Source organism: Delphinapterus leucas, chromosome X (assembly GCF_059928025.1).
Source record: "Delphinapterus leucas isolate spDelLeu-1000000601 "Yukka" chromosome X, BTC_Dleu_Yukka2, whole genome shotgun sequence".
Taxonomy (NCBI): Eukaryota; Metazoa; Chordata; class Mammalia; order Artiodactyla; family Monodontidae; genus Delphinapterus; species Delphinapterus leucas.
The window spans coordinates 2,865,954-2,935,585 of record NC_143150.1 but is presented as its reverse complement, the minus strand read 5'-3'; the positions used below and the strand labels follow the sequence as shown (position 1 = coordinate 2,935,585).

The window sequence follows — 69,632 nt, the reverse complement described above, 5'->3', positions numbered from 1 at the left end:
ACAGGTGGATTCTTACCCACTGCGCCACCAGGGAAGTCCCTAGCCTTCTATCCTGTAAATAAATGGAATTTATTTAAAAAGTTTCCTAAAGTCAAACAAACCAAACAGGGCAGGGAGGTGCTCCAGGCTGCTGCTGTGAGGGGCACTAGGGTGGTCTGTGTGGCACAAACATGATCCTCTCCTCTTTGCACCCACAGGCCGATTCCCACACTTCAACAGCCTGTGCACACCTGTTTGATCGCTTCCCCCCACCCTCAGGTCCTCGAAGATGGCGACGGCTCTGGCGGTATTGCGGGACTGGTGCAGGTCGATGGGCGTGAACGCTCAGCGATCTCTGCTCATCCTGGGAATCCCAGATGACTGCAAAGACCAGGAATTCCAGGAGGCTGTGCAGGCTGCCCTGCGTTCCCTGGGCAGGTACCGAGTGCTGGGCAAGGTCTACAGAAAGGAGCTGGGGTCGAGTGTTGCCCTGGTCGAGTTTGCTGAGTGTTTAAATCGAAGCTTGCTCCCCCGCCAAATACCAGGCAAGGGAGGGCCCTGGACTGTGGTCTGCCTGCCCCAGCCCCCTGATGCTGATTCACAGGATAGACCCAATGTCCCTGCGCAGCCCCAGAGACAAGCAGTGGTTGGCAGGGCAGGTGAGGCAGGAACTGCAGGTCACTCAGGAACTGCAGGGGAGGAGGAAGCTGCAGGGGAGGCGGGAGTCGCAGGTGTGGAGGGAGACAGAGGTGAGGAGGAAGCCTTAGGTGAGGAGGGAGCTGAAGGTGAGGAGGGAGCTGAAGGTGAGGAGGGAGGTGCAGGTGAGGAGGGAGGTGCAGGTGAGGAGGGAGCTGCAGGTGAGGAGGGAGCTGAAGGTGAGGCGGGAGCTGCAGGTGAGGAGGGAGCTGAAGGTGAGGGAGGTGCAGGTGAGGATGGAGGTGCAGGTGAGGAGGGAGCTGCAGGTGAGGCAGGAGATGCAGGTGAGGAAGGAGCTGCAGGTGACGAGGGAGCTGCAGGTGAGGCAGGAGATTCAGGTGAGGAAGGAGCTGCAGGTGAGGAGGGAGCCTCAGGTGAGGCAGGAGCTACAGGTGGGGAAAGATCTGAGGGTCGAGCAGGAGCTGAAGGTGAAGCAGGAGTGTCAGATGAGGAAGGAGCTGCAGGTGACGACGGAACCTCAGGTGAGGCAGGAGTTGCAGGTGAGGCAGGAGCTGCAGGTGAGGAAGGAGCTGCAGGTGAAGCCAGAGATGAAGGTGAAGCAGGAGCTGAGTCAGATGAGGAAGGAGCTGCAGGTGCGGAAGGAGCTGAGGGTGAAGCAGGAGCTGAGGGTGAAGCAGGAGCTGAAGGTGAAGCAGGAGCTGAGTCAGATGAGGAAGGAGCTGCAGGTTACAGAAATGTTGCAGGCGTGGCAGGACTTCTGAGTATGGCAGGACCCACAGGCCAGGCAATGACTGCGCCTGAGGAAGCAGTTGTGACAGTGGCAGGCGCCATGGGTGAGGCAGGGCCCGGGACCCAGCAGTGGAGGCAGGCCCTGCAGCCCGTGCTACACGGCATGGGCTACCAGGAGCTGGGAACCTTCTCTGGGATGGAAGAGCCGGGCCACGGGGAAGAGTCCTCTGAGAGCTGGCTGGAGCAGGCCAACGACATGCTGCACCTGTGGCGCCACGTGTCTGAGAGGGAGAGGAGGAGGAGGCTGGTGGAGAGCTTGCGCGGCCCCGCGCTGGACCTCCTGCGCGGCCTCCTGGCGGAAGATCCCGAGCTGGCTGCCCAGGACTGCCTGGCCGCGCTGGTGCAGGTGTTTGGGAACAAGGACCCCCGGGGGAGTGCTCGGCTGAAGTTCGTGACCTGTGCCCAGCGGCCCCAGGAGACTCTCTCTGCGTACGTGAGGCGCCTGGAAGGCCTGCTGCAGTCGGCCCTGGAGAAGGGGGCCATCCACCCGGCCATGGCGGACCAGGCGCGCGCCCGGCAGGTGCTGATGCGGGCCCGGCTGCACGACACGCTCCGGGACACGCTGAGGACGATGCGGCTGAGGAGGAGGCCTCCCGGCTTTGCGGGGATGCTGCGGCTCATCCAGAAGACCGAGGCCTGGGAGGCCGGCCCGGCTAGCAGGGAGCACTTCCCAGGGCAGGAAGAGGCCCGTGTGGACGTTGGAGTCCTGGCAGCAGCCGCCCAGGCCGCCGCGGCCCATGAGGCCATCACCGCAGGTACCACTGCACATGGCACCAAGGCCTCCCCGGCCGGTGAAGATGCCACCGCCCAGGCCGCCCGTTCCAAGGAAGGGAGCGCCGAGGACCACCCGGCACGTGAGGAGGCCAGTGCGGCAGTTGCCGGCACTGCCAAGGCTGGCGAGGCGGCCCCTGAAGAACATGGTGCCGCCAGGGCAGCCCCTGGCCCTGGGGAGAGCAGCAAGGCGTCCGCGGCCACTCAGGAAGATGGAAGTGCTGCCGCCCCTGCGGGCCTAGGTCAGGCAGTTCCCTCAGATGCCCCCAGAGTCCCCATGTCTGGCCTTTTGGGCAGTGCTTCCCCAGTGGCCCCAGGAGGTCCTGGCTGGGAGCCAGAGGGCCTCGCCCAGGCAGGAGGCCAGGAGGCCGAGGAGAGCCCCGAGGAGGGGCTCAAGCCCATCCCAAAAGAGCCGGGAAATGAGGACGGGGCTGCAGAGATGAGCCCCCCGGGGTCCACCTCGGGCCAGTAGGCTCAGCAGGTCCCAGGGCCCCCAGGCTTGCAGGCAGGGGGAGGGAAGGCCTGGCAGCCTACTGGCCCCATATTAGGGGCTACTCAAGGTGCCTGGGCCTCCTTCCTGGGAGGGCACCCCTATTCATCATCCCCTGGGGCAGGTTGCTCCCTGTACTGGCAAGCCCAAATGTGTCCCTCTAGGCCCCAGAGGGACCCAGGTGTCAAGGAACCCCCCAGCCCCCGCTCCCCTCCCCCCAACACACACACCCTAGCCATCGCCCCCCCGCAGAGCCCTGAGGTACGCCACGTGCCAGCCAAGGCTCTGGTCTCTGTGGGCCAGTGTCGTGAGCTCAACGTGTGCTTTCTGGGCATAGATTCAGGCCCAGCGCTGCCTGTTGTTGTGGAAATGTGCATGTGTTCCCCTCTGAGCAGTTCCCCCAAACCCTGCGCGGCGTGGAGACCCCGAGCCCAGTCCCAGGAGCTGGCGGGAAGGACGGGATGGACGAGGTCACAGCCAGTGCCCAGCCCAGGACCTGGGATCCCACCTGGGACCTTGGGAAGGAAGACCTTGACCGTGGCTGCAGGAGGTCTGCGGGAGGCCCCCCAGGGCTTGTGTTCTGCTGGGCCACCCCGTTGTTCCTCGGGACTCCACGTCCCTGGCTCGGTGGCGCGCGCCCTGCTGTGGGACTGTCCTGTGGCCGCCATAGGGCAGGGCCGGGCCCCGGGCATGTGGGCCAGAAATGGAGGGTCTGCCCTGGGGGGAGCGGGCATGGCCGGCGCCCATCTTCCTGGCGAGAGGCCACCCGCGGGGCCCTCAGGAAGGGAGACTGTGGGGAGACGGAGGGCCGCCGGGTGGGGTGTAGCGGAGGCACCTTTTGGAGGACCCTGGGGGGGGGCCGGGACCCGTGGGCTCCGGTGGCCGTTAGAAGTTCCTCTGTGTGTTGTTATGCCCTCTGTTCAATGGTTTCAGTCAATGTTTCTGTTTAATAAATTTCCCTGAACGTTTCATCTGAGTCTGGCCTCTGCTGTGGGCAATGGAGGGAAAGGGCTGCTGCGGGTGAGGGCGGGGGTCCAGAGTCAGATTCCTGCTCAGCACCCATGGGACACCTCTCCAGGGAGAGGGTAAGGTAGGCACTTTGCAGACCCAGACCTCATGAGGGTTTTTCTTCTAGTTCATAGTTGAATTGTAAAGTTTTAGCGCCCTTGACCGTGGGCCGTATCTCGGACGATGCTCGTGCTTGAAATCATGGGTGCTGTGCACGGCCCGGAAGGCCAGGGGACACACAGGAGGACCTCTGACCTCGTGGGTCACACGTGGGTCCGTGCACGTCTGCCTGGCCCGGGGGCTCTGGGACCAGAAGGCCGTGCCCGGTTTGCACGAGCGCTCGGCCTGTGGCTCTGCACCCGTGCACGAGTGTCTTCGTGCCCCCTGCGATGACGGGCGTGAAGCAGGAGGCTGACATGCTGACGGGCCTGCCCTTTATGATGTCACTTGCTGGCTGGGCTGTGATGTCACCCCCGAGCAACCGGAGCACTTCTGTGAGGGGCTGAGCGGGAGTGTGAGCCCAGGGTGCTGCCGGCCGCGCTGCACTGTCCCGTTTACGTGGCGGAGGGACACGCCGCGCTCCGCATGGCTGCGGACCAGAAGGGCCCCGCCGCGGACAGGGCGCCCGGCTTCGGCGAGGCGCCTCTTCCTCCCGACACAGCGGCTCCGGCCCTCGGCTCAGGGAGCTGCACCCCCCAGTCCCTCGCCCTGGACCAGCCCGTGCCCGCGGGGCACCCCGACCTCAGGCTGCTGCCTGGAGAAGCCGCTTTCCAGGATTTGACGGAAGAGCCTTTGTTGAAAAGGCCTCGCACCGCCTGCGAGGCCGTGTGGGAAGGCAGCCTGCTCTTCCACCCCTTTCCCAGGAAGCTGTGGACGATCGTCAACAGCAGTCGCTTTGCGTCCATTTGGTGGAATGAGGACGGGACTTGCATAGGCATCAACAGGCCGCTGTTTCAAAAGGAGGTTTTGGACAGGGACGGCCTAGACAAGGTGTTCAAGACAGAATGTATGAAGAGCTTCATCCGCCAGCTTAACCGCTACGGATTCAGCAAAGTGCACCAGGACATGCACACGTCCCTCTGCGTGACCAACCTGTCCACGAAGGAGCGGCCCGCCCACGTCCTGAGCGAGGTAAGGAGGGCGGGGGACGGCGGGGGAGGAGCCCTCTCCAGGGGCTGAGCCGCTGGGCCCTGGGGTGGGGGGCGGGTGCCAACCCCCGGGCCGCCTGGGACGGCGGCAGGCGTGTCGGGAGAGCTTCCTTTAAAGGTGGTACTTGGGGACCTGCGTGACAGCCGGAGCTGGCAGTGCCGCGCGCTGTGTTGGGACGTTGTTATGGGGGGACCCGAAGCGTTCTCAGCACAGGGACGTCACTCCTCTCCCTCCTCCTTTTCCCTTTGGTGTGTCTGTGTGAGGTGATGCGTGTGAACTGGACCCCCTGTGGTGATCATTTCACAGCACACGCGGGCAAGGCGTCATCCTGTACTCCTGACACGTGGGCAGTGCCGCTCGTGCCTGACACGCAGTCACACCGGGGGACAAGAGGACACTGCTGCAATGCTGGCCCTTCCCGTCCTCCTGCTCGGGGACAGTGGCCCGCCGGGGGGAGGGGGGAGGTCTGTGTGCCCCCTTGACTCCCATAGCTCCAGAGCATCACCTGAGTGGGGGCGCAGGTCCCTTCCTGGGAAGCAGTCAGCGTCCCTGGTCTGGCCCCTGGAGGCGCTGGCCAGGGGGCGATTCGGACACTTCCTTAGAAAGCTACCGAACCTTGTTGCAGTCTCGTACCTGCAAACGCCACGTCCCCTTTCGTGGGCCTTGTGCTCATACTAAGGGGCCACGTTCAGTCCTTTTCCAAGGGCGAGAGGTGATGGTGAGTGAGCGAGTCTCGGGGATGTAAACGCTGGGGCCCAGCGTCCTGCTGGGACCGGGTCCCGCTTTCTGCAAAGAGGCCTTGGGTCGGCTGGGGGAGGGCGCCCAGGGGCCCAGCCAGGCGGCTGCTGCTTGCGAGCAGCTCTTTTGTGACTCGGGGTTTCCTTTCCTCTCTCAACTGCGACCTCAGTTACACTTCTACCACAGTCCCCTGTTCCAGAGAGACTGCCCGCACCTCCTGGTGAGGATGCAGCCGAGAGTGCACACTAAACCAGCATCCGGGCAGGTGGACGGCGAGCCGGCAGCCCCGGGGCACCGCCCGGCGCCCAGCGCCGCGGAGCCGCAGCACGGCCTCCCACCGTATCCTGAGCACATCCAGGGGACCCCGAGCTACCCGCAACTCGATCATGCCTCCGCCCTGGCCAGGACTGACTCTGTCGCTCGGGCCCCTCCTCAGACAGCAGCCGAGCCCCCCGCACCGCATCCCAGCGCGCAGGTTCTGGTCCCTCTAGTCCCTGTCCTGGCAGAGGTGGCCCAGCCAGCCGAGGTCCCCTGGCTCTGCTGCGCCTGGCCTCCCGCCCAGATGAGTCCTCCCTGGCCCGTGCCGGGCCTGGCCGCCGCACCCCCGCAAGTCCTCAGCCTGCCCCCCCAGCGCAGCTCCCGGGGGCCGCGCTTTTGCCTCTTGCGCACCCTGGATGCCTGAGGTGGCCGCCAGGCCTGCCGCCTCCCTGACCTTGATCCATCGGCCGCTGAGCCACTTCTACCATCGCTGCGTGGGCTCCCGCTCTTTCCTGGAATACCCGGCCCCTCCAGGCAGGCCCACAGAGGACCCTGACCAGGCAGACCCTGCAGACACACGGAGGTGGTGACGCGGCCAGAACCTTGCAGGGCAATAAAGAGCACAGGGACTTGAGAGCGATGTTCCACCCAACACGTGTTTGGCGCCTCCGTCCTGGGCGTGGCTGAGCAGTTGAGTCCCCTCAGCAGGAAACGATGACGGGTGTCAGCCCACCCCCGGCACAGTGCGGGCACCTAGCAGACACCTGGAGAAGCCCCTCAGACGCCCTGTGTCCACTCACTAGAAAGACACTTGAAGGGCTGGACAAACACAAGGAAGGCCCTGGCACCCGCGGCTTCACAGTTGCGGGGGCATCGTGTCCAGCAGGGTCTCGATTTGACAGATGAGAAGAGCTCAGGCCTCCCCTGGTCAGAGGCCTGAAAAGAGCCCTTACTGTCCTGAGACGCACAGGTGTGGAGGTGACGGTCCCTGGCAGGGGCCTGCGGGTGTTCAGTTTGGGGGTGCTCTCTGGTGTCTGGACAGCAGGATTGAGGTTTGCTTTTCACTGCGGGTCCTGCGTCTGGAGACATTTTCCTGGTTCTCTTTTCCTTGCCTTTCAAGCTAAACCCTTCAAGGGCGCCATGCTCCACCACCCTCTGGGCGCTGGGGTGTCGAGCTTATACCGTGAGTCCTTGTGGTCAGTGCCCAGTGGTGTGTACAGAGCACTGAAGGCCAGGGCGCACCCCCAGCTCACAGCTGCTGCCTCCACGTGTGGGGGATGGGCTGGGGGACCTGGCCAGGACTCTGTGGCTGTCACAGCGATAGGGCAACATCCTCTCCCAAACACTGCTAAGGAGGGGGCGGGGAGCGGGAATTGCCTGGAGTTCCAGGGGTTAGGACTCTATGCTTTCACTTCGGTGGCCCGGGTTCAATCCCTGGTCGGGGATCTAAGATCCCCCAAGCCTTGTGGGGTGGCCAAAAACACAGAAAAGAAAAAAAAAGGTGGGTTGGGGGAGGACGGGAAGTAGACCCAAGGTACCAGGAATGATCCAAGCACCAGCAGCCAGAGGAGCCCCGGGTCTGCCCGGGTGATGGGTGGTCCCGTCTGCCGCTCCCGTCTGTCACAATGCCACAGCTAGTGCACGTCAGGGGGGTCTCTTGAGCAGCCCAACAGCAGTGCCCCAAATGAACGATGCAGAAATGGACAGAAGGGACGGAAGAAACCGGTCTACAATAGAAGTGGGAGACTTCGGTCCCCCCTGTGATGGATTCAAATGGATCCCCCAGCTCCCACCCCAATCATTAAGTCCACCTGTTGCAGTGCTAATCTCAAGGTGCATGTATTTGGAGATAGCACCCTTGGGGAAGTCAGTAAGGTTAAATGAGGTCACAAGGGTGGGACCCTAGTCCGACAAGAGCGGTGTCCTTTGGAAAAGAGGAAGAGACAGCGAAGATCTCCCTCCCGCCCTCCCTCCCTCAGCCTCTCTTCCACCCTCCCAACCTCCCTCCCTCTCTCTCCCTCCGTCCCTCTCTCTCTCCATCCCTCCCTCCCCCTCTGCCCCCCTCTCCCCGCTCCCTCTCTCTCTCTCTCCCCCTACCTTCCTCCCCCTCTCTCTTTCCCTCCCTCGCCCCCCCTTTATCTCTCTCCCTCCCTCCCCCTCTCTCCCTCCTTCCCTGCTCCTTATCTCTCTCTCCCTTCCCTGTCTCTCCCTCCCTCCTCTCTTCTCTCTTGCCCTCCTTCCCTCCCCCTTCCCCTCTCTCTCTCTCCCTTCCTCCCTTCCCCTCTATCACTCCCTCTCTCTCTCTCTCTCTCTCTCTCTCTCTCTCTCTCTCTCACCCTCCCTCCCTCCCTCCCCCCCCCAACCTGTGCAGAGAAGCAGCCAAGTGAGGGACCAAGAGAAAACCAGCTGTCTGTGAGCCAGAAAGAGACGCCTTCCCTCACCTGAAACTGCACTTTCCAGCAAGTTGAGGTTGGACTTCTAGCCACCAGGACTGGTACCCAGTACATTTCTGTAGTTTTAGCCACCTCCTCTGTGGGACCTTGCTATGGCAGCTCTAAGCAGACTAACACAGCCTGCTTTCATTATGGGTACAGCGACCAGACAGCACCGCAGTAAGGGAATCACAGATTTGAACAGCACTGTACAAAGACTAGGTCTCATGACATGTGTAGACTATTAGCCCCAAGAACAGAATAGACACGTGCTCGTCAAGCGTACCTAGAACGTTCTCCAGGGTACTCCACGCGTCAGGCCACACAGCATCCCTCAGTAAACTTAAGGGGATACAAAAAAAAAGGGCTGAAATCATACAAAGTATGTTCTCTGGCCAAAATAGAGTGAAATTAGACCTCAATAACAGAAGGAAATGTGGGAAATCTGAAAATAGAGGGAAATTGAGCCGTGCGTCCCCAAATAACCGCATTAGTCTGGGACGATGCCAAATCCCACAGCACGGGGTGAGGGGCTGAAACAGCAGACACAGATTCTCACGGTGGTTCCGACCAGGAGGCCGAGAGGGAGGGTCCAGCAGGGGTGGCTCGTACTGCGGCCGGTCTCCTTGGTTGCAGGTGGCCGTGCTCTTACCGCCCCTCACGTGGTCACCCTCTGTGCACGCACCCCCAGCCCCTGCCTTCTCTCCTTGCGTCTGCTGATCCGCTCTTCCCTCAAGGGCACCAGCCATCTTGGATTAGACCTCATCCTAATGGCCTCATTTCAACCTAAGAACCACTAACTCCAGTCACAGTGACATCCTGAGGTTCTAGGGGATTAGGGCTTCAACATGCAAATTTTGGGGGGACGCAGTTCAGTCCATAACAGTAGCCCAGGGAACGTACAAGACATCACAAGGGAAATTAGAAAATACTTTGAAATGAAGAAAACACATACCAAAGCCCTCAGGACCTATGGCACGCGGCCAAAGAGGCACTTGGGACCTAAAGCTGCAAACACTCCTGTTCCAATGGAGGCGACACCTCAAATCAACAGCCTCATCTTGAACAGGGACAAGCGAGAAGAAGAGGAAGGCGAGCCCAAGCATCCTGACAACAAATTTTCACGAGAAAAGAAAAACTGCGCTAATCCACGTACGCGGGGATCACAAGGCGTGTACTGGTTGGGAATCCTCACAACATGGGGGAGGGCGCATCTTTCTTACACGCTCAGTAACAAGAGCTACATCCACCGACCACTTCATTTGGCCCAGGCTTTTAACAAGCAGGTCACATCATGGGGAAACCCACACCAATGCTTTTGCCTTGTACTATTAGGAGGCCCATTTTACAGATGGAGAAATCGAGGCATAGGGAGTCTCCGTGATTTGAGCAGCTTGTCACTAGAAGGACTCTTATTGAAGCTAAGCATCATATGTGTGCAAAGCCCCATCCCCGCACTGGCCTGACCTGTCTCCCCAACAGTCAAGGGCGTTCAGCCGTCCTCCACGGGGTCCTACTACCGGATGCCTCAGGCCACATAATGGAGAAAACACAGGGAAGCCAGGCATTAGTGCCCATGGGAGCCTGACACTGGATTCTGCCCACGTGGCCTCCCCAGCCCCATCAGGTCACCATCTCTCGTGAAATGGACACGAGGGCCAGGGAGGAGGGTGAGGGTCTAGGACTGAGGGCGTGAGGATGGAGAAGGGTCCTGGACGTGGGGGTCCGAGGCACGGCCCTCTGAAGGCGGCTCCTATGCTCAGGCTTGGGCCCTGCTCTCTCCTTCCACTGCCCACTCTGCTCCCTTCTGTCCCAGCGGCGTGGTGGCCCCACGTTCTCCTGCAGGCTCACTTCCCCGGGCACACTGGCTGTCAGGCAGGCGGCAAGCCTGCATTCAAAGCACGGGGACCACCGGGCTGCTGGACTCTCGGCATCCCCACGGGGCGTGAGTGTCTGTGCCCTTCAGGGCCCTGCGGATGCACCTCCTCCTGGATGCTTGCTCACACGTGGCTTTACACCCTGCTGCTGTCTTCTGAATGTCACTTGGCTTCACACCCTGCATCCCGCCACCAACCCAGCCCTATCCCTGTGCCCAGCCCCAGCTCAGGGACCACGGACAGGCACAGGCCCGGGCCCCCGCACTTGCTCACAAAGGCCCCTAAAGCAGCAGCCGGCGATATTTGCCACAGAGGAGGGTAGGCGAGAGCCAGGCAGGAGGTCAGCCCTTTGCCAAGGAGGCTGGAGCTCAGAGCAGACTTTAGCTGGGGCTGGGGAATGGGGGCTTCTCGGGAAACAGGGCCACGGCTGAGACGACTCACACCAGCCCCTCAGGGGGCAGGCTCAGCGCACGTGGAGAACGTCAGAGCTTCCCGCTGACGGGCAGCAGCTCCCGTGTGCCCTGCCCCGCCCTGGTCAGGACTGGCTGGGTGCCGGGGTGGTGTGTGCTCGTCCACAGTCTACTGGGGAGGGTGCTGCTGCCCCCCTGAAAAGTGCCTCCCTGAATGTCCCTGGGGCGCTCTTGGCGTGTCCCGGCCGCTGCTGCGCTGCCTGCCACGGCCGTCCCTGGGCTAGCACTGTCCCCCATCAGTCAGTTCACTGCACGAACGGGCACTAGGAATCCCTGCTTTCCCCCGGCAGTGCCCCACGGGGCTCTGGTCCTGGAGCACCCGTTGTCCCAAGAGCACCCATTTCCTGCTGGGGTCCAGGGCTGCAGCTCACCGGCAGAGGCATCTGCTCCCACCTGCCTCCCCCGGCCAGCCCAGGGCCGGTCAGATGGGATCTGGTGGGTGCTGTTCCTTCCACCTCTCTGGGGCGGCTGACCCTCTTCACAGCCTGCATCACCGGGACCCCAAAGCCCTCTCCTGCCTGGCTCCTTTCCAAACCCTCATGCGGGTCTGCGGGTGGCTGGGGCCTGGGGGAGCGTCCTGGGGACCACCCCTGCCATCTGCTACAGCCTGTCCCTCTGCTCAAACACCCTGATCGGGGACACCAGAGTCCTAGCCGGCTCTGCGGGTGGCTGACAGGACACGCCTGTGCCTCTCGCACTCAGGCTCAAAAACCAAAACCTCACGGTCACATTCAGAAGGCCATCAGTGTACTCAAACATTTGGGCATTACGTAGGGAATGATTTCAAAATAAGTCGGAAGCACAGAGATTCGCCCCACATCCACGTGGCAATGATTATCACTTACCAACCACGAGGAGGCTCGCCGAGTGGCTACATCACGTCCTGTGAGCTCCACCCGAACCATGATATTGGTTGGGGGGGGGGGGATGCTTCTCTGGGACTCTCAGATAAACATACATGCACGAGGTCATCAGGACCGGGGCCTAAGCGGCTCTTAGTCGGGGGACAGGCAGGGCAAAAGCCAGGCTGTGCATACCGAGGCCAGGTTCCGGAGAGAGTGGGCGCTGTGGGCAGCAGGGTCACCCCTGAGGGGGACTCGGGGCTGGGCCCCACGAGGACGCCCCCGACCCCAACAGGGCCGTTCGGCAGCTGGCGGCTGCCCTCCTGACAGAGACTCAGCACAGCCCCGCGGGGACGGATGGGTGCAGCTCAGGGACCTAAGGGTGCGGGTTGCGTGAGGGAAATGCCCTCCGCCAGCTCCCTGTGGGGCAGCCTCTCTCTGGAACACCTCCAACCCTGCCCAGGGCCTTAAAGGCACAGAGTCTGGCATCTCACATCTAAGGGTCAAAGGTGCAGGACTTAAGACCCTGGGGGAGGAAACACGGTGGTCTGTGTCTGTGTTGTCATGGCTTGAGGACTAACCCCCGACCCCGGTGTGCCTTCGATACAGATGGCCGTGACAAAAATGCTTCTGCTCAGAATTCAGTGGCAAAGGGTCATCACATGACCCCTCCTAAGTGAAGAGGACTCTGGCAGTGCTGTGTCCCCACTTGTGCGGGGAGGAGAGGAAGACAAGATGGGGACGAGCACCTGACGGCTCTCCAATGCCACACTGCCTAGTAGAGGCTCAACAAAAGCAGGGCTTACCTTTTGTGATGACAAAATCCCCTTCTTTTCCGGCAGGAGTGTCTGAGCAGGTTACATTGGCCCTGAAGTTCTCCACCTTTTCCAAGTGCCCACCTGCAATATGGCAGGTGCTTCAAATCCAGGATCCCACGTAATGTTCACGTTGTCGTACGGCGCTCAGCAGGGAGGGCCGCCTCTTTAGCCCCCGGCACCGTCTGCACCTCCCACTGCAGTGACCTCCCAATCCCATTAGGCCCAGAAGTTGCTCCTTCCTTTCGATGCCAGGTCACAGCCCAAACCTGTGGGTCTCTGATGCCGCCATATTTCTGCGCCTGCCTGAACGCGGGGACACTGGCGGACGTTGCTTCTTAGTGGCTAGGACTTATTTCTAGTATTATTCTGATCCCAGACTCTGTCCTTCTCTCCTCTGGAAATTGCTTTCTTTTCATGACATCTCAGAGAATTTGCAGCTCCATAGGAAACGGAATAGAAAACCAGTCAAAATTGCTGTTCTGTGTGTTTTACTCCTGCAGGATATATTATTCAATTTGGATGTGTGTGTGTGTGTGTGTGTGTGTCGGCATGGAGGGAAGGGTGGTGATTTCCCCAGCTGGGGGCAGCTCACGCAAAGCTCCAGTCACACGGCGACTCCTTTCCACTTCGGCAGCCTCTCTTCTTTCAAACCCCCTATTTTCATTCATTTCATCCCACTGAAATCTAGACCTTGCTCACAAGTGGCCAAAGTAAACTCCAGGTGACTAAAATGGTCGTTTCCATACAGTTGGTAATTGGCTCTCCCAGGGCAGGGAGAGGAGGGCCAGCCCCGGGAATACCGAGCAGGGCTTCAAAGAGCAAGACCCTCATTTCTCTGGAAATCCTTGCAGATGGCGGGTATGAAACACCTACCTCTTCACTGTGGCCCACTGCAATGCAACAAGAGCCAGCACCCCTTCCTTCCTGCCCCAGGGCGAGATTTCTCTCGGCTTTATCCATGACCCAGAAGGACATCTCACAGCAATGTCCCATTTCAGACTTTCCCCTCCAACCCAAGACACACCCTCTGCATGTCTGGCTGCTGCCACCGCCCAGCTTCATCACCATCACCTCCCACAGAAGGAACCCCCACTTCCCAAAGGCCCAAAGTGCCCTGGCTCGGGGCACTTAACACTCCAGGGCTCGCTCCTGGAGCCCCACCGCCTCGTCCCATGTTGTCTTATTCTGTGGGACTTAGGGGACGTCTCACCACCTTCCTCATGTGACAGTGGCTCCTAGACCATCACTCTAGGTGTGGGTGTGTCCTGCTTTTCCTAGCGTTCCCGCTACTAACACAGGCCCTTCCGGAGAGCAGAGGCTCCGTGGAGGTCTGCGGAATAAACAAGCCAGTGGGCAGGGGGCTTATTGACGCCGGATGAACCTTCTCCTACTTTCTTAAAATACCCGTGCAAATCCAACTCAACAGAGATAGTTCGTTTTATTTACAGAATGACAGACAAGACAGGGAAGCAAGAATTGGAACAACAATGACTTTTATTTTTCTATTTCTTCCCCCATCTATATCACTGCTAAGTACTTCCACGTTTCCAGAGCAATTCTGATTCCCATTCCCTGTTATCTTGTACACGGTCACAAAACGAACTGGGAGATTTCCCAACCTCTCTTACAAAACAGCAAAACTCTTGTTCTTGAACTGAATTAGTGCAAATACCTGTGGGATTAACGTCATACACAAAGTTAGACACTGAAGCTTGTTTAGTCTTCTATTCAAAGAACCAACATCTGAAAAATTCCTAAAGAAAACAGACATGGAAGTCCATGTCAACATACACAACAGGAACCCAAAATGCTGCACACCGGCTTCCCCCAACTCGCCCGGCTCTCACTGCTTAGAAGGCTGACCGCTCCCTCTTCAAACTCAGAGTGAAGGATCAGCCCCCCTTCCTGCCCCACGGGAGAAGCTGCTGGACGTGGGACTGGCTGCTGCTCTGGCTGAGGCTCCCTCTTCCTCATCGCTCACGCTCTCTGCAGACACGGATGGGAAGAACCTGGGATCCATGCTACTGATCCTGAGGAGATGCTGCAGGACCTGCCACTTGCTGGCCTCCGCGTAGGCCCGGGGACCCCACAGGAACTCGTAGCGGGCAGGGTCGCTGTGGGGCACCTGCCGGTACTTCAGGTAGCCCGTCCGCACCCACACTTCGGTGAGCAGCTCCCTCCCGCCACAAAACCCAAGGGTGCCTAGCATTCCCCACACCTCCTCCTCAGGGGCGCGGTCACCGAACAGGGTGACCATGGCCAGGACCAGCACAGGGAGGCTGGCCTCGGGCGTGCACTGCCAGTCGTGCAGCACTGCATCCCAGGTGAGGCCCAGGGTGGGGACCAGGACGTAGGTGCGCTCGCGGGGGTCCACCTGCTTCACGTCCACGCCAAACACCAGCTGCAGGCACTCGCAAACGAGGCGGAAGACCTCGGGGAAGTGGTCCCGATGCTCTCGGAGGAACGTACACAGCATCTCCGCCTCGGAGGTCGGCTCCCCGGTACGAAACTTGAGGAGCAGGAACGCCACCAGGTCAGCCATCAGCACAGCAAGTGCCTCGCGGGGCAAGGGCTCGCCATAGGCGGAGACGGAGGGGGCGCCAGGGGAGGCGGAGGACGAGGGGGATGCGGCCTCCTCCCCCGCAGCCCCCAGCAGCGGCGCCTCCACCGGACCCTGGGCCGGGACTGGGGCCTGAAGGTCGGCCTCAGGCTGGCGGAGCTCACTCATCTCGACCGGGGACCTGATCACTGGGGTCGAGCCGCCCACGGGAGTGTGGGCATGGGTGACAGGCGGGGACCTCATACCTGGGGAAGAGAGGGGGTGTGAGCGGCCTCGGCAGAGAAAGGCACCCTGGGCAGCTCTGACAAAGGCCACTTACAGGTCTCCTCTTAAAGGCTGCCCTCGGGCCTCACAGGGGCGCTCCTCCTGGGCGGCCTGTCCCCTGCCAACCTGAAGAAGGAAATGAGCGGGCTCCTCAGGGTGCAGCCAGCACAGCCCCAGGTTCTGGGGCTGACAGGGCAATGGGGGTGACTTGGGTGTTGTGGGGTGCCCTCTGTTCTGGGAGGGGGAGGCCCTGGGTACACACTCAGGGCACGCACCTCCCCTTGACTCCTGGCGCTGCCTGGGCCTCCTCTGCTCTGTGCCCTGAGGACACGGTCCTCAGACCTGGGCCTTCGCCTCCCGGTTCCTGGAGCCCCTGTAAGAGGAATGGAGGGCCGCACCTCTTGTGTAAACTGTGGCACAGCTCTGGGCCTCGGTGCTGGTAGGAGGATTGGGCCGGACTCTGTGAGGTGCCCCAGTTCTGAGTTCTGGGGTGGGTGGTCCCCTCGGGGCTCGCTCGTCGTGCTCACTCTTCCCCTTAAGGGCCTGGACCCTCCCCTTTGCAGGCCGGAGGAGAAACTCAGAACAGGACCCCGAATCTGAACAGAAAGCAGGGAGGGGGCCCCACAGGTGGCCGCACCTGCCCAGGGCCTCCCGAGGGTCCTAGGATGGAGAGATGCTGGGTCCTCACCTCCTCCTCACATCCTGCCTGGCCTCCCAGCGCTGACCACAGGGGCAGGTTTCTGTTGAGACCCCTGTTCCAGGGCTGGGGGTCTGCTCAGTCCTCCCTCGGGGTCCTGGGAGTCCACCCTCTGCGGACCTGAAGGCTCACCCCTCACACCAAACACCTGACCTCCTGAGGACCCCGACCCAGAGGTCAGGAAACATCTCATCTGCTGACCGTGCTCTGGCGCCTCCAAGGCCCCCGTGGAAGGGCAAAGGATCCCTCCCTGTGTTGGGGTCTAACGTCCTCAGTCCTTCCTTCCTCGCGTGCAGGCTGGACTCTGGGCAGGACCTGGGATTGTCCCGTCTGCCAGTGTGAGTCCCTGCTCCTTAAACCAGGTCTCCAGTCTCTCAGAGACCCTGACGTCAGGACGTCAGAACAGGCCTACCGTGCTCATCCCGCCCCGGGGCCTCCCACGGCCACCTGCAAGGGCAGTGATCTGGTGGGTCCCTTTTGTCCTCCCTCAGGGTCCCCTCAGTCCTGCCTAAGGGCCCTAACCATAGTCCACCAGGGACCTGACATTTTACCCTCTGCGCTCATGAGACCCCGCCCCTTATCCCAGGTCCCCAGCTTCTCTGAGACCCGGATGTCAGGGAGTGCTGCATGTGACGGCCCCCCAGGACCAACTCAGTTCTGGGATCCAGGTTGCCCTCAGTGCTCCCTCAGGGCCCTCAACTTGACTCCACATAAGACCTGGGACTCTCTCCTGTGCCCGCCTAGGATCCCGCCCCTTATACCCCCTCCCCAGCCTCTCTGAGACTCCGCCCTGTGCTCCCCCTCCCCAGCGTCTCTGAAACCCGGATGTCAGGAAGTGCTGCACGTGCTCATCCCGCCCTATGGCCTCCCAAGGGCAACTCTGTTTTGGGGTCCAGGCTCCCCTCAGTCCTCCCTCAGGGTCCTCACCTTGACTCCACGCAGGACCTGGGATTCTCTCCCGTACCCATCAGACACCCCGACCTTTATACCGCCTACCCAGCCTCTCTAAGACCCCGCCCTGTGCTCCCCCTCCCCAGCGTCTCTGAGACTCGGATGTCAGGAAGTGCTGCACGTGCTCATTCCGCCTTAAGGCCTCCCAGGGCCAACTCTGTTCTGGAGTCCAGGCCCCCCTCAGTCCTCCCTCAGGGCCGTCACCTTGACTCCACGCAGGACCTGGGATTCTCTCCCGTACCCATCAGACACCCCGACCTTTATACCGCCTACCCAGCCTCTCTGAGACCCCGCCCCGTGCTCCCCCTCCCCAGCACCTCTGAGACCCGGATGTCAGGAAGTGCTTCACGTGCTCATCTCGCCCTATGGCCTGCCAGGGCCAACTCTGTTCTGGGGTCCAGGCTCCCCCCAGTCCTCCTTCAGGGTGCTCACCTTGACTCAACGCAGGACCTGGGATTCTCTCCCATGCCCACCAGACACCCCCGCCCGTTATACGCCCTCCCCAGCGTCTCTGAAACCCGGATGTCTGAACGTGCTGCACTTGTTCATCCCGCCCTATGGTCTCCAAGGGCCAACTCTGTTCTAGGATCCAGGCTCCCCTCAGTCCACCCTCAGGGCGCTCACCTTGACTCAACACAGGACCTGGGATACTCTCCCGTGCTCACCAGACACCCCGACCCTTATACCGCCTCCCCAGCCTCTCTCAGACCCCGCCCCGTGCTCCCCTCCGCAGCGTCTCTGAGACCCGGAAGTCAGTAAGTACTGCACGTGCTCATCCCGCCCTATGGCCTCCCAGGGTCAACTCTGTTCTGGGGTCCAGGCTCCCCGCAGTCCTAGCTCAGGGCCCTCACCTAGACTCCACGGAGTACCTGGGATTCTCTCCCGTGCTCACCAGACACCCCGACCCTTATACCGCCTCCGCAGCCTATCTGAGACCCCGCCCCCTGTTCCCCCTCCGCAGAGTCTCTGAGACCCGGATGTCAGGAAGTGCTGCACGTGCTCATCCCGCCCTATGGCCTCCCAGGGCCAACTCTATTCTGGGGTCCAGGCTCCCCTCAGTCCTCCCTCAGGGTGCTCACCTTGACTCCGCGGAGGACCTGGGATTCTCTCCCGTGCCCACCAGAATCCCCGACCCTTATACCCCCTCCATAGCCTCTGTGAGAACCCGCCCTGTGCTCCCGCTCTGCAGCGTCTGTGAGACCCGGATGTCAGGAAGTGCTGCACGTGGTCATCCCACCCTATGGCCTCCCAGAGCCAACTCTTTCTGGGGTCCAGGCTCCCCTCAGTCCTCCTTCAGGGCCGTCACCTTGACTCAATGCAGGACCTGAGATTCTCTCCTGTGCTCACCAGACACCCCGACTCTTATACCTCCTCCCCAGGCTCTCTGAGACCCCGCCCCTTAGTTCCCTCCCCAGCGTCTCTGAGACCCGGATGTCAGGAAGTGCTGCACGTGCTCATCTCGCCCTATGGCCTCCCACGGCCAACTCTGTTCTGGGGTCCAGGCTCCCCTCAGTCCTCCCTCAGGGCCCTCACCTTGACTCCACAGAGGACCTCGTTTTCTCTCCCGTGCCCACCAGACACCCCGACCCTTATACCCACTCCCTAGCCTCTCTGAGACCCCGCCCCTTAGTCCCCTCCCCAGCGTCTCTGAGACCCAGATGTCAGGAAGTGCTGCACGTGCTCATCCCGCCCTATGGCCTCCCAGGGCTAACTCTGTTCTGGGGTCCAGGCTCCCGTCAGTCCTCCTTCAGGGTGCTCACCTTGACTCAACACAGGACCTGGGATTCTCTCCTGTGCTCACCAGACACGCTGACCCTTATACCGCCTCCCCAGGCTCTCTGAGACCCCGCCCCATGCTCCCCCTCCACAGCGTGTCTGAGACCCGGATGTCAGGAAGTGCTGCACGTGCTCTTTCTGCCCTATGGCCTCCCAGGGCCAACTCTGTTCTGGGGTCCAGGCTCCCCTCAGTCTTCCCTCAGGGCACTCACCTTGACTCCACGCAGGACCTGGATTTTCTCCTGTGCGCGCCTGAGACCCCGCCCCTTATACCCCCTCCCCAGCCTCTCTGAGACCCTGCCCCTTACACCCCCTCCCCAGCGTCTCTGAGACCCGGATGTCAGGAAGTGCTGCACGTGCTCATCCTGCCCTCTGGCCTCCCAGGACCAACTCTCTTCTGGGGTCCAGGCTCCCCTCAGTCCTCCCTCAGGGCCGTCACCTTGACTCCACGCAGGACCTGGGATACTCTCCCGTGCCCACCAGACACCCCGACCCTTATACCGCCTCCCCAGCCTCTCTGAGACCCTGCCCCGTGCTCCCCCTCCGCAGCGTGTCTGAGACCCGGATGTCTGGAAGTGCTGCACTTGTTCATCCCACCCTATGGTCTCCAAGAACCAACTCTATTCAGGGATCCAGGTTCCCCTCAGTCCTAGCTCAGTGCTCTCACCTTCACGCCAAGCAGGAACTGGATTCTCTCCTGTGCCCGCCTGAGACCCCGCCCCTTATAACCCCTCCCCAGCCTCTCTGAGACCCTACCCCTTACACCCTCTCCCCAGCGTCTCTGAGACCCGGATGTCAGGAAGTGCTGCGCGCGCTCATCCCGCCCTATGGCCTCCCACGGCCAACTCTGTTCTGGGGTCCAGGTTCCCCTCAGTCCGCCCTCAGGGCCCTCACCTTGACTCCAAGGAGGACCTGGGATTCTATACCTTGCTCACCAGACACCCCGACCCTTATACCGCCTCCCCAGCCTCTCTGAGACCCCACCCCGTGCTCCCCCTCCACAGCGTCTCTGAGACCCGGATGTCAGGAAGTGCTGCACGTGCTCATCCTGCCCTCTGGCCTCCCAGGACCAACTCGGTTCTGGGGTCCAGGCTCCCCTCAGTCCTCCTTCAGGGCCGTCACCTTGACTCCACGCAGGACCTGGGATTCTCTCCCGTGCCCACGAGACCCCCCGACCCTTATACCGCCTCCCCAGCCTCTCTGAGACCCCGCCCCATGCTCCCCCTCCGCAGTGTCTCTGAGACCCAGATGTCAGGAAGTGCTTCACGTGCTCATCTCGCCCTATGGCCTCCCACGGCCAACTCTGTTCTGGGGTCCAGGCTGCCACCAGTCCTCCCTCAGGGCGCTCACCTTGACTCAACGCAGGACCTGGGCTTCTCTCCCGTGCCCACGAGACACCCCGACCCTTATATCGCATCCTCAGCCTCTCTGAGACCCCGCCCCTTACACCCCCTCCCCATCGTTTGTGAGACCCGGATGTCAGGAAGTGCTGCACGTGTTCATCCCGCCCTGTGGTCTCCAAGGGCCACTTCTGTTCTGGGATCCAGGTTCCCCTCCTCCTCCCTCAGTGGTCTCACCTTGACTCCAAGCAGTAACTGGATTCTCTCCTGTGCCCGCCTGAGACCCCGCCCCTTACACCCCATCCCCAGCCTCTCTGAGACCGCGCCCCTTACACCCCCTCCCTAGAGTCTGAGACTGGGATGTCAGGAAGTGGTGGAGGTGCTCATCCCGCCCTATGTCCTCCCAGGGCCAACTCTGTTCTGGGGTTCAGGCTCCCCTCAGTTCTCCCTCAGGGCCCTCACCTTGACTGCACGCAGGACCTGGATTCTCTCCTGTGCCCGCCTGAGACCCCGCCCCTTACACCCCCTCCCCAGCGTCTCTGAGACCCGGATGTCAGGAAGTGCTGCATGTGCTCATCCCGCCGTATGGCTTCCAACGACCAACTCTGTTCTGGGACCCAGGCTCCCCTCAATCCTCCCTAAGTGCTCTCACCTTGACTCCACGCAGGACCTGGGATTCTCTCCTGTGCCCGCCTGAGACCCCGCCCCTTATACCCCTCCGTAGCCTCTATGAGACCCCGCCCCTTATACCCGCTCCGCAGTCTCTGTGAGACCCTGACCCTTATACCCTTCCCTGCCTTCAGCCCTGGGAGGCCCTGGGGCGGAATGAGCACTTGGCAGCGAGTCCTCACTTACGTATCCGGGTCTCAGAGAGGCTTAGGAACAGGTATAAGCGTCCGGTCTCAGGTGTGCTATGGCTAGAATCCCAGGTCCTGCGTGGAGTCAAGGTGAGGGGCTTGAGGGAGGACTGAGGAAAACGTGGACCCCAGAACAGAGTTGGCCCAGTGAGGTCATAGGGCGGGATGAACACATCAGCACTTCCTGACTTCCGGGTCTCAGAGAAGCTGGGGACCTGGGATAAGGGGCGGGGTCTCATGAGCGCAGAGGGTAAAATGTCAGGTCCCTGGTGGACTAAGGTTAGGGCCCTTAGGCAGGACTGAGGGGACCCTGAGGGAGGACAAAAGGGACCCACCAGATCACCGCCCTTGCAGGTGGCCGTGGGAGGCCCCGGGGCGGGATGAGCACGGTAGGCCTGTCCTGACGTCCTGACGTCAGGGTCTCTGAGAGACTGGAGACCTGGTATAAGGAGCAGGGACTCACACTGGCAGACGGGACAATCCCAGGTCCTGCCCAGAGTCCAGCCTGCACGCGAGGAAGGAAGGACTGAGGACGTTAGACCCCAACACAGGGAGGGATCCTTTGCCCTTCCGCGGGGGCCTTGGAGGCGCCAGAGCATGGTCAGCAGATGAGATGTTTCCTGACCTCTGGGTCGGGGTCCTCAGGAGGTCAGGTGTTTGGTGTGAGGGGTGAGCCTTCAGGTCCGCAGAGGGTGGACTCCCAGGACCCCGAGGGAGGACTGAGCAGACCCCCAGCCCTGGAACAGGGGCCTCAACAGAAACCTGCCCCTGTGGTCAGCGCTGGGAGGCCAGGCAGGATGTGAGGAGGAGGTGAGGACCCAGCATCTCTCCATCCTAGGACCCTTGGGAGGCCCTGGGCAGGTGCGGCCACCTGTGGGGCCCCCTCCCTGCTTTCTGTTCAGATTCGGGGTCCTGATCTGAGTTTCCCCTCAGGCCTGCAAAGGGGAGGGTCCAGGCCCTTAAGGGGAAGAGTGAGCACGACGAGCGAGCCCCGAGGGGACCACCCACCCCAGAACTCAGAACTGGGGCACCTCACAGAGTCCGGCCCAATCCTCCTACCAGCACCGAGGCCCAGAGCTGTGCCACAGTTTACACAAGAGGTGCGGCCCTCCATTCCTCTTACAGGGGCTCCAGGAACCGGGAGGCGAAGGCCCAGGTCTGAGGACCGTGTCCTCAGGGCACAGAGCAGAGGAGGCCCAGGCAGCGCCAGGAGTCAAGGGGAGGTGCGTGCCCTGAGTGTGTACCCAGGGGCTCCCCCTCCCAGAACAGAGGGGACCCCACAACACCCAAGTCACCCCACCCCCCTGACAGCCCCAGAACCTGGGGCCGTGCTGGCTGCACCCTGAGGAGCCCCCTCACTTCCTTCTTCAGGTTGGCAGGGGACAGGCCGCCCAGGAGGAGCGCCCCTGTTAGGCCCGAGGGCAGCCTTTAAGAGGAGACCTGTAAGTGGCCTTTGTCAGAGCTGCCCAGGGTGCCTTTCTCTGCCGAGGCCGCTCACACCCGCTCTCTACCCCAGGTAAGAGGTCCCCTGCCCACACTCCCGTGGGCTGCCCGACCCCAGTGATCAGGCCCCTGGTCGAGATGAGTGAGCTCCGCCAGCCTGAGGCCGACCTTCAGGCCCCAGTCCCGGCCCAGGGTCCGGTGGAGGCGCCGCTGCTGGGGGCTGCGGGGGAGGAGGCCGCATCCCGCTCGTCCTCCGCCTCCCCTGGCGCCCCCTCCGTCTCCGCCTATGCCGAGCCCTTGCCCCGCGAGGCACTTGCTGTGCCGATGGCTGACCTGGTGGCGTTGCTGCTCGTGTATCGCCGCCGACCTCCGAGGCGGAGATGCTGAGTATGGTCCTCCGGGAGCATCGGGACCACTTCCCCGAGGTCTTCAGCCACGCTTGCGAGTGCCTGCAGCTGGCGTTTGGCTTGGACGTGAAGGAGGTGGACTCCCGCGAGCGCACCTACGTCCTGGTCCCCACCCTGGGCCTCACCTGGGATGCAGTGCTGAGCGACGGGCAGTGCACGCCCGAGGCCGGCCTCCTGGTGCTGGTCCTGGGCGTGATCACGCTGTTCGGTGACCACGCCCCTGAGGAGGAGGTGTGGGGAGTGCTCGGCAACATGGGGGTGTGTGCCGGGAGGGAGCCCTGCATCTATGGGGAGCCCAGGGAGCTGCTCACCAAAGTGTGGGTGCAGGAGGGCTACCTGGAGTACCGGCAGGTGCCCCAGAGCGACCCTGCCCGCTACGAGTTCCTGTGGGGTGCCCGGGCCTACGCGGAGACCAGCAAGTGGCAGGTCCTGGAGCATCTGCTCAGGGTCAGTATCTTGGATCCCAGGTCCTTCCCATCCCTGTGTGCAGAGGGTGTGAGCGACGAGGAAGAGGGAGCCTGAGCCAGAGCAGCAGCCAGGCTCCTTCCAGGCCCAAGTTCACTGGTAGCAAGTGAGGCTGGTCCTTCACTCTGAGTTTGAAGAGGGAGCGGTCGAGTTTCCAAGTAGTGAGGGCCCCTGCGAGTGGGGGGAACATGGTGTGTCGCATCTTTGGGTTCCTGTTGTGTAAGATGACATGGAATATCATCTGTGTTTTCTTTAGGAAGTTTTCAAATATTGTTCCATTTGAAAGAAGGCTTAATAAGCTTCAGTATCTAAGTTTGTAAATGACATTAATCACACATGTATTTGCACTAATTCAGTTCAACGACAAGAGTTTTGCAATTGTGTAAAACAAATTGTAGGATTCCCATATTGTTCGGTGATGGTGAACAAGATAACATGGCATTGGAATAGGAATTTACTTGGAAATGTGAAAGTAAATAGCACTACAACTGAAGGTCACCACGTTGTTCCTCGGGACACCTCGTCGTCCGCTCAGTGGTGGGTGCCCTGCTGTGGGACTTTCCTGTTCCAGCCAGAGGGCAGGGCCAGGCCCCAAGCATGTGGGCCAGAGGGGGAGTGGCTGACCTGAGGGAGCGGGCATGGCTGGCGCCCATCTTCCTGGCGAGACACCACCCGCAGGGCCCTGAGGAAGGGAGACTGTGGGGGGATGGAGGGCCGCCGGGTGGGGTGTAGCGGAGGCACCTTTTTGAGGACCCTGGGGGGCGCCGGGACCCGTGGGCTCCGGTGGCCGTTAGAAGTTCCTCTGTGTGTTGTTATGCCCTCTGTTCAATGGTTTCAGTCAATGTTTCTCTTTAATAAATTTCCCTGAACGTTTCCTCTGAGTCTGGCCTCTGCTGTGGGCAATGGAGGGAAAGGGCTGCTGCGGGTGAGGGCGTGGGTCCAGAGTGCGATTCCTGCTCAGCACCCATGGGACACTTCTCCAGGGAGAGGGTAAGGTAGGCACTTTGCAGACCCAGACCTCATGAGGGTTTTTCTTCCAGTTCATAGGTGAACTGTAAAGCTTTAGCGAAAACTGATAATTGCCTAAAAAGGCAGTAGAGAAGTTAAAATGTAAATGAAAACCTTGATTATCTCAGCAGGAAAAAGGGAACATAGGAGCAACAATAGATGGACAGACACTGCTATGGACTGAATATTTGTAAACCTCTCCCCCTCATTCACCTGTTAAATTCTAACCCCCAAAGGGATGGGATTTGGAGGTGGGGCCCTGGGAAGTGATTAGCCCATGAGGGGGGAGCCCTCATGAATGATTACCTCCCTTATAAAAGAGGCCCCAGACGGCTGCCTCATTCTTTTGTGCCATGTGAGAAGATGGCTAGTTGATACAACTAGACAAGAAATCAGTCCATATGAAGAAGAGCTTTATTACTATTATTTATTACTCAGTTGTACAAAGGAACGAAACTGGGTCATTTGTAGATGCGTGGATGGATCTAGAGACCGTCATACAGAGTGAAGGAAGTCAGAAAGAGAGAAACAAATATCGTGTATTAATGCACATATGTGGAACCTAGATAAATGGTACAGATGAACCGGTTTGCAGGGCAGAAATAGAGACACAGACGTAGAGCACAAACATATGGGCACCAAGGTGAGAAAATGGTGGGGGCGGGCGGGGGGTGTGATGAATTGGGAGATTGGGATTGACAAATGTACACTAATATGTATAAAATGGGTAACTCATAAGAACCTGCTGTATAAAAAAATACATAAAATAAAATTCAAAAATTAAAACAAACCAAAGAAATAAGAATAGGTTTATGACATTATCAATCACAGTAGAAAACCACCTGTGAAGACAAATGGACGTACTTGCCACAATGGGCTCTGCATCGCCAAGTTTGCTCCCCCAACTCCGCAGCCTTGCAGGGAGGCCTTCCTATTGGTGGAAGGCCAATGGGCGTGTCTTTTGCTTCCGGAGGCGCCAAGCCTTGGGACCTCAGGCCCTCAGTGCGCATGGCTACTGCTGCTTCCGTAGCAAAGCGCCTCCTCACGTGCTCTTCTGATCCAACCACTTTCCCTGTAAAGCGACGTCTAGAACTTTCTCCCTCATCTTCCTGGGGCTTCCGGGAACACCCGGAAACCACGTGGCGTTCGCACAGAGTGCCTGGGACAGTCGGCTGCACAGTTCCCGGCTGCTCGGCTGAGACGAGCTCTTCAGCCCCTCGTGAGCGGGACTACGGAGCCATCCACAGGGTCAGAGCAAGTCAGGAGACAGGCGGGGGCTTTGCCGGGGGTTGGACTCCGCAGGTACCGGGGGCCCTGGGAAGGAGTGGAGGTCGGGGGAGGGCTACGGGCTGCTCGGTTGGGAGTGGGGGAGCGGCGGCAGAGGGTAGCGGGCTGAAGGGGGCTGAGGGAAGGGTCCCCCAGTGAGCGGGTCAGAGGGGAGGACCGCTGGCTTCCGGGGTGGCTGGTGGGGGGCGTTCTGGAGTCGGGGTGCAGAGGGTGGGGCTAATGGCTAAGCGTGGGGTGGGGGCCGGAGCAGAGGGCTTCCTGCCGGTCGGGTGGGGCCGGCTTTGGGGGCCAGAGGAGAGGACGACTGGCTGCGGGGGTGGGGAGGACGGCCCGGGCGGGCCCCACCCCCGGGGCCGAGACCGGAGGGGAGGGCTAACGGCTGCTGCGTGTGGCGGGAGGAAGGGGGAGCTACTCCTGGCTGAGGCGGGGGTCGATGGGGAGGACTCCCGGGCGCGGGTGCGGTAGGCGTTAGGGAAGCTCCCGCTGGGGCGGGGCGTGGGGTGGGGGGGGCGGGCGCTCGTGGCAGTTAGGGGGCTCCAGCTCCCGGGTGGGCGGGGGCAAGACGGGTGGGCTGTGCGTCTGGGGTACGAGAAGCGAGAGCCTCCGGCGCTGAGTGTGCTCGGGGGAGGACTCCCCGGTGTGGGGAGGTGAGAGAGGCAGTCTGACCTGTATGCATGGCGGGGCGCCCGGCTTCCAGGGCCCAGAGCGGAGCGCCACCAGCTGGTGGGTGGGGGAGGGTGTATGGAGGGGATGTAGTGCGAGGGGCCGGGGAGGAGCCGCCTGGCCACGGGGCGCGTAAGTGATGCTGAGAGGGGGAGGCGCTGGGGCTGCTGTGATCTGGTGGAGGCTGTTGGCCATGACAGATGGATTTGTGGGGGTCCAGGGAGGGGCTCTGGCCCACTGCATTAGGCATCGAGAGCTTCAGGTCGCCTCTGTCCGGGTGGCACAGGAATTGCAGAGGTGGGTGGGCAGGGCAAGGCCCTGGCCTCCGCACAGAGTACGCAGATTCTTTACGAGGGTGCTTTGCACATTCACCCGGACACGCCATACCAGAGTTGTAAAAAAGTCTCCATAAATTTAGCAGTATTGCAAGTTTACATGATAGGTTTTCTCATCACGGGGGAATTCTATTTGATGGTACTAATGATAATATATCTTCAAATATTGGGAAACCCATGGATCAAAGAAAAAATCACAGAGGGACTTAGAAAATATTTCAACGTGAATACTAAAAAAGCACAACTTACCAAAATTAGTGGGAGGCAGCAAAAAGCGACAGGAGGAAACTGTATTCCCCTAAATGCTTCTGTTAGAAAAGAGTCAGGACATAAATTCAGTGAGCTAACAGTCCATTTAGAGATGCTAGAAGAAGAGCAAAGGAAACATAAAATGAAGTAATAAGAGAGCTAAGAGAGGAAATCAGTGATAGAAAGCAAATTATGGACACGATGAACAAAGCCATGCGCTTCTTTCAAAAGAGCAAGGAAACCGAGAAAGTCCTAGAACGATGAATCACGGAAAAATAGAAAGAACGCTGATCACCAATATGAGGAATGAAAGAGGGCCAACGTTACGGATCAGATGTACATTAACAAAGAGGATATAGGGGAATATTATGGGATATTATGGAAATGTTTATGCTAACAAATTGGAAGACTTGAAACATTCCTTGGGAAAAAGGCAGCTTCCTAAAGCTGAGGCCAGAAATGTAGAAAAGGTGACGAGCCTTCTATCTGTCTTTTTTTAAAACGTTATTTTATTTTATTTTATTTTATTATTGTTTCTTGAGTCGTACGCAACAAGTGCTCTTTTGTTATTATTTTTAAATTTTATTTTTACTTTTGGCTGCGTTGGGTCTTTGTTGCTGCGCGCGGGCTTTCTCTAGGTGCAGCGAGCGGCGGCTACTCTTCGTTGCGGTGCGCAGGCCTCTCATTACGGTGGCTTCTCTTGTTGCAGAGCACGGGCTCCAGGCATGTGGGCTTCAGTAGTTGTGTCACGTGGACTCAGTAGTTGTGGCTCGTGGGCTCTAGAGCGCTGGGTCAGTGGTTGCGGCGCGCGGGGTTAGTGGCTCCGCGGCTTGTGGGATCTTCCCGGACCAGGGATCGAACCTGTGTCCCCTGCACTGACAGGTGGATTCTTACCCACTGCGCCACCAGGGAAGTCCCTAGCCTTCTATCCTGTAAATAAATGGAATTTATTTAAAAAGTTTCCTAAAGTCAAACAAACCAAACAGGGCAGGGAGGTGCTCCAGGCTGCTGCTGTGAGGGGCACTAGGGTGGCCTGTGTGGCACAAACATGATCCTCTCCTCTTTGCACCCACAGGCCGATTCCCACACTTCAACAGCCTGTGCACACCTGTTTGATCGCTTCCCCCCACCCTCAGGTCCTCGAAGATGGCGACGGCTCTGGCGGTATTGCGGGACTGGTGCAGGTCGATGGGCGTGAACGCTCAGCAATCTCTGCTCATCCTGGGAATCCCAGATGACTGCAAAGACCAGGAATTCCAGGAGGCTGTGCAGGCTGCCCTGCGTTCCCTGGGCAGGTACCGAGTGCTGGGCAAGGTCTACAGAAAGGAGCTGGGGTCGAGTGTTGCCCTGGTCGAGTTTGCTGAGTGTTTAAATCGAAGCTTGCTCCCCCGCCAAATACCAGGCAAGGGAGGGCCCTGGACTGTGGTCTGCCTGCCCCAGGCCCCTGATGCTGATTCACAGGATAGACCCAATGTCCCTGCGCAGCCCCAGAGACAAGCAGTGGTTGGCAGGGCAGGTGAGGCAGGAACTGCAGGTCACTCAGGAACTGCAGGGGAGGAGGAAGCTGCAGGGGAGGCGGGAGTCGCAGGTGTGGAGGGAGACAGAGGTGAGGAGGAAGCCTTAGGTGAGGAGGGAGCTGAAGGTGAGGAGGGAGCTGAAGGTGAGGAGGGAGGTGCAGGTGAGGAGGGAGGTGCAGGTGAGGAGGGAGCTGCAGGTGAGGAGGGAGCTGAAGGTGAGGCGGGAGCTGCAGGTGAGGAGGGAGCTGAAGGTGAGGGAGGTGCAGGTGAGGAGGGAGGTGCAGGTGAGGAGGGAGCTGCAGGTGAGGCAGGAGATGCAGGTGAGGAAGGAGCTGCAGGTGACGAGGGAGCTGCAGGTGAGGCAGGAGATTCAGGTGAGGAAGGAGCTGCAGGTGAGGAGGGAGCCTCAGGTGAGGCAGGAGCTACAGGTGGGGAAAGATCTGAGGGTCGAGCAGGAGCTGAAGGTGAAGCAGGAGTGTCAGATGAGGAAGGAGCTGCAGGTGACGACGGAACCTCAGGTGAGGAAAGAGCTGCAGGTGAAGCAGGAGATGAAGGTCAAGCAGGAGCTGAGTCAGGTGAGGAAGGAGCTGCAGGTGCGGAAGGAGCTGAGGGTGAAGCAGGAGCTGAGGGTGAAGCAGGAGCTGAAGGTGAAGCAGGAGCTGAGTCAGATGAGGAAGGAGCTGCAGGTTACAGAAATGTTGCAGGCGTGGCAGGACTTCTGAGTATGGCAGGACCCACAGGCCAGGCAATGACTGCGCCTGAGGAAGCAGTTGTGACAGTGGCAGGCGCCATGGGTGAGGCAGGGCCCGGGACCCAGCAGTGGAGGCAGGCCCTGCAGCCCGTGCTACACGGCATGGGCTACCAGGAGCTGGGAACCTTCTCTGGGATGGAAGAGCCGGGCCACGGGGAAGAGTCCTCTGAGAGCTGGCTGGAGCAGGCCAACGACATGCTGCACCTGTGGCGCCACGTGTCTGAGAGGGAGAGGAGGAGGAGGCTGGTGGAGAGCTTGCGCGGCCCCGCGCTGGACCTCCTGCGTGGCCTCCTGGCGGAAGATCCCGAGCTGGCTGCCCAGGACTGCCTGGCCGCGCTGGTGCAGGTGTTTGGGAACAAGGACCCCCGGGGGAGTGCTCGGCTGAAGTTCGTGACCTGTGCCCAGCGGCCCCAGGAGACTCTCTCTGCGTACGTGAGGCGCCTGGAAGGCCTGCTGCAGTCGGCCCTGGAGAAGGGGGCCATCCACCCGGCCATGGCGGACCAGGCGCGTGCCCGGCAGGTGCTGATGCGGGCCCGGCTGCACGACACGCTCCGGGACACGCTGAGGACGATGCGGCTGAGGAGGAGGCCTCCCGGCTTTGCGGGGATGCTGCGGCTCATCCAGAAGACCGAGGCCTGGGAGGCCGGCCCGGCTAGCAGGGAGCACTTCCCAGGGCAGGAAGAGGCCCGTGTGGACGTTGGAGTCCTGGCAGCAGCCGCCCAGGCCGCCGCGGCCCATGAGGCCATCACCGCAGGTACCACTGCACATGGCACCAAGGCCTCCCTGGCCGGTGAAGATGCCACCGCCCAGGCCGCCCGTTCCAAGGAAGGGAGCGCCGAGGACCACCCGGCACGTGAGGAGGCCAGTGCGGCAGTTGCCGGCACTGCCAAGGCTGGCGAGGCGGCCCCTGAAGAACATGGTGCCGCCAGGGCAGCCCCTGGCCCTGGGGAGAGCAGCAAGGCGTCCGCGGCCACTCAGGAAGATGGAAGTGCTGCCGCCCCTGCGGGCCTAGGTCAGGCAGTTCCCTCAGATGCCCCCAGAGTCCCCATGTCTGGCCTTTTGGGCAGTGCTTCCCCGGTGGCCCCAGGAGGTCCTGGCTGGGAGCCAGAGGGCCTCGCCCAGGCAGGAGGCCAGGAGGCCGAGGAGAGCCCCGAGGAGGGGCTCAAGCCCATCCCAAAAGAGCCGGGAAATGAGGACGGGGCTGCAGAGATGAGCCCCCCGGGGTCCACCTCGGGCCAGTAGGCTCAGCAGGCCGTGGGGCCGCCAGGCTTGGAGGCAGGGGGAGGCCAGGCCTGGCAGCCTACTGGCCCCATATTAGGGGCTACTCAAGGTGCCTGGGCCTCCCTCCTGAGAGGGGACCCCTATTCATCATCCCCTGAGGCAGGTTGCTCCCTGTACTGGCAAGCCCAAATGTGTCCCTCTAGGCCCCAGAGGGACCCAGGTGTCAAGGAACCCCCCAGCCCCCGCTCCCCTCCCCCCAACACACACACCCTAGCCATCGCCCCCCCGCAGAGCCCTGAGGTGTGCCACGTGCCAGCCAAGGCTCTGGTCTCTGTGGGCCAGTGTCGTGAGCTCAACGTGTGCTTTCTGGGCATAGATTCAGGCCCAGCGCTGCCTGTTGTTGTGGAAATGTGCATGTGTTCCCCTCTGAGCAGTTCCCCCAAACCCTGCGCGGCGTGGAGACCCCGAGCCCAGTCCCAGGAGCTGGCGGGAAGGACGGGATGGACGAGGTCACAGCCAGCGCCCAGCCCAGGACCTGGGATCCCACCTGGGACCTTGGGAAGGAAGACCTTGACCGTGGCTGCAGGAGGTCTGCGGGAGGTCCCCCAGGGCTTGTGTTCTGCTGGGCCACCCCGTTGTTCCTCAGGACTCCACGTCCCCGGCTCGGTGGTGCGCGCCCTGCTGTGGGACTGTCCTGTGGCCGCCATAGGGCAGGGCCGGGCCCCAGGCATGTGGGCCAGAAATGGAGGGTCTGCCCTGGGGGGAGCGGGCATGGCCGGCGCCCACCTTCCTGGCGAGAGGCCACCCGCGGGGCCCTCAGGAAGGGAGACTGTGGGGAGACGGAGGGCCGCCGGGTGGGGTGTAGCGGAGGCACCTTTTGGAGGACCCTGGGGGGGGGGGCCCGGGACCCGTGGGCTCCGGTGGCCGTTAGAAGTTCCTCTGTGTGTTGTTATGCCCTCTGTTCAATGGTTTCAGTCAATGTTTCTGTTTAATAAATTTCCCTGAACGTTTCATCTGAGTCTGGCCTCTGCTGTGGGCAATGGAGGGAAAGGGCTGCTGCGGGTGAGGGCGTGGGTCCAGAGTCCGATTCCTGCTCAGCACCCATGGGACACCTCTCCAGGGAGAGGGTAAGGTAGGCACTTTGCAGACCACGACATCGTGAGGGTTTTTCTTCCAGTTTATAGGTGAATTGTAAAGTTTTAGCGCCCTTGACCGTGGGCCGTATCTCAGACGATGCTCGTGCTTGAAATCATGGGTGCTGTGCACGGCCCGGAAGGCCAGGGGACACACAGGAGGACCTCTGACCTCGTGGGTCACACGTGGGTCCGTGCACGTCTGCCTGGCCCGGGGGCTCTGGGACCAGAAGGCCATGCCCGGTTTGCACGAGCGCTCGGCCTGTGGCTCTGCACCCATGCATGAGTGTCTTCGTGCCCCCTGCGATGACGGGCGTGAAGCAGGAGGCTGACATGCTGACGGGCCTGCCCTTTATGATGTCACTTGCTGGCTGGGCTGTGACGTCACCCCCGAGCAACCGGAGCACTTCTGTGAGGGGCTGAGCGGGAGTGTGAGCCCAGGGTGCTGCCGGCCGCGCTGCACTGTCCCGTTTACGTGGCGGAGGGACACGCCGCGCTCCGCATGGCTGCGGACCAGAAGGGCCCCGCCGCGGACAGGGCGCCCGGCTTCGGCGAGGCGCCTCTTCCTCCCGACACAGCGGCTCCGGCCCTCGGCTCAGGGAGCTGCACCCCCCAGTCCCTCGCCCTGGACCAGCCCGTGCCCGCGGGGCACCCCGACCTCAGGCTGCTGCCTGGAGAAGCCGCTTTCCAGGATTTGACGGAAGAGCCTTTGTTTAAAAGGCCTCGCCCCGCCTGCGAGGCCGTGTGGGAAGGCAGCCTGCTCTTCCACCCCTTTCCCAGGAAGCTGTGGACGATCGTCAACAGCAGTCGCTTTGCGTCCATTTGGTGGAATGAAGACGGGACTTGCATAGGCATCAACAGGCCGCTGTTTCAAAAGGAGGTTTTGGACAGGGACGGCCTAGACAAGGTGTTCAAGACAGAATGTATGAAGAGCTTCATCCGCCAGCTTAACCGCTACGGATTCAGCAAAGTGCACCAGGACATGCACACGTCCCTCTGCGTGACCAACCTGTCCACGAAGGAGCGGCCCGCCCACGTCCTGAGCGAGGTAAGGAGGGCGGGGGACGGCGGGGGAGGAGCCCTCTCCAGGGGCTGAGCCGCTGGGCCCGGGGGTGGGGGGCGGGTGCCAACCCCCGGGCCGCCTGGGACGGCGGCAGGCGTGTCGGGAGAGCTTCCTTTAAAGGTGGTACTTGGGGACCTGCGTGACAGCCGGAGCTGGCAGTGCCGCGCGCTGTGTTGGGACGTTGTTATGGGGGGACCCGAAGCGTTCTCAGCACAGGGACGTCACTCCTCTCCCTCCTCCTTTTCCCTTTGGTGTGTCTGTGTGAGGTGATGCGTGTGAACTGGACCCCCTGTGGTGATCATTTCACAGCACACGCGGGCAAGGCGTCATCCTGTACTCCTGACACGTGGGCAGTGCCGCTCGTGCCTGACACGCAGTCACACCGGGGGACAAGAGGACACTGCTGCAACGCTGGCCCTTCCCGTCCTCCTGCTCGGGGACAGTGGCCCGCCGGGGGGAGGGGGGAGGTCTGTGTGCCCCCTTGACTCCCATAGCTCCAGAGCATCACCTGAGTGGGGGCGCAGGTCCCTTCCTGGGAAGCAGTCAGCGTCCCCGGTCTGGCCCCTGGAGGCGCTGGCCAGGGGGCGATTCGGACACTTCCTTAGAAAGCTACCGAACCTTGTTGCAGTCTCGTACCTGCAAACGCCACGTCCCCTTTCGTGGGCCTTGTGCTCATACTAAGGGGCCACGTTCAGTCCTTTTCCAAGGGTGAGAGGTGATGGTGAGTGAGCGAGTCTCGGGGATGTAAACGCTGGGGCCCAGCGTCCTGCTGGGACCGGGTCCCGCTCTCTGCAAAGAGGCCTTGGGTCGGCTGGGGGAGGGCGCCCAGGGGCCCAGCCAGGCGGCTGCTGCTTGCGAGCAGCTCTTTTGTGACTCGGGGTTTCCTTTCCTCTCTCAACTGCGACCTCAGTTACACTTCTACCACAGTCCCCTGTTCCAGAGAGACTGCCCGCACCTCCTGGTGAGGATGCAGCCGAGAGTGCACACTAAACCAGCATCCGGGCAGGTGGACGGCGAGCCGGCAGCCCCGGGGCACCGCCCGGCGCCCAGCGCCGCGGAGCCGCAGCACGGCCTCCCACCGTATCCTGAGCACATCCAGGGGACCCCGAGCTACCCGCAACTCGACCATGCCTCCGCCCTGGCCAGGACTGACTCTGTCGCTCGGGCCCCTCCTCAGACAGCAGCCGAGCCCCCCGCACCGCATCCCAGCGCGCAGGTTCTGGTCCCTCTAGTCCCTGTCCTGGCAGAGGTGGCCCAGCCAGCCGAGGTCCCCTGGCTCTGCTGCGCCTGGCCTCCCGCCCAGATGAGTCCTCCCTGGCCCGTGCCGGGCCTGGCCGCCGCACCCCCGCAAGTCCTCAGCCTGCCCCCCGCGCAGCTCCCGGGGGCCGCGCTGCTGCCTCTTGCGCACCCTGGATGCCCGAGGTGGCCGCCAGGCCTGCCACCTCCCTGACCTTGATCCCTCGGCCCCTGAGCCCCTTTGCTGCTGCTGCATGGGCTCCCGCTATTTCCTGGAATACCCGACCCCTCCAGGCAGGCCCACAGAGGACCCTGACCAGGCAGACCCTGCAGACACACGGAGGTGGTGACGCGGCCAGAACCTTGCAGGGCAATAAAGAGCACGGGGACTTGAGAGCGATGTTCCACCCAACACATGTTTGGCGCCTCCGTCCTGGGCGTGGCTGAGCAGTTGAGTCCCCTCAGCAGGAAACGATGACAGGTGACAGCCCACCCCCGGCACAGTGCGGGCACCTAGCAGACACCTGGAGAAGCCCCTCAGACGCCCTGTGTCCACTCACTAGAAAGACCCTTGAAGGGCTGGACAAGCACAAGGAAGGCCCTGGCACCCGCGGCTTCACAGTTGCGGGGGCATCGTGTCCAGCAGGGTCTCGATTTGACAGATGAGAAGAGCTCAGGCCTCCCCTGGTCAGAGGCCTGAAAAGAGCCCTTACTGTCCTGAGACGCACAGGTGTGGAGGTGACGGTCCCTGGCAGGGGCCTGCGGGTTTTCACGTTGGGGGTGCTCTGTGGTGTCTGGACAGCAGGATTGAGGTTTGCTTTTCACTGCAGGTCCTGCGTCTGGAGACATTTTCCTGGTTCTCTTTTCCTTGCCTTTCGAGCTAAACCCTTAAAGGGCGCCATGCTCCACCACCCTCTGGGCGCTGGGGTGTTGAGCTTATACCGCGAGTCCTTGTGGTCAAGTCCCAGTGATGTGTACAGAGCACTGAAGGCCAGGGCGCACCCCCAGCTCACAGTTGCTGCCTCCACTTGTGGGGGATGGGCTGGGGGACCTGGCCAGGACTCTGTGGCTGTCACAGCGATAGGGCGACATCCCCTCCCAAACACTGCTAAGGAGGGGGCGGGGAGCGGGAATTGCCTGGAGTTCCAGGGGTTAGGACTCTATGCTTTCACTTCGGTGGCCCGGGTTCAATCCCTGGTCGGGGATCTAAGATCCCCCAAGCCTTGTGGGGTGGCCAAAAACACAGAAAAGAAAAAAAAAGTTGGGTTGGGGGAGGAAGGGAAGTAGACCCAAGGTACCAGGAATGATCCAAGCACCAGCAGCCAGAGGAGTCCCGGGTCTGCCCGGGTGATTGGTGGTCCCGTCTGCCGCTCCCGTCTGTCACAATGCCACAGCTAGTGCACGTCAGGGGGGTCTCTTGAGCAGCCTACCAGCAGTGCCCCACATGAACGATGCAAAAATGGACAGAAGGGACGGAGGAAACCGGTCTACAATAGAAGTGGGAGACTTCGGTCCCCCCTGTGATGGATTCAAATGGATCCCCCAGCTCCCACCCCAACCATTAAGTCCACCTGTTGCAGTGCTAATCCCAAGGTGCATGTATTTGGAGATAGCACCCTTGGGGAAGTCAGTAAGGTTAAATGAGGTCACAAGGGTGGGACCCTAGTCCGACAAGAGCGGTGTCCTTTGGAAAAGAAGAAGAGACACCGAAGATCTCCCTCCCTCCCTCCCTCAGCCTCTCTTCCACCCTCCCAACCTCCCTCCCTCTCTCTCCCTCCCTTTCTCTCCCTCCATCCCTCTCTCTCTCCATCCCTCCCTCCCCCTCTGCCCCCTCTCTCCCCGATCCCTCTCTCTCTCTCTCTGCCCCTACGTTCCTCCCCCCTCTTTCCCTCCCTCGCCCCCCGACGTTTATCTCTCTCCCTCCCTCCCCCTCTCTCCCTCCTTCCCTGCTCCTTATCTCTCTCTCCCTTCCCTGTCTCTCCTCCCTCCCCCTCTTCTCTCTTGCCCTCCTTCCCTCCCCCTTCCCCTCTCTCTCTCTCCCTTCCTCCCTTCCCCTCTATCACTCCCTCCATCTCTCTCTCTCTCTCCTCTCTCCTTCACTCCCTACCGCCTCTTTCCCTCCCTCATTCCCCTTCTCTCTCTCCTTCCCTCCGTCCCTCTCTCTCTTGCTTTGGATTCCTCCCTCCATCCTGTGTCCCTCTCTCTCTCTCTCTCTCTCTCTCCCTCTCTCTCTCTCCCTCCCTCCCTCCCTTCCCCCCCCCAACCTGTGCAGAGAAGCAGCCAAGTGAGGGACCAAGAGAAAACCAGCTGTCTGCGAGCCAGGACGAGACACCTTCCCTCACCTGAAACTGCACTTCCCAGCAAGTTGAGGTTGGACTTCTAGCCACCAGGACTGGTACCCAGTACATTTCTGTAGTTTTAGCCACCTCCTCTGTGGGACCTTGCTATGGCAGCTCTAAGCAGACTAACACAGCCTGCTTTCATTATGGGTACAGCGACCAGACAGCACCGCAGTAAGGGAATCACAGATTTGAACAGCACTGTACAAAGGCTAGGTCTCATGACATGTGTAGACTATTAGCCCCAAGAACAGAATAGACACGTGCTCGTCAAGCGTACCTAGAACGTTCTCCAGGGCACTCCACGCGTCAGGCCACACAGCATCCCTCAGTAAACTTAAGGGGATACAAAAAAAAAGGGCTGAAATCATACAAAGTACGTTCTCTGGCCAAAATAGAGTGAAATTAGACCTCAATAACAGAAGGAAATGTGGGAAATCTGAAAATAGAGGGAAATTGAGCCGTGCGTCCCCAAATAACCGCATTAGTCTGGGACGATGCCAAATCCCACAGCACAGGGTGAGGGGCTGAAACAGCAGACACAGATTCTCACGGTGGTTCCGACCAGGAGGCCGAGAGGGAGGGTCCAGCAGGGGTGGCTCGTACTGCGGCCGGTCTCCTTGGTTGCAGGTGGCCGTGCTCTTACCGCCCCTCACGTGGTCACCCTCTGTGCACGCACCCCCAGCCCCTGCCTTCTCTCCTTGCGTCTGCTGATCCGCTCTTCCCTCAAGGGCACCAGCCATCTTGGATTAGACCTCATCCTAATGGCCTCATTTCAACCTAAGAACCACTAACTCCAGTCACAGTGACATTCTGAGGTTCTAGGGGATTAGGGCTTCAACATGCAAATTTTGGGGGGACGCAGTTCAGTCCATAACAGTAGCCCAGGGAACGTACAAGGCATCACAAGGGAAATTAGAAAATACTTTGAAATGAAGAAAACACATACCAAAGCCCCCAGGACTTATGGCACACGGCCAAAGAGGCACTTGGGACCTAAAGCTGCAAACACCCCTGTTCCAATGGAGGCGACACCTCAAATCAACAGCCTCATCTTGAACAGGGACAAGCGAGAAGAAGAGGAAGGCGAGCCCAAGCATCCTGACAACAAATTTTCACGAGAAAAGAAAAACTGCGCTAATCCACGTACGCGGGGATCACAAGGCGTGTACTGGTTGGGAACCTTCACAACATGGGGGAGGGCGCATCTTTCTTACACGCTCAGTAACAAGAGCTACATCCACCGACCACTTCATTTGGCCCAGGCTTTTTACAAGCAGGTCACATCATGGGGAAACCCACACCGATGCTTTTGCCTTGTACTATTAGGAGGCCCATTTTACAGATGGAGAAATCGAGGCATAGGGAGTCTCCGTTATTTGATCAGCTTGTCACTAGAAGGACTCTTATTGAAGCTAAGCATCATATGTGTGCAAAGCCCCATCCCCGCACTGGCCTGACCTGTCTCCCCAACAGTCAAGGGGGTTCAGCCGTCCTCCACGGGGTCCTACTACCGGATGCCTCAGGCCACATAATGGAGAAAACACAGGGAAGCCAGGTGCCCATGGGAGCCTGACACTGGATTCTGCCCACGTGGCCTCCCCAGCCCCATCAGGTCACCATCTCTCGTGAAATGGACACGAGGGCCAGGGAGGAGGGTGAGGGTCTAGGACTGAGGGCGTGAGGATGGAGAAGGGTCCTGGACGTGGGGGTCCGAGGCACGGCCCTCTGAAGGCGGCTCCTATGCTCAGGCTTGGGCCCTGCTCTCTCCTTCCACTGCCCACTCTGCTCCCTTCTGTCCCAGTGGCGTGGTGGCCCCACGTTCTCCTGCAGGCTCACTTCCCCGGGCACACTGTCTGTCAGGTAGGTGGCAAGCCTGCATTCAAAGCACGGGGACCGCCGGGCCGGTGGACTCTCCTCATCCCCACAGAGCGTGAGTGTGCCCTTCAGGGCCCTGTGGATGACGTCAGTGTGGGTACTGGAACATACATGACGCGTTCCCTATATATACCTGTGGTATGTCGATGCATGTGTATATAAGCACATATGTTCTCCCCACATTTTATATATAGAGAGATAGATTGATATAGATATAGATATGACACACACTACACTACACAGACATGTAAAATGTATTACTCAGTATGAATGAGGATGAAAAAGTGACAATCACATAACTCCAACAGGTAATATGATCTAATCATGAAACCAAGCGTTCCCCTAAATCACCTGCCACTGCTCAGCCCTCTTCAGCTAAAAGTAAACCTTTCTTAAAACAGGTTTCCAAAGTCTGGTGGCTGGTGAGGAGCCCCGAGGGGAAGGTGTGCGGTTCTCTGCGCTCCCCCCACGGTCATGGGCACGGCAGCCCCCCTTCCAGCATCTGTGCTGGAACTGCACCCTTTCTCTCAGGGGTTGAGGAGGACCCTCCTGAGTGAGGATGGAGGGGTCCAGCAGGCCCGGAACAGAGGGTCCCCCAGCATGCAATTCCACCCGTACTGGGACTCCTGGGGCACCCTGGGCTGGGCTGTCAGGCTGCCCATCCCCCCCCGCCGCCCCCAACTCCTCAGGGATCTCGGGGGTTCAGAGGCTCAGTCTGAGGGGCACAGTCTCAGGTGGGCAAAGGGAGGGGCCCAGGTGCTGCCTGGAGTCGAGGTGAGGACCAGAGGAGGACTGAGGGCCCCCAGGGGGATGCATCTGCAGCCCTCCCGACAGCCCTGGGAGCCCCCCCACCCCGGCATGCTGTCTGGATGGGACTGCACTGATCCCCCTGGGAGGGGCAGGGAAGGGCCTGGGTCAGGGAGGCCGGGGCCAGGTCGGCAGAGGGAAGGAGCCCAGCCCCACCAGGAGTCAAGGTACAACCGTGAGGGGGACTCGGAGGCCGCAAGGCATCCAGGTTGGCCCTGCTGTCAGCCCTGAGAGACCGCCGGCTGGACTGTGGGAATAAGCGCCACCCCCGACCCCCGCTTCCCTCTCAGGGGTCCTGGCTGGGGAGGGCCTGGGTCTCAGGGGACCAAAGTCAGGTGGGTGGGGGGTGGGCCCTACCAGCTGGGAGGGAAGGTGAGTAGCCAACGGAGGGCTGAGGGACCCCCGCGGGATCATCTCAGCCCTGGGAAGCCCTGGGCTTGGGGGCCTGATGTGTTGTCCATAGATTCCCCCTGGGGGTCTCAGGACAGTGAAAGCCTTGGTGTGAGGGTCCGGCCTCGGATCAACACATGGGGCGTCCAGGACCTGCCAGAGATCCAGCTGAGGACTCTGAAGGAAGACAGAGGGGACCCCACAGATCCCTGCCCCTGCCATCAGCCCTGGGCTGTCCCGGGACGGAATGAGCACTTGGCAAGGAGTTTTGACTTCCGCATCTGGGTCTCAGAGACACTGGGAACCTGGTGTAAGGGGCGGGGCCTAAGGAGGACGGCGGGAAGAATCCCAGGTCCTGCAGGGAGTTGAGGTGTGGAACCTGAGGGAGGAATGAGGAGACGCTGGGCCCCAAACAGAGGAGACCCCACAGATCCCCGCCCCTGCCGTCAGCCCTGGGAGGCCCCGGGGTGGGATGAACACACGCAGCCTTTCTTTACTTCCCATCAGGTCTGAGAGACTCTGGGGACTTGGTATAAAGAACGAGGCCTCAGATCGATAAAGGGGAGAGTCCAGGTGCTGCCAGAGTGACGGCAAGGCCCCTGAGGGACGACTGAGTGGAGCCCACAGAAACCCATCCGTGCTGTCAGCTGTAGGCAACAGCTAGGCGGGATGACCACAGGCAGCATTTCCTGACATCCGGGTCCCAGAGAGAGTGGGGACCTGGGGTAAGGGGCGGGGCCTCAGGTTGGCAGAGGGGAGAATCCCAGGTCCTGTCGGGGCTCAGGATGAGGACCCTGAGGGAGGACAGAGGGGACCCTGGGCCCCAGATCAGAGTTGGCCCTGGTAGGTCATAGGGCAGGAGGACCGCTTGCAGCACTTCCTGACATCTGGGTCCCAGAAAGAGTGGGGACCTGGTATGAGGGGCGGGGCCTCAGGTGGGCAGAGGGGAGAATCCCAGGTCCTGCCGGGGGTCAGGGTGAGGACCCTGAGGCAGGACTGAGGGGACCCTGGACCCCAGAACAGAGGGGACCTCAGAGGAGCTCGCCCATGCTGTCAGCCCTGGGAGGTCCCGGGCAGGGCTGACTGGACGTTGCAGGCTCTCACCTCTGCCACGTGGTTGGGGATGGAGGCGTCTAGGGATGCAAGGACCTTGGTCTGAGGGGAAACATCAGGGCAGCGGAGGACGGAGTCCCAGGGCCTGCCGGGGGTCAAGGTGTGGACCCCAAGAGAGGACTGGGGGGAGCCCAATCCCCGGAGCAAACAGGGGCCCACAGACATCTGGCCTGACCCAACTGTCAGCCCTGGAAATCCCGGGCATTGTTATTTTCATAGGAATTGCATTGATTGCAGTTCTGTAGGTTGAAATGAGTAGTATGGTCATTTTAACAATATTGATGCTTCCATTTCAAGAATGCAATGTATCTTTCCATCTGTTTGTGTTGTCTTCAGTTTCTTTCATTACTGTCATAGTTTTCAGTGTACAGGTCTTTTGGCCCCTTAGGTAGATTTATTCCTAGGTATTCTACACTTTTGATGCAATGGTAAATGAGATAGTTTCCTTAATTTCTCTTTCTGATACTTTGTTGTTAGTGTATACAAATGCACCAGTTTTCTGTATTTAATAAGCTTCATTTTCTAAGATTGTGAATGGTTTGATCCCATATATTTGTACTTATCCAATTCAAGACTGAATTTTGCTATTTGTAAAACCAATTGGGAAACCTTCCATCATAATTTGTGATCTCAAACTAGATAACACAGCATTGGAATAGGAATTTACTTCGAAATGTGAAAGTAATTAACAGCACAATTAATGAGGTCAAGAAATAGAGAAACAAAAGTGAATTCTTGGCTTCTTATCCCTTTTCTTCTGTCATTTTGTAAAATTAAAATATATGTGTATAACCTGAATTTGTTTGGCTTATTTAAGAAAGTTGGAGAAAATTGATCTACGTAAGACCCCTGCTGACTGGCTCATTATTTCCACAAACATTCAAGGAGTCTGTGCTTTTTGGAAGGCCCTATGTTTGTAGTGGGGACACTAGGAAAAGCAGGACACACCCACACCTAGAGTGATGGTCTAGGAGCTGCAGTCACATGAGGAAGATGGTGAGATGTCCCCTAAGTCCCACAGAACAAGTCAACATGGGACAAGGCGGTGGGGCTCCAGGAGCAAGCCCTGGAGCGTAAGTGCCCCAATCCAGGGCAGTTTGGGGCTTTGGGAAGCGGGGTTTCCTTCTGTGGGTGGTGACGGTGATGAAGCTGGGTGGTGGCAGCCATCAGACATGCAGACGGTGTGTTTTGAGTGTGAGAGGAGAGTCTGAAATGGGACTTTGCTGTGAGATGTCCTTTTGGATCATGGATAAACCTGAGAGAAATCTCATCTTGGGACAGGAAGGAATGTGTCCTGGCTCTTGTCTCATTGCAGTTGACCACAATGAAGAAGTAGTTGTTTTATACCCACCATCTGCAAGGATTTCTGGAGAAGTGTGGTCACACTCCTGGGGAGTGATGCCCAGAAGTCCATGGACAGGCACTCTTTTCCCTTGTCTGTGAGAACCAGAGCCCATGACATTAAAATGACATTATTATTAGGTAATCTTAAGAGTATTTTGGACAACTCTAAGCAGTGTATAGATTTTTAGTGGAGGTGGAATGAATGAAAAGCATGGTTTGGATGGAAGAGGAGCTGGGAGGGAGGGAAGGAGTTGGTTCTTGACATAAATTCTAGGAGCTTTGGGTTGCATCCTGCTGGGGAAGTCTCCTCCACACCCGAATTAAATAGTAGATCCTCTAGGAAGGAGATTGTGCTGAGTTTTATTAACAAAGCAAAGTTTCCTGCTGAATTAGTACTCCCTGTCCTATTGTGTTGCATGCTGTCTGAGATATCCTAGACAACAGCAACAACAAAAATTCCCAGAGGCCTTCCCTGGTGGCGCAGTGGTTGAGAGTCCACCTGCCGATGCAGGGGACACGGGTTCGTGTCCCGGTCCGGGAAGATCCCACATGCCGTGGAGCGGCTGGGCCCGTGAGCCATGGCCACTGAGCCTGCACGTCCGGAGCCTGTGCTCCACAACAGGAGAGGCCACAACAGTGAGAGGCCCACGTACAGAAGGAAAAAAAAATTGTGAAAAATTCCCAGAGCCAAGAGTTGTGGGATCTGAGGTCCAAATACTAATACAAATAACTGCTAATCATAAAGGTTAGACCAGGCCTTGTGAGGTGCTTTACACACATCCCTGAAACCCTACAAGACAGGGCTCATCACAGCCACTTGTTTCACAGATGACAAACCTGAGGCCATGGGGCTTGGCAATCTTCCCAGGATCACATGCTCGTAAGTGACGGGGCGGGGACTAGAGCCCACACTGTTCCCACCCACCCCAGCCTGTGGTTGACCTTCTGACTGGCGATTCATTTCTCTTCTCAGTACTACACAATGTCTTTCAGGTGACAAAAAGTAGGCCCCAAAAAGGAAGGTGACAAGGAGAATCAAACACGACGTTAGTGCTGTCTGTGAGCTTTATTAACCTGGGGTCCTCTTGCCCGAGTCCCAGGGTCTTTGAGAGCTGAGGTGCTGGCATTTCTGTCCAGTCCCAGAAACTTCCCATGTGACAGCACTCTGTCCCTGGTCTTCCCGCATGTGCCCTCCTGTCCAACTCTGGGACCTGACCTGCTGACCAGCTCATCACTGCTGCCCCTTGTGAAGGCTGCACCCTGCTCCCAGTAGAACTGCCCAGAATCGCCAACCCTCCCCTAACTGGCCTTGCAGAAGTCCCCTGACTGTTTTTTCCCTCACCATGGAACCCCTCTGATGGCAAAAATCCCTTCGAATTTGCACAGTGACTTTTCGATGTTTGGTCATCCTACTGGGCATCTTCAATATGCTCTCAATATGTTTTCCAAATGAACTGGTGAGTAGAGTGTGATTTGGCCCATAATCTAACAGTTCTTGGGATATAACCCTGAAGGTAGAGAGAGAATTTTTGAAAATACCTGATATTTACAGTAAGATTTTAATGGCGTATTTTCTTTGAAACTGCCCACTGAACACATAAACGGATGAATCAGCTTACCTAGGTGATTAAAACCCAAAGCCTCCTGTATTAGTCTGCTCAGGCTGCCATAACAGAATACTATAGACTGTGTGTAGCTGAAGCAACAGGCATTTACTTCTTACAGTTCTGGAGCCTGGGAAGCCAGAGATCAAGATGCCAGCATGGTTGGTTCCTTGTGTGACCTCTCTACCTGGCTTGTGGATGGCCACATTCTCACTACGTCCTCACATGGCAGATGGATAGACAGAAGAAGCAAGGTCTGTGGTGTCGCTTTGTATAGGGGCCCTGATCTTATACTGAGGGTCCCACTCTCATGACCTCATCTAGACCTCATTACTTACCAAAGGCTCCATCTCCAAATACATCACATTGGGGGTTAGGCCTCAACATATGACTGTTGGGGGACACTGTTGAGTCCATAGCATCTCCCTCATAAATGCTAGATGAGGGAAGACCATGAAACAAACATCTACTAAGGCTGAATTTCTAAAACTTTAGAATACTCCTAGGAGGTGAAAAATGCTTCCTCAGTGGACATGCTACCTTTGATTTTAAAAAGTGAAAGTAATTAACCATCCTCCCACTGTCTCTTGCCACAAGCAGTGTGCCTAATGGCACCTGTGCAGGAGCTCAGGCAAGTTCAGTCACGTGGAGGGATAGGATTGTGAGCTTGCATCAGATGGAAGGAGAACATTCTCGGCTTAATAAAATTACAGAGATTGTTGCAAAAAGTTCTGTAAAGGGCCATTGAGTGAACGAAGTGAATTCTCCCTGCTGAGATTTACAGAATCATTTGACAATTAGATGTGATCCTGTAGTTGAAAGCATCTGTCACATAGTAGATGCTTGAAAATTTCAGAGAATTTCAAGGCAAATGTGACCTTGAAGACGGCAAATCAAAATAGTTGGTTTTTGTTGAGCATCTACTTCGTAACGGTGTGTGGGAGAGGCTCCAATGCCCGTCCACATCTTGTCTTGCTCTCCTTCCTGCCAGTCCACTTATAGTTAGGAAGGGTCATGTGATGACCGTTTGCCACTGAGATACTAGCAGAAGCATTGTCTGTCACATGCAGGCACTTGAGAACCAGCATGCCACTTCCCTGCCCTCTCCCTGCATTCACCAGCAAACATGGTGACCCCGTGTCGAGGTGCTGACACCACAAGATGGAAGCAGCCTGGATCCCTGGGTCCCTAGAGCTAAGGGCCCCTGCCAAACCACACAAGAATTTACCTGCACAAAACCACACTGTTCTTGTGTTAGCCTTTCAAGTGTCAGGGTTTGCCTGTTGCATCAGGTTGCAGTAACTTTAACGGACACAGCTATTATTTCTGTTGTTGGGTTTATATAAATATTTTAATTAGAAAGGTAGTAGTGTATATGTTCCCACCGCAAAAATGTCTAAAACTACAGAAAAATCACAGTATCCCCTTTACAAAGTTTTTCCACAATTCAGCCTCCTGCTGAGAGGTCACCACAACTAACAATCTAGTGTGCATTGCTTTAAAGTGGCCTATGGGCTTTTTCATAGATATATATACTATAAAAACATATTGGTTTTATTTGACATGCATATATAATGTTGTACATATTGATCTGCCACTAGCCTTTTTCACTGAATTAAAAGGATGTGGGATCTTACCCTGACAGCACATACAGCTCTATGTCACTTTTGAAACTACCCCCTGAAATGCTAAAGTGTGCCTGTACCATAATTAAACAATTTCTTCCTGATAGATGCATAAGTTGTTTTCCCTCTCTTATATGATTAATAAAATGAAATCAACACCTCTGAATTCTTGGGTAAACGTGGATGTCTTCTGGTAAGGTATACATACTAACATAAAGATTGGGTTAGTGTGAAAAGGGTGTGAATAGTTTAATATTTTATAAATATTTCTGAAATTTTATTCCAAAGGTACTATACCAATTCACATTCTTATAAGCATCACAAATGATTAAGATTGTAAGATATCAGCAGGCATTTCCCCTTTACTTTGGGAAGGAACGATTTGGTCAGAATGACTAGGAGCCGGGGAAGGGGACCAGACAGGACACCCTCTGCCAGGGAGGGGCATTGAGGGCATCCTGGGGGAAGCAATTGCCAGAGTCCATGAGAGACACCACATGCAAAGCCAAGTCCAGAGAGCTCCAGGCAGGCTGACAGCCAGGGCGCTGAATCCGGAGTTCAGGGTAGGGGGAAAAGGACCCCGAAGGAGAGAAGTTGGGGAGGGGAAAGGATACAGGACAAGGAACATGAATAGGCTGGGGAAATCTCTGGACCCTCCCAAGCTAGAAGTCGCAGGGTGGTCTGAGTGGTCAGGTCTATTGGATGAATGGACCAGAGGCACGCCAGACAGCCCACCCTAACTTTAGAGTCCCCTTACCTCTGTCAGGAAAAGTACACCTGACTCCCTGCATCATTCAGGGGAGCTTCATCTCCTGACTATACTAGTGGTCCTTGAACCCTTTCCAGTGTTTCAGGGATGGGCTGGGAGCTGTTGTGATGCCTGCTGGAGGCTGGGGACTTTCCCCCTGAGTGCAGGGCAATCCTCCATAGAGGTTGCGGCCATGTGAGTGAGTGGGGTGGGTCACTAGGGACAGACAGCTGAGATAGGCCCGGAATACCCATGAGCTGTGGAAGGGAGTGTGCGGCTGCAAGGAGGGTGAAATTGGAAGGGGAAAGCCATGGGATTAATCTCTTCAGCCTCTGCAGCTAAAGGGCTGGGTGTGGACATGCTTTGAAAAACTGTCCAGATGGTGTCCCTTTCTCACACTGTTTCCTGGGGTTTCTGAGTTCTTGGAACACCAGAGGCAAGTGTCCTGTGCTATGTGGCTGGCCTACATTGCCACTAGATACTGTCTGAGATAAAGGATTGGCCCAAGGTGCAGACATTTACAGGGTGAATGGAAAACCCTTGGAGATGGCACCCTTCCTTATTAAACTGATGGAGATGTGTGGGGCCTGATGCAGGAAGTATCATGGAGCGATCAGTTGAGAGCATACCCACCTCCAAGATGAGACGGTGTTTGGACCTGGAGAAGACACACCCATAATGACACCCTCAGTAAGTTCCCCATGGGAATTATGAGTTATGTGAGCAGTTGTAGCACTTGATGTTTCTTCCATGTAGGCAGAAGGCCCAGGCAGGAGAGGAGGCAGACTCCACATTTTGAATCAGCGAATGAGACCCTCCAGTAATTTCATTCATTCATCCATCAAATATTATTGAACACATGCTGAGAAAGAATACCAAGTAAACCAAAAAAAAAAAGAACATGATAAAGCACTTAATTCAGTCTGGGTGGGAGGATGGTGAGGTATAGACAGATGTGAGAGAGTTTTAGGAAGTTACGAACCATGACATGGTGAGGAGAGTATAAAATGACCTTGAATTCTGAGGTTTCTGACTAGGCAGAAGCTGTTCATCTCAGCTGAGATTGAGGAAGAGCTGGTGGTGAGTTGATGAGGAAAGGTGTGAAGGATGTGGTCAGTATGGACCATGTAGACCTTGAGCTTCTGCCAGCTGACCAGTGGACAGTAGGAAACATGTCTACCAGGAGAGGAGCCTGGGCTTGACATTAGGTTAGGCTGCATCAGTAGGGGTCATTGGAGACCATAGGTTTAGGTTAAAAAGAGTGCTGCTTACATGAAAAGATGCTCCACATCACTAATTATTAGAGAAATGCAACTCAAACCCACAGTGAGGTATTACCTCACACTGATGGGAATGGCAATCATTAAAAAGTCTACAAAGAATAAATGCTGGAGGTGGTGTGGAGAAAAAGGAACCCTCTTACACTTTTGGTGGAAATGTAAATTGGTACAGCCACTATGGAAAACAGTATGGAGGTTCTTTAAAAAATTAAAAAGAGAGCTATCATATGATCCAGCAACCCCACTCCTGGGCATATATCTGGAGAAAATCATAATTCAAAAAGATACATGCACCCCAATGTTCGATACAGCAGTATTTACAATAGCCAGGACATGGAAGCAACCTAAATGTCCATCAACAGAGGAATGGATAAAGAAGATGTGGTATATATACTCAGCCATAAAACAGAATGAAATAATGTCATTTGCAGCAACATGGACGGACCTTGAGATTATCATACTAAGTGAAGTAAGTCAGACAGAGAAAGACAAATATCATGATATCACTTATATGTGGAATCTAAAATACGACACAAATGAACATAGCTATGAAACAGAAAGAGTCACAGACATAGAGAACAGACCTGTGTTTGCCAAGGGGGAGGGGGGTGGGGGAGGGATGGATTGGGGGTTTGGGATTAGCAGATGCAAACTATTACATATAGAATGGATAAAAAGCAAGGCCCTACTGTATAGCACAGGGAACTATATTCAATATCCTGTGATAAACCACAATGGGAAAGAAAAATTATTTTAAAGAGTGTTGCTTAGATAGTGGCCTATATGCTATAGGATGCCATCTCCTCTCCTGCAAACACAGTTGGAAACTAAAGTTGCACAAAGATTAAATTTATGAAAGACTTTAATGGGAGAAAGTACTCAACCAGAAAATCCAATTATAGAAAGTTTTCCTGTATTTAAATATATTTTTCTGTGTATTTGTGGCTCATGCATACAGCTACAATAATGACCTTTCATTCTTACATTTGCTATGTCAGGTCACATTTAAGACTTTACTCTTGACAGCCGTTGGGAAGACTGAGCTTACACTCTCTCTCTGCTTCCCCCAATATCCAGACACTTATCTCCTCAAACCTAGTGTGAGTTTTAGGCAGTTGGCAGCTCTCTGGTAACAAAAGTTGTTGATGATAAACAGATCGGAGACCTGGAGGCAACATTGGGCTCTGGTACCTGGAGGCTGGGCTTCCATGCTACATCACTTATCTAGTGGATAGTGGTTGTCAAAATTTTAGATGTGGAACCTCTTATTCCAGCTGAAGCCTTCCGCAGAAATCCAGTCCACAGACATGAGCAAGGCAGACCACTCCAGTGGAAGTGAGGAGTGTGATCCCAGAGTCCTGCCTACCCCCTTGAAGAAGCTGGCCCTGACACTGAGCCACAGAACTCCAAGGTCCACCTGACCACAGCTGGGAAAGTTCTATGGTGGAAGACCCTTCTTTATTTCTTTCTTTCTTTATTTATTTATTTTTAACTATTTTTTTTATTTTTTATTTTTTGCATTACGCGGGCCTCTCACTGTTGTGGCCTCTCCCGTTGCGGAGCACAGGCTCCGGACGCGCAGGCTCAGCGGCCATGGCTCACGGGCCCAGCTGCTCCGCGGCATGTGGGATCTTCCCGGACCGGGGCACGAACCTGTGTCCCCTGCATTGGCAGGTGGACTCTCAACCACTGCGCCACCAGGGAAGCCCATGGAAGACCCTTTTTCAGACATGGACCTTATGCTCCTGCACAGGCACCTATTTGTGTGGACTCCATTCTGCCCAATGCACTGACTCCTAATTTATCTGTCTGGGTTGCCAGCACTGCCAGCAAATATCACCCTAACCTCTGCATTCTCAACATAAGTTATCATCCCATTTCTTGTTTCCCAAACTCTTCATTGCCCACTGAGTCTATTTCTGGACTCTCTAATCAGCAACACTGATCTATGGGTCTACCCTTTAGCCAATATCACACCATCTCAATTACTATAGCCTTTTCTTAAAATCAGGTAGTGTGATTCTTCCAACTTTATTCTACTTTGTCATAATTGTTTTAGCTATTCTTGTTCTTTTGCCCTTCCATAAACTTTTTCTGGCTTTCTATAAACTTTTTGAATCAGCTTGTTTATACCTACAAAAAAATCCTGCTGGAATTTTTACTGGCATTACTTTAAATATATAGATCAATTTACTGAAAATTGACATTGTCACTATGTTGAGTCTACCAGTCCATGAACACAGTAGGTATCACTATTTATTTACTATTCATTTAGGTCTTGATTTCTTTCATTAGCATTTTGTAGTTTTCAGCATACAGATCCTGTGCATGTCTTATTAGACTTATACCTAAATATTGCAATTTTTTAACTATTGAAAATGGTAAGTTTTTTTCAAAGAGGAAATTCATATATTAATGGAGATAATTTGTGAGATTTCTTGTTACATATGAAATTAAACTTGCAGTGGATATCTCTGGACAAATAACTTTTTGACTGGCAGGAAAGTCTTCTAAAACTTTAAATTTTTATAAAAGAATCAGTTTGGTCACTATAGAAGTAACATGTGCTCATCACAGAAATCAGAGTAAATAATAAAAGCACCCATAATCTCACCAGAAAGTGGTAGGTTTTTAATTTTTTTTCCATTTTTTTCCAAAATGGTTTCCAATTTTTTATTGTAGTTGTATGTAAATACATTTAATTTTGTGTGTTGATCTTGTATCCTTCAACCTTGCTGGATTTGTTGTAGTTTCCTTGGGATTTTCTCTGACTCCCTCCCAGGCTGCCAGATGTGAGAAAGCCCACAGGGTGCCAAGACAGCAAATGAGCCCCATGCCTTTCCGAGGCTGTACCCTCACTACCAGAGGTTCTTCCAGGTACCATGGTGCCAAGGGCTTCACCCTCTGAAGAGACCATGGGCTGGCCAGCCAGGCACCTGCCCACTCAGCCTAAGAGGTTAGAGTCATGATATGATTTTTGCACCAGAGAGGAGACTAAAGACAGCTGTACCAGTACCTACTGTGTACTGGACTCTGACTGGTGCCCAAGAAGGCTGCTGGAGGTGGGAGGAGGCAGGGTCAGGCCTACCCCTTGACTAAGGCAAGTTCTCTGTAGTATTCCACTCCCGTCATTCTGGGTTCACCACAGCCACAGCCTCCACTCTAGTCACCTTCCAGGTGAAACAGTGGAAAGTAAAAACAAAGAGAAGAGAGAAGAGGAGGGAAGAGTAGACCTGATCTCTAGGCCAAATATAAGGACTGCAGAAATACACCAGCCAAATAGAAGCATTGAGGAAGGAAAGAAAGGAGAAGTAATCCTCTGTGTGTAAGAGAGAGATCCTGGGGCTTATAGTCTCTGCTGTTATTTTATTTCAGATACAGAAATCTGATTTAGTAGTATTCTGGGGTGTTATGAAAGGGAAAGTGAGGATCTCTGACAAGCAGAGAGACAGCAGGAAAGTCAGAACTGGACAGTCAGCCCAGATCTGGTTTTCTGAAGATGACACCTTCCCAAGTTGTGGAAAACACTATGTTGGGGCAATATTATCCTACAGAGCACCCACCCCTACCTAAGGCCCCATGTGTCTCCTTAGGACAATCTACACTGTGGCAAGACTTCAGGCATTAAGGAATAAGTTTCTCCACACCCTCTACCCACAACACTCGGTCCTGAAGGCCTCTTCTCTCCCTCATTCCAACAGCTATAGACATGAGTCACCTTCTAAATAATGAAAAATAAAGACTGTAAATACAAGACAGACTAGTAAGGAGGAAAAAATATCAGTCCTTGGTCCAAGCAGCAGACACAGAATGATTTAAATGCATGCTTCCCGCTTTGAATATAAAGACACTCAGCAGAACTGAGAAGAGGGGGAAAAGAGAAGATTAAGAAACCAAGAAAGCGCATAGCCTCAGACCTGTGTGGAATGGCAATTGCCCCAACCCTCTCCAACTCTTATTCTTATGTGACAACCTTCCCCCCACCTCCTCCCAGATCTGCAATCCTAACTGCCTAGCGCTCATAAAGCAACCCCCAGAGGATGAATCTGACACTTCGAGGGATGATGGAGATTGAAGGGAAAGTCTGGCCTGGATTACAGTAGACTACAAAGAACCCATTGAAATTGCTCCCTGAGAAAATAGTAGACCAGTTTTTAAAAACAGGAAGGAAAGTGAGGGAAGAATAGATGAAGGGATAGAGGAAATGGAAAAGGGAGGGAAGAAAGGAGGGAGGGAAGGAAGATAATTTTTTAAAAATCTATGAAGCAAATAATTGAAAGGGCTGTTTTTGAGGACAGGGTGAGCAGAAAGGAGGAGGAAGTAGAAGGAAGTAAGAAGGTTAATGAAAAGTTGTCCAATGGTAAGAGCCTTGGACAATGGGTTAGGAAATTCAAATTCTAGTCATTGCTCTGCCACTGACTTACTAAATTGCAAGTGCCATCCCTTCTCTGGGTCTCAGTTTCTTCATCTGTGCAATGGGGATGTGTGGGGACTTAGAGCTGCCACCAAGGTCCCTGCCTGCTTAGTTTTCACAGGAGAAAGGCAGACCTCACAGAATTAGGCTGTCAATAGGGATATATGTATCATTTAATTAAATTAGTAATGGATTCAGCAAATATAGGAGTCAGCTGTTTATGAAAAGTTTCTAATACTCCCAAACTCCCATCAACTTACAGAAATCTCATCATATTGCTCCTATTATGCTGCAACTTGCTTTTTCAAAAAACAGCTTTGTTGAGATATAATTCATATACCATGAAATTCACCCATTTAAGGTGTACAGTTCAGTAGTTTTTAGTATGTTCACAGTTAGGAAACCACCACCACAGTCAATTTTAGAATATTTCCATCAACCCAAAAAGAAACCCTGTATTCATTAGTATTCATTCACCATTTCCTCCCAACCCCACACCCCAACCACAGACAATTACTAGAGTCTGCTTTCTGTTTCTACAAGTTTGCCTATTCTGGACCTTTCATATAAATGGAATCCTGTAATATGTGGCCCTTCATGTCTGGCTTCTTTCACTTAGCAAAATGTTTTCAAGAGTTTCATCCATGCTGTAGCCTGTATAATATTTTTATTTTTTATGGCCAAATAATATTCCATTGTATTGATGTACCACATGGTGTTGAGCTCATCTATTGATGAACATTTAGGTCGTTTCCAACTTTGAGGTACTGTAAACAGTGCTGCTCTAAACATTCATGTTCAAGTTTTTGTGTGAACATGTTTTCATTTCTCTTGAGTATATTCCTAGGAGTGCAATTGCTGGGTCAAACAGTGACCCAATGTTTAACTTTTTGAACAACTGCCAAACAGTTTTCCAAAGTGGCTGCACCATTTTACAATTCTACAGCAGTGTATGATGGTTCCAATTTCTCCACATCCTCACCAATACTTATTATTATCTGCCTTTTAGATTCTAGCCATCCTAGTGGTTGTGAAGTGGTATCTCTGTGGTTTTGATTTGCATTTCCCTATTAACCAAAAATCTTGAGTTTCTTCTCACGCAGTTATTGGCCATTCATATAATTTTGTGTGTGTGTGTGTGCAGTACGCGGGCCTCTCACTGTTGTGGCCTCTCCCGTTGCGGAGCACAGGCTCTGGACACGCAGGCTCAGCGGCCATGGCTCACGGGCCCAGCCGCTCCGCGACATGTGGGATCTTCCCAGACCGGGGCACGAACCCGTGTCCACTTCATCGGCACTGCGCCACCAGGGAAGCCCTCATATACCTTTTTTGAAGAAATGTGTATTTAAATATTTTGCCAGTTTTGAAATTGCAACATTTGTCCTTTTATTTTTGAATTGTAAGAATTCTTTATATACTCTGGATACCAGTGCCTTATAATGTATATAATCTACAAGTATTATAATTTTTCAGGGTAAGATTTTTTTCCTCTACCCAAAGCAAATTTCCATGTCATTCCATCTATCTGGCAGGCTTATTATTATTTATCATTTTACTGATAGTGTAACAAGTTCCCAAACAGGGGATCTTCTATTAGACCTCCTATTAATCTCCCATTAGACTTCCACTTTAGGCAGGCTCTAAATTTCATCTCTTGCCCTGTGTACTTTATGTAGCCATCAAAATGGAACACAATGCCTCCAAATTTTTCAGAAACCTCAAGGATAAAAGCTGACTTTGATACTCTCACCTCCCAGGAGTCCTGCGATCATTTCATTTATGGCTTCTGTGAATTCCATACTTGAATACCAAGGAGTGATGCATTTAAGAAGCTTTGACTTACTCAGTGTTTTAGTCGTTTTCATGAGGATGTTTATTCAGGGTCTTTTAAAATATGTTGTAAAAAATGGAAGTCTGCATTTGCTTTGTTTTAAATTTTATTTTGAAATAATTGTAGATTCAAGGAAGCTAAAAAGATAGTACGGAAATGTTCTGTGTACCTTTCATCCAGTTTCACCCAAGTGTTACTATAATACCATATCAAAACCAGGAAACTGACATTGATACAATGTATTAGTATAGTTCTGTCTATTTATCACAAGTGTAGATAATCAAGATACAGAGCTATTCCATCATCACAAAGTCTTCCCTTGTGCTACCCCTCTATAATCATATTCATCCCTCTACTCTCACAATTCCTGCCCCTGGAAACCAATTGTCTCTTCTCCATCTCTATAACTTTATTATTTCAAGAAAACTATATATGTGGAATCATACAGTATGAGACCTTTGGAAACTGGATGTTTTCACTCTGAATAATGTCCTTTAAGCCATACAAATTACTGCATGTATCAAGAGTTTGCTCATTTTTATTGCTGAGTAGTAATCCATGGTATGCAAGCAGCAGTTTCTGTAATCATTCCTTTAGTAAAGGACATTTCGGTTGTTTGCAACTTTTTTACTATTAAAAATAAAGCTGCAATTATATTCCTGTTTGCTTTCATTATACTTATATCATTATATTTGAAATGAGTTTCTTATACATATGATATAATTGGGTCATTTTTTAAATCCACTCTTCCACTCTCTGTCATTTAATTGATGTATTTTAGACCATGTGTTTTAATGTAATTATGGAAATGTTAGGGCTTGAGTCTGACATTTTATTTTTTTAACACAATTTGGTTTTCAGAGAAGTTTCAGATTCAGCGCAAAATTGAAAGGAAGGTACAGAGATTTCCAATATACTCCCTACGCCTACACATGTGTAGCCTCTCCCATTATCTGGCACCAGAGTGGTACATTTGTTACAACTGGTGAACCTACATTGACACATCATTATCACCCAAAGTGCACAGGTTCACTCTTGGTGTTGTACATTCTATGGGTTTGGGAAAATGTATAATGACATGTATCCACCATTATGATACCATACAGAGTAGTTTCACTGCCCTAAAAACCCTCTGTGCTCTACCTGTTCATGCTTCCTTTCCCCCATCGCCTGAAAACCACTGAATTCTTACCGTCTTCATAGTTTTACCTTTTACAGACTGTCATATAGTTGGAATCATATAGTATGTAGCCCTTTCAGATTGGCTTTCTTTCACTCAGAAATAAGCATTGAAGATTCCTTCATGTCTTCATGGCTTAATAGCTCATTTCTTTTCAGCATTGAATTGTGGTGTTCCATTGTCTGGGTGTGCCACAGTTTATGTATCCATTTACCTACTGAAGTATACCTTGTTTGCATCCAAGTTTTGGCAATTGGGAATAAAGCTGCTATAAACATCCATGTGCAGGTTTTCGGGGGACAGAAGTTTTCAACTACTTTGAGTAAGTACCAAGGATTGTGATTGCTGGGTTGTGTGGTTAAGAGTATAGTTTTGTAAGAAACGTCCAAGCTGTCTTCCAAAGTGGTTGTACCATCTTGCATTCCCACTAGCAATGAATGAGAGTTCCTGTTGCTCCATATTCTCACCAGCAGTTGACATTGTCAGTGTTTCAGAATCTGTCCATTCTAATAGGTATGCAGTGGTATCTCATTGCTGTTTTAATTTGTATTTCTCTGGTGATATATGAGATAGAGCATCTTTTCATATGCTTATTTCTCATCTGTAACTCTTCATTGCTGAGGTGCCTGTTCAGATCTTTGGACCATTTTTTAATCAGGTTGTGCATTTTCTTGTTAAGTTTTAAGAGTTCTTTGTATATTTTGGATAACAGTCCTTTATCAGTTATGAATTTGCAAAGATGTTCTCCCAGTATGTGGCTTGTCTTTTCATTCTCTTGGTAGTGTATTTTGTAGAGCAGAAAAGAGAGAGGAGATATGGGGATATGTGCATACGTATAGCTGGTTCACTTTGTTATACAGCAGAAACTAACACACCATTGTAAAGCAATTATACTCCAATAAATATATTTTAAAAATATATGAACAGTGACTCAGAAATGTATAGGGGAATATGCCACAACAATAACATAAAAGATGGGAAAAGGCAGTCAGAATTTAAATGTTCTAAGATCCTTGTGCAAAAGCCATGCCACCCCAGCCCTGGTCTGTCATCTTGTAGTGCGCTAGGTCCCAGGTCACTCTCCCTGGACACTGCTGCATGCTCTGCAGGTGCCTGTGATGGACCTGTGAAGACCAGGCCATGGGACCCCCGAAGCTGCCTCAAATCTTACCCTGACTCCCACAAGCAGGAAGGGGTAGGGGAATATCTCTCTTCCCAGCTCTGGGCTCAGTCTGCTTGAGCCCATGATCTCCCAGGATCCTGCCACCTAGGCAAGCCTGCTCATGAGAAGGCAGGTGGATTGAGTCATATGGGCCCACTGGTAGGGCTCATGGCTGCCAGAGCATCTTTTAGGAATTGAGAGGGCAGAAGGGACACAGGTTTGGTCCTAGACTTTCTCCTTTCTTCGAAACCTGGCTCCTTCCCTGTTCTTGTGGTTCTTTCTGTTTTCCTTAACAACATGCCTGTCATGTAGCAGATGTTCAATACATTTTAGTTGAATGAATGGATGAATGAATGTAACCTCAGACTCCACTGTCTCTTTGTTGCTAAATACAGTGGATGGTTCGCAGTCCTTTCCTCATTGGATAGCTCTGCAGAATGTGACAATGCGGATGGCCAGAAATCAAAATCACAAAAGTTGGCAAATGGTGTACCTAGAAATGCATGATTTGCACTGTGAATTGAGCCCACGGTGCTGGAGGTAGGAAGCAGGATTTCTGGCAAGAGAGCCTGAGGAGACACAGGAGGCAACCATCATGAGAAGAGGGAGCCTTTTCCTGAGGGTAAGGCCAGCTTAGGAGAGAGAAGTGGCAACACTTATATCTGCCCCTGCCACCTCCTCACTTTTAGTGGCCTGATTGCCTCTGCCACCAAGGCATGCTGCCAGCCGGCACCCCTGCCCTACAGCAGTCTGGCCAAGGAGAGAATCTCCGCTTTCCCAACTGGCCCTCTCAGCTGCCCCTACTTGCCCAAGCCCACCGGGAGCCCCTTGCCCTAACTTTACTAGTTTGCAACTGATGCCTGGACCGCCAAGGCCCGACTTCCAAATCAGGAGCACAAGCCAACACGGGAAGAGGATGACAGGCCCCAGCGTCTGCCCGCTGTGCCTCAGCCGGTGCCGGGAAACGCCACGGGGCCGGGGCCTCGGTTCTCTGAGCTCCCGCTAGTGGGGAGGACTGTGGAAGAACCCGACACCCGCGGCCTGCATCTTTCTTCCTGTCTGTACGGTCATTAGATGGATCTTGATTAAAAAATAAATTAAATCACATTTCTCTCCTGCTTAAACCTTCCAGTGGCTCCCTACTTTCCTCATAATAAATTCCAAACTCCTTTCCATGGCTCATGGGGTCCTACACACTGAGGACTTTGACCACCTAGCCAGCCTGGCATCTTGCCTCTCTCCCCACTTGGCTACAATCTGAGGCCCAGGTTTACCTCACCCCTCAAGCAAAGCTCTTACCTGCCATGTTGAGGGCCCCTATGGACACTGCCTTTGTGCCCTTGAGCTTCTGTGGCTTGTGAGGACTTCCCTGTGCAGAGGCTCAGGCTTACCAGGTCCCCACCCTTCTGATGACTCAGTCGTGGGATTGTGGGGCTATGCCTCCTCTGGCTTCACTTCCCCGGGTGCTTGGCTGCATAGGTCTCAGCCCAGTCTGCAGTCTTGAGGAGGTGACAGTGAGAAGACTGGGAAGCCTGAGAGCTGTTGGAAGATCCCTCAGGTCCCTACAAAGAGTTCCTTGTAGCAGGCATCCTCCTCTGATATCCTATTAGGCAGTTTTGTTGTACAGGTCATTTGTCCTGAATACTGACTCGCTCATCCTCAGGTTGCAGGACAATGAAGAAAGGCTGTTGATTTCCTGCTAGTCCCCCACCAGGATTCATGGGCACCTTTTTCCCTGACAAGGCATTTTCAAGCCAAGAAGCTGCCTCCTGCTTTCCTTCCAATCTTTTCAATTGTGGTAAATATATATATAACATAAAATTTACTATCTTGATTATTGTTAAGTGTTCAGTTCAGTGACATTAAGCACATTCTCACTGTTGTTCCGCCATTACCACCATCCACCTCCAGAACTCTTTTCATCTTGCAAAATTGAAATTCTGCTCCCATTAAACACTAACTCCCCAACCCCTCGCCCAGCCCTGGGCAAACACCTTTCTACTTTCTGTCTCTATGAATCTGACTACTTTAGGGACCTCATAGAAGTGGAATTATACAGTATTTGTCTTTTTGTGACTGACTCCTATCACTTAGCAGAAAGTCTTCAAGGTTCATCCATGTTGTAGCAGGTGTCAGAATTTCCTTCCTTTTTATGAGTGGATAATATTCCATTGTATGTATGTATCACATTTTGCTTATCCAGTTATCCACTGATGGACACTTGATTTGCTTTCACCTCTTGGCTACTATGGACAGTTCTGTTAAGAACATTAGTGTGCAAATATCTCTTTAAGACCCTGCTTCCAATTCTTTTGGGTATATACACAGGAGTGAAATTTCTGGATCAATATGATAGTTCTACACATTCTCGCCAACACTTGTTATTTTCTGGGGTTTTTAAAATAGTTGCCATCCTAATGGGTGTGAGGTGGTATCTCATTGTGGTTTTGATTTGTATTTCCCTAATGACTAATGATGTTCAGCATTTTTCATGCATTTATTTGCCATTTATATATCTTCTTTGGAGAAATTTCTATTCGAGTCCTTTGCCCATTTTTTAATCAGGTTGTTTGTTTTGTTGTTGTGCAGTTTTAAAAGTTCTTTATGTATTCTGGATAGTAACCCCTTATCAGATATATGATTTTCAAATATTTTCTCCCATTCCATGGGTTGCCTTTTCACTCTGTTGGTTGTTTCCTTTGTTGCACAGAAGTTTTACTTTTTGATGTAGTCCAGTTTATCTACTTGTCCTCTTGTTGCCTGTGCTTTTAGTGTCATATCCAAGAAATCATTGCCATATCGATGTCATGAAGTTTCTCCTCTATGTTTTCTGCTAAGAGCTTTAGCTTTAGCACTTATGTTAAGGTTTTTGATCAATTTTGAGTTAATTTTTTATATGGTGTAAGATGAAGGCTCAACGTCTTTTTGCATGTAGATACCCAGTTGTTCCAAAACCATTTGTTGAAATTCCTCAGCTCTTAAAGGAAGAGTGACAAGGAGCAGGGTGTCTGAAGGTGACTGAATGACTGTGAACAAGGTCCTTCCTCTCGCTGAGCCACTCAGTTTCTCAAGGAAACTGGATAATTTACTCAGCTCCTACTCTTTCATCACCCATTCATTCATTCATACAACGTGCTGTGTCCAAACTTAGAGCCCACAACCTAGTAGAATTTAGGAAGCTCTGTGGTATTAGATGGGGGAAGAATATTCTTTATTTTCACTAATGCAGGCAACCAACCACAGGAAGGTTAGCAGCACCTGCAACTTTGTCACCAGGAGAAATCCCTGGTATTTTTATATCATGTTACCATGGCATCAGCTCTCTCCAAATATTCTTTACCCTTGTCACTACTTCCTAATTACAGTAATTATTAGACATACTACTCAGTCATATTATTTAATGCATCAATGAAGATGCACATATATTTTACAATATCACAATTGTGTTTCTTAAATAGTTTGATAACTGTACTTCAATAAAATTGCTTTCCTTTGTAACCCTACTTATTTTGTTTCTTGCATTCAAAAACATTATTCTCAGACAGATCCCCCCCAGTCTCCCCCACATGAGCAAGGAGGTTAAGAAGCCCTCCCCTATGTTGGGCCCTGGGGACACAGCAGCCCATGACACAGCCTCAGTAAGATCCAGCCACTGGGAGTGGGAGGGCACACAGATGTGTAGATGCAACATATTATGGTGACTTCTGTGCCAGGGGCACCAGGCACTGTGAGAACCCAGCAGATTACTCAACTCCAAGCGGACCAGCCATTTTTTGGAGGTCTATGTAAAAGGAGATACCATCCATTTGTCAGCCTGGAGGAATTATCCTGCCCCTGGTGACTTTTTTGACCCTCTTTGTGCAGGTAATGAGATTCAGAGGAGCCGACCCTGCCCCCCTTGGCAGCAGAACATCGGTTCTCCTTTCTGCTCTTCTGCTAACGACAAATATATTCAGCTGTGGGAATGCAGATGCTCACTGAGCTCTTGGTAGCTATGGAAATCCCAGGGTTTCCCTAGCAACAGCTCTGGTTCGGCCTTGTTGCTAGGGAACGCTGGGATTTCCCAGGCTGCCACAGAGCAAGACTGCTCTAGCCCAAGGGCAGAGACGTGAGCACAGCTGTAGGTCTGAGCCCCAGGGAATGGATGGTACCCCCTCACTCTGGTCCTTTCAGGTCACCATGGCCCATAGCCAAGTGAAAGGGGGCTGCACACTGGGCAAGAGGTCTTGAGAGGGGAGTGAGAAAGGAGTGCAGTGGGGTAAGCAAACTAATTAGAAAAGTCCAAATGAGCCCAAAAGGTGCCAAGAACTGGAAGATGCTGGGCTTCAGGAAGCTCTTCAATCTTCAAGTCTAGCACTTGGCTGTTTGTAAAGCACTTTCCCCAAGATTATCACATAGCACACACCTGCTTTGGTTAAGGAGAAAGCCCAAGGTTAGAACTAAGGCTAGCCTCATGGATGAGGGTGTGCCACCTAGGTGGTCCCCAAGGGCCCCATGCTTAGAAAGGTTCTGCATACTTGGTATAATGCTCTGTTGTCACCATCTTGAAATTTAATTTTTAAACAAGCAGCCCTGATATTTTATTTTGCAGTGGGCTCCACAAGTTATGTAGCCAGTCCTAGTTGTAACCCCCATTTTACAAAAGAGAGAACTGACCTATAGGGAGTAGATGTAATTAACCCAAGTTCATGTGTCAGAAAGCGCACCTTAGGGGCCGCTGTATTTTCCCTTAGCTGCTTTCAGACACCAGAAGCTGGAAGGGTTTGACCCAAACAGGCATTCAGCATGAGAAGGCACCCCTGGGATCCCCATGACAAGAAGATAGGGATGGCTAGAGTCATGGTCCCCTCACTTGTTCTAGGGCTTCAACAGAAAACTGGAGAAAGCAAGGCTTCTCCAAGCCTTGCTCTGGGGGAGCTCCCAGTCTAGTAGAGGGTACTGCCAGCATTAAGGAGATACAATGGGAATAGGGACTGAGGTGGCAGTGAGTCCACGGTTGCTGGTAGCGGCACTGGTTCTGCCCATATTTTAGAAATATGTCCACTTTCTAAAGGATCTAGATCTACTTCTACAGTAACAGGCAAAGCCCCATGCAACAGTATGCACGTATTTAGTGAGACTTCCTGTTGGCCAGACCCTGGGATGATATGTACTCTAGGCTGAATTGTGGTTCCCCAAAATTCATATGTTGAAGTCCCAGCACTAGTACCTCAGAGTGTGACTGTATTTGCAGATAGGGTCTTTAAAGAGGCGATTAAAGTTAAATGAGGTCATTGGGGTGAGCCCTAATCCAATGTGAGTAATGTCCTTATAAGAAGAAGAGATTAAATTCCATATATATGTGTTAGCATACGGTATTTGTCTCTCTCTTTCTGACGTACTTCACTCTGTATGACAGACTCTAGGTCCATCCACCTCATTACAAATAGCTCAATTTCGTTTCTTTTTATGGCTGAGTAATATTCCATTGTATATATGTGCCACATCTTCTTTATCCATTCATCCGATGATGGACACTTAGGTTGTCATGAAGAACCTAGGGGTAAGACCGGAATAAAGACACAGACCTACTAGAGAATGGACTTGAGGATATGGGGAGGGGGAAGGGTAAGCTGGGACATAGTGAGAGAGTGGCATGGACATATATACACTACCAAACGTAAAATAGATAGCTAGTGGGAAGCAGCCGCATAGCACAGGGAGCTCAGCTCTGTGCTTTATGACTACCTAGGGGGGTGGGATAGGGAGGGTGGGAGGGAGGGAGACGCAAGAGGGAAGAGATATGGGGACATACGTATATGTATAACTGATTCACTTTGTTATAAAGCAGAAACTAACACACCATTGTAAAGCAATTATATTCCAATAAAGATGTAAAAAAAAAAAAAAAAGAAGTAGAAGAGATTAGGACACAGACAGGCAGAGGGGAGATCATGTGAGGACACAGGGAAAAGATGGCCATCTACAAGCCAAGGAGAGAGGCCTCAGAAGGAACCAACCCTGCTGACTCCTTGATCTCAGACTTGCAGCCTCCAGAACTGGGAAACAATACATTTTCATTGTTTAAGCCCCCGCAGTCGCTGGTATTTTGTTATGGCAGCCCCAATAGACTAATATAATATCTTTCTCTGTTCCCACTCGTGTGAGGTAAAGACTATGACTGTCTCACAGAGGAAGGACCCGCGACTCTGAGGGGTTAACTACCTTGCTCAGGGTCACACAAGCTACCACGCAGCCCAGGCCAGGACTCAACTCAGCTTAGTCTGACCCCCAAACCAGTGTTTACACCTCAGGAAGCCTGAGTGAGTTGCACCCCAGCTTATCCAATTCAGAAGATCCAGATCCCTTTCCTTTTGCTGTCCTGTGGGCTAAGGGACTTCTGGTATGACTCTCTTGCCCCCGGGCCCATGACTAGCACATTTCTGCCCAGTGTTCCAGTTTCTCAAAACTTCCTGGTCATTGGCACCTGTGCCCCAGGCTGAGATGATCACCCTGGATGGATCCTTTCACAGAAGGACCCTGAGGCCATATTGACATTTACTGTCCTGAAGACAAACAAAAGAGTGGATGTGAAAGGCCTTTGAAAAGTGTCACTAAGCAAAGTAGCAGTCTCATGGGGTCCCTAAGCCCTTTAACACTAGGGGACACTTTCAGAATCAAGAAATTCCAGATTCTGCCGCCTTCATGCAGGGGAGAAATTCAGCTCTCTGTGACTCTCTCCTTTCATCCCCGAGGCAGCCAAGTATCTCCGTAAGCAAAGAACTATCTACCCAGAGAAAACCATGCCTCTCCCCTGGAAAGCAAAAGCAACTGCAGGTGGTTAAGGGGATGGATTTTTCTCTTTTAAAACTTTTTTAAGTTAACAGTGCTTTGTCAAGGTACAACGTACATAAAAAATTGCACAGATCATAAGTGTAAAACTTGAGAAATTTGACAAATGTAATCATCATGCAGATCGAAATGGTAGTTGTGGTTTTAAGTGGAAATCCCCACTTGTCTACTACAAGCTGTCCACACACAGTGTGACAACCCTGATCGTGCCAGGTATTGGGCCCCAAGGATGCAGAGTTGAAGCACAAGGTCAGTGGAGTTGATGACCTTGCTAATCTTGTAGAACCAGAGCTATGACAGAGAGGACAGGGGCTAGGGAAGCACAGAGAGGAGCACAGATCCAGGTCAGGCCAGTCATGAAAGATTCCCCTTGAGCACGTGACAAGTAAGTTGGATCTTGTAGGATAAGAATGAGTCTGCTGGGGAAGAGAAAAAATAAGGGGACATTGTAGACATAAAGACATGTGAAGGCTTACGGGTATCAAACAGCTCAGGAGAAAGGCATCAGAGTAAACACAGCATAGGATGGCTCATAGGGTGCCACTTGGGGTCAGAAAGAAGATATGATTATAGAGAAATGAACCCAAGGTTCTTGTGTGGCTTAGAAGCTGTTTCTGAAGCCAGAACAGTCAGTGCCTGTCTAATGCTCATGTCAGGTTTTATTGCTTGTTGTCAAATGCTGTTGTACAATACACAGGGCAAAGACCAGGGACTGCGTGATTCTCGTAGCAACGTTCAGAATAAATGTGAGTCTCTGCCCGACAAGTGATATTGCAGAGCAAGTTACATAAATGGAATTATCCATCTGATAGATCTCACCACAAATTGATCAAGGTATCTAAAATCAGCTTAGCACCAATGTTTAAAGTGGTCAGAGATGTTTAAAGTTACCAAACCTAAATGCATGTTTCACCTCATTGTGCCAGCATGTCATTTCCTCCCTCTTTAATCATTTGTTTTATTTTTGTCACCAGAATGTAACTTTTCAAGTATCCTTAAATCCTTTCTGAAAAAAAGAAAAATATATACATAGGTAGCTGCATACATACATGCAGCAGAAACAGTCCATCTTTTCACAGCATCCCTGATATAAACCAAACTGTCACATACACTTAAGTCTGTTTCAAGCCCATTTCTTCTGTTCCAATAGTCCAATTTTTTCCTGGCCCTATACCACACTGGTATTATTTACTATGGTTACTTCCCTTTAAACATTCAAACATTTCACCCCTAAGCCACCACATTTTGGTTTCCACAGAAATTGCCATTGCTAAGGTCTGTCTGTTGACACACTCTCCCCTTGTTTCTGTGACATTTCGTTCCCTTAGGTTTCCTGCAGTCACTTTCCTTATTTTCAGTCTCTTTGCTTTGCCTTTCCTCCTCTTCCCATTTTTTAAACACTGAAGATCCCAGGACTTTGGTCCTGGGCAGCCTTCTCTTACTCAGCATGCGCATGACACAGTTACCCTAGGAGTGCTTGCCACATCTATATTATCTGTGACACAGGCGATGCTACATGTTCATCAAACACCATTTCCTTTTCCTACTTTACCTGCAGCTAGGCCACATTTCCCAGAATCCCTCCTGATTCAGTGTAGTCATGTGACTGAGTTCTGATCAGTGGAATGTGGAGGCAAGAGACTATGACACTTGCAGGTCTGGCCACTCAAACCTCACATGTGGTCCTCCAAGATCGGTCTCGTCACTCATCTTCCAGCCACATGCAAAGAAGTCAGTGGGGATTTCAATGTGCCTAGGGCCCTCTGGAGCTACTGGATAGAAGGAAGCTTGGTCCCTAATAGCCTGTATGGAGTCAAGCCCAAGCAGCACCCCAACCCGTCCCCACTAACTTTGAACTATAACATGAGTGAAAAATATTCCTTTATTAAGTCAGCTCACTGAGATACAGAGATTGTTTGATACAGCATTTAACCCTCACTAACTGACACACCACCTCTATGCTAATGACAATCAAATATACGAATTCTGCGCTTGTGTTTCTCATTGCGCATCAGATAATTGACAATGGTTGCCCAAAATGAGAAGACAGAGAATGTTTTTCTAAAGTCGATTAAAGTCACAGAAATTCATTTATTCATTGAACAAATATCAATTGGTTTTAGTATTAATCAATAAATATATATTAATTATAATAAATATCTATTAATCAACAAATATCGATTAATTTTAGTATCTTTCTCATGCAGAACGCATCGCCTAGTACACCAGGCACTGTACTAGTTGCGAGGACTGGACCTATCTTACCAGCCCCTGGTAACCTCTTTCTGTCTCTCTGTATTTGTCTATTCTAGGGTACATCATGCAAGCAGACAGATACAGTATTTGTCCTTCTGTGCCTGACTTTTTTCACTAAGCATAATGTTTTCAGGGTCCATCCATATTATAGCATATATCAAATTTTCATTCCTTTTATAGCTGAATAATATTCCATTGTGTTATGTAAACCATATTTTGTTCATCTATTTATCTGTTGATGGACACTTGAGTTTCCACCTTTTGGCTATTGTGAGTAATGTTGCTATGAACATGGGTATGCAAATGTCTTCTCATGTCCGTACTTTCAATTCTTTCTGTAATACACCTAAGAGTGGAATTGTTGGGTCATATGGTAGTTCAATGTTTAATCTTCTGACAAGTCACCAAACTATTTTCAAAAGTGGCTGCACAATTTTATACTCCCACCAGCAATGAACCAGGGTTCCACTGTCTTCACATTCTCACCAACACTTGTCATTTTCCATTTTTTCTGGCCATCCTAGTGCATGTGTTGTGTTATTTAATAATACTTTTAAATAAGAAAATCATACATGAATACAATCTTGTTTTAAGAAATTTAAACTCAAAGCAGCTTAAAAGTTTGGTGCTTATCTTTCCACACCTCGTTCTCTGCATTTATATTCTTACAGAGGTTGAATGTAAGATTATACATAATGTATACACATGCATTATGTCATTAATATCAATTTCCATCTTTCTTTCCACTTCCACTGTTCTTTCTGTTAGAGAAATTCCACCTCTGAAATCTTACCCTATAGCTTATCCCACTGGTTATAATGTGGTCATTGATGTCCTGGAAGAGTAAGCTGCGTTGACTAGTTTTGTCACTAGCAGCTGAATTTTAGTATCTTTCTCATGCAGAATACATCACCTAGGAAGTGTCAGGCTTATTTTGGAATGACCTTCTCCTATCACATATACCAACAACTCTTTATGGTCCTTTCCCTCTCTGAAATTGCTTCCTTTGTCTGGGAAAAAAAAAGAATTGGAAAGATTTTCTCCCTTTTGAAGAAAACAACTGTCCAACAGTTCCAAATGGGAAACAAGTAGTGTTTGACAAGACATTGCCCTCTGCTGGCTGTATTAGTCGAGGTTCTCCAGAATAGGAGATTTTATACATACATATATATATATATATATAATTAATCTCCTATTGGTTCTGTTTTGCATATATATACATATATATGGAGAGAGAGAGAGAGAGAGAGAGAGAGAGAGAGAGAGAGAGATTATAAGGAATTGACTGGAAGGATTATGGAGGCTGACAAGTCTCAAGATCTGCAGGGTGAGTCAGCAAGCTGGAGACCCAGGAGAGCCAATGGTGTAAGTTTCAGTCTGAGTGTAAAGGTCTGAGAATGGGGAGAGCCAGTGGTGTAGTTCCTGTCTGAAGGCTGGTAGACTCAAGACCCAGGAAGAGCCAATATCCCAGTTCAAAGGAGGAATTCTTTGTCTCTTACTCAGGGGAAAGGTGAGGCTTTTTGTTCTATTCATGTCTTCCACTGATTGAATGAGGCCCACCCACATTAGGGAGAGCAATCTGTTTTTCTCAGCCCATAGATGTAAATGTTAATCTCATCCAAAAACACCTTCACAGAAACACCCAGAATAATGTTTGACACATGACCCAGTTGAGTTGACACATAAAATTTACCATTGGACTGGTCATGTGAACTGCTTTGGAGACCAAACCCAGAGCAGGAAGCTGTGGTGTATTTAAGCAATTGCCCTGATGGGTGTTGCAAGCAATCAAAATTCCAAGTAAGAAATTAAGAATAGAAAACTTGTAAACCATCCCAGAGAGAAAAAGAATAGGCTCAACCATCTAGTTTTCAGTTAAAAGTATTTAAACTAATTGAAACAAGGAGCACGTTGTCTTAGAGAGCAGAGTGATAAAGTAGAAAGATCATGAACTTTAGAGTCAGAAACTCTGAGCCTCAGCTACTTTATCTGTAAAACGGGGTAATAATAATCCTTGCCCAATGCTGATAATTCAAGGATCAACATTTCCCAAACTCTTTATGGTTTAGAAAGGACTAAGAATGATTGATTAAACCTGAACAGCAAGAGAGAAGAACTGGTTGTGGATGAGGAAATGACCAGAATTTGGGAAAAAATAATAATGACATTTTGAGGTTCATAATAATGGCAGACAAGCTTGGGTGGAAATCAGACATGAACTTAGATTAGAGTATCTGAGAAGGCAGACTCCAGGGGGAAAAGGGCAGAAAGCAAAATAGCACACAACACAATTTGCAGTCCTACTGCTAGAGACTCTAAGGGAAGTGGTTCCAAACGATGAGGATTCTAAAAAGGGGAAATCTGCCTTCATTACTTCAAATTCCCAAAGTTCCCAATCTCAAATCATCCAAATGAGATTTAAAAATAAAAAAAGTCAGCCATGTGTCTATGCAGGGAGACCTCTAAATGAGCTCATATTATGAAAAGATATATGCTTCCACCTTGTCTCCCATAGGCAATTCACAACACAGCTGCCAGTGTGAGACTTTCCACTACAAGTCAGCTTACCTTCCTGATCAGCTCTCAGTGATGACAACCCATCGTCTGCAGAACATAACCATTACTTATGGGGTTTACGGGGCCTTATCTTACCCGACCCCTGCCTCCTTCTCCAACCTGACATTTTTCACTTTGTTCACTTTGCTGCAGCCACATGGACATCCTCATTGTTCCTCACTCACACCAACCCCACTGCTGCCTCAGGTCCTTTGTACTTGCTGTTCTCTCTGCTGGGGTACTCTTTCCCCAGATCTCCTCATGGCTTCAGGTCTTTGCTTGAATGTCATCCCCATAGAGAAACTTTCCCTTACCATCCTGTCTAAAATAGCACCCCTACATCCTTTTCTATCTCCTCTTCCTGCTTTACTTTCTTGAGATTTTTTTTCTGTCTCCTTCACCAGAATATAAATCCCATGAGGCTAAGGTCTGTATTTTGTTTACTTCAGGGCCTGAATCAGAATAGATGCTCATTATTGCTGAATAAATGATAAATAAATTCAAATGATAGAAGGAGAGAAACGATCTAATGATTGATTCAAAACAAAACAAAGCAATGGTATGAATCCCAAACAACAATTTCAGGAAGGCTAGACCTCAAAATGGATTGAGGCTTTTGAAAACTGCTGAAGACGGATAAGTAAAAGGCCTTTTAAACAGTATAAGGAGGGGAAAGAACAACTTCTTAAAGAAAATAAGTCCTTTTTGTTGGCATTTTACTTCAAGAAGATTGATTTTCAAGCTGAAAAAGGCTAAAAGCGTTGGGAGAGGAGATGACCAGAAACCCAGGCAAGTGGTGATATTGTTGGAATCCAAAGGCTCCAAGGAGTGGAGGGTCGCCAGGAGGTCTAGACAGGGACAGAAACAGCATTGTAGAGACTCCCAGACCCCGAAGTGGCAAGAAAGCAGCAGCCTCAGGTCCTCAGGCAGAGCCAAGAAACAGATCTCAGGGAATGCCTGGGTGGACAAATGACCACAAAACCAGATCTCACACACTACTACTATTATTACTACTGCTGCTACTACTACACAATGCTATGGGTTTGCGCATTTCTCTCCATGCCCCAAATGGCAATGCCCAATTCCAAGGCAGTGGGTCTGAATCTCTTTAGGCTCATGGTCTTTGAACAATTCTGATGAAAGTTGCCCACCTGCCTGTACCCTCAAATTGTGCATGTTATTTTAGGAGATTTAAGAACGTCCTTGGAGTAATTCGTGGACCTCTGAAGTGGAAGTGTCGCAGGTTAAGAATCCTTGTTCTAAAGGTATCTCCCTAAATTGCACCACTGGGATGAATGGTGTAACTCCCAAACCCTATAGTTGAGGATTTTAGCCAAATTCTGAATTTTTTCATTCACCAAATGTTTATTGAATGCCTGCCATGTGCTAGGCTCTGTTCTAAGCTCTTTAGATATATTGGATTATTTAATCCTTACAACTGCCCTTGAGGTGGGTTCTGTTAATAAACCCCCTTTGAACCCTCTTGCACTGTTGGTGGGAGTGTAAATTGGTACAACCACTATGGAGGACAGTATGGAAGTTCCTTAAAATACTAAAAATAGAGTTACCATATGATCCTGCAATCCCGCTCCTGGGCATATATCCAGAGAAAACCATAATTTGAAAAGATACATGCACCCCAATGTTCATTGCCACACTATTTACAATAGCAAGACATGGAAGCAACCTAAATGTCCATCAGCAAAGGAATGGATAAAGAAGATGTGGTACACATATACAATGGAATATTACTCAGCCATTAAAAAGAATGAACTAATGCCATTTGCAGCAACATGGATGGACCTGGAGATGATCATACTAAGTGAAGTAAGTCAGAAAGAGAAAGACAAATACCATAGGATGTCACTCATATGTGGAATCTAATTTTTAAAAATGATGTAAATGAACTTATTTATAAAACGGAAACAGACTCACAGATTTTGAAAATAAACTTATGGTTACCAAAGGGGAAAGGTGGGGGGAGGGATAAATTAGGAGTTTGGGATTGACATATACACACTACTATATATAAAATAGATAAACAACAAGGACTTACTTTATAGCACAGGGAACTCTACTCAGTATTCTGTAATAACCTATATGGGAAAAGAATCTAAAATGAGTGGATATATGTATATGTATAAATGATTCACTTTGCTGTACACCTGAAACTAACACAACATTGTAAATCAACTATACTCCAATAAATTTTTTTAAAAGAACCTTTGACAGATGAAACCAATGAAGTACTGAGGCTTTAGGTAACTTGCCAGAGGTCACATAATGGGATTTCACTTGTCTAGCTCCAGAGACATTTCACCACTACTCCACGGTGCCCCTCAAGAGGTTGGTGTCTGTTCTTCAGAGAGCCAGGTTCATCCACCAACAACAACATCAGAAATTCTGTCACACTGCCTCTGGTTACTGATCTTTCCAATGCTTTTCAGACTCAGTTTGCCATCATTGGACCTATTTGTATGAGGGACTGCACAAATATTCACCCATATACAACACCTCACAAGGAGATGGCCTCACATCCATGTACAAGGTTACACTCTAAATTGAGAAAAAATGTTTCGGGGGGGGGTGGGGGCAAGGCTGCATACCCCCACATCCAAGTTTTGTTTCCTTGACATCACCATGTGCACTTCTTGTCAGGACACTTGGTGGAATAAAGGAAGTTTTTCAGTAAAAGAGAGACATGTATGAGTTTGCTGGGGCTGCCAAGACAAAGTCCCACAGATTTGGGGGCTTAAACAACAGACATGTATTG

The 69,632-nt window shown here is 53.1% G+C and overlaps 4 protein-coding genes and 2 pseudogenes across 4 annotated transcripts; 5 read left to right on the top strand and 1 right to left on the bottom strand.

The window, feature by feature from the left end:
* Positions 1 to 163: 163 nt before the first annotated feature.
* On the top strand, positions 164 to 4,095 carry LOC149744136 (paraneoplastic antigen Ma6E pseudogene; annotated as a pseudogene).
* Positions 4,096 to 4,279: 184 nt separating this feature from the next.
* Positions 4,280 to 6,263, top strand: LOC149744135 (heat shock transcription factor, X-linked-like). Its single transcript, XM_089903917.1, has 2 exons — positions 4,280 to 4,825; positions 5,751 to 6,263. The coding sequence occupies exons 1-2, from the start codon at positions 4,280 to 4,282 to the stop codon at positions 6,261 to 6,263; spliced, it is 1,059 nt and encodes a 352-aa protein (XP_089760043.1).
* A 7,628-nt stretch (positions 6,264 to 13,891) lies between these two features.
* Positions 13,892 to 15,063, bottom strand: LOC149744134 (melanoma-associated antigen 8-like). Its single transcript, XM_089904011.1, has one exon. The coding sequence runs from the start codon at positions 15,004 to 15,006 to the stop codon at positions 14,158 to 14,160; it is 849 nt and encodes a 282-aa protein (XP_089760137.1). The 5' UTR covers positions 15,007 to 15,063; the 3' UTR covers positions 13,892 to 14,157.
* A 7,398-nt stretch (positions 15,064 to 22,461) lies between these two features.
* On the top strand, positions 22,462 to 23,226 carry LOC149744133 (melanoma-associated antigen 10-like). Its single transcript, XM_089904019.1, has one exon. It carries the CDS (start codon positions 22,547 to 22,549, stop codon positions 23,093 to 23,095), a length of 549 nt encoding a protein of 182 aa, XP_089760145.1. The 5' UTR covers positions 22,462 to 22,546; the 3' UTR covers positions 23,096 to 23,226.
* Positions 23,227 to 26,046: 2,820 nt separating this feature from the next.
* LOC149744132 (paraneoplastic antigen Ma6E pseudogene) lies at positions 26,047 to 30,664 on the top strand (annotated as a pseudogene).
* A 927-nt stretch (positions 30,665 to 31,591) lies between these two features.
* LOC149744131 (heat shock transcription factor, X-linked-like) lies at positions 31,592 to 34,201 on the top strand. Its single transcript, XM_089904008.1, has 2 exons — positions 31,592 to 32,250; positions 33,176 to 34,201. Exons 1-2 carry the CDS (start codon positions 31,705 to 31,707, stop codon positions 33,713 to 33,715), a joined length of 1,086 nt encoding a protein of 361 aa, XP_089760134.1. The 5' UTR covers positions 31,592 to 31,704; the 3' UTR covers positions 33,716 to 34,201.
* Positions 34,202 to 69,632: the final 35,431 nt, after the last annotated feature.

Excerpts from the sequence above, each read along its gene's own strand:
- LOC149744134 (XM_089904011.1), bottom strand. The coding sequence starts at position 15,006 with ATGAGTGAGCTCCGCCAGCCTGAGGCCGACCTTCAGGCCCCAGTCCCG.
- LOC149744131 (XM_089904008.1), top strand. The coding sequence starts at position 31,705 with ATGGCTGCGGACCAGAAGGGCCCCGCCGCGGACAGGGCGCCCGGCTTC. Across the intron at positions 32,251-33,175 it reads CCGCCCACGTCCTGAGCGAG|TTACACTTCTACCACAGTCC; the intron begins GTAAGGAGGGCG and ends CTGCGACCTCAG.
- LOC149744133 (XM_089904019.1), top strand. The coding sequence starts at position 22,547 with ATGCTGAGTATGGTCCTCCGGGAGCATCGGGACCACTTCCCCGAGGTC.
- LOC149744135 (XM_089903917.1), top strand. The coding sequence starts at position 4,280 with ATGGCTGCGGACCAGAAGGGCCCCGCCGCGGACAGGGCGCCCGGCTTC. Across the intron at positions 4,826-5,750 it reads CCGCCCACGTCCTGAGCGAG|TTACACTTCTACCACAGTCC; the intron begins GTAAGGAGGGCG and ends CTGCGACCTCAG.